Below are 72,089 nucleotides of genomic sequence, written 5' to 3'. Positions count from 1 at the left end.
AAGGATGATCAGGTCCACCTGTGGCCAATTGTTTGGACATGATTAAGAAAGAAACACACTTGTCTACATATGGTCCCACACTTGACAGTGCATGTCAGAGCAGAAATTATACAATGAAGCCGAAGGAACTGTCCGTAGATCTCCGGGATATAATTGTGATGAGGCATATACAGTGGGGCAAAAAAGTATTTAGTCAGCCACCAATTGTGCACTTTCTCCCACTTAAAAAGATGAGAGAGGCCTGTAATCATAGGTACACTTCAACTATGACAGACAAAATTAGAAAAAAAATCCAGAAAATCACATTGTAGGATTTTTAATGCATTTATTTGCAAATCCTCTGTCCTCCACTCGTTACCTGTATTAATGGCACCTGTTTGAACTTGTTATCAGTATAAAATACACCTGTCCACAACCTAAATGCAAAGTGTTATGTCTGGAGAAAAACCAGGCACTGTCACACCCTGATCTGTTTCACCTGTCCTTGTGATTGTCTCCACCCCCTCCAGGTGTCACTTATTTTCCACAGTGTATTTATCCCTGTGTTTCCTGTCTCTCTGTTTTATTTTTATTGATTTATTTCACCTTTATTTAACCAGGTAGGCAAGTTGAGAACAAGTTCTCATTTACAATTGCGACCTGGCCAAGATAAAGCAAAGCAGTTCGACACATACAGCGACACAGAGTTACACATGGAGTTAAACAAACATACAGTCAATAATACAGTATAAACAAGTCTATATATACGATGTGAGCAAATGAGGTGAGATAAGGGAGGTAAAGGCAAAACAAAGGCCATGGTGGCAAAGTAAATACAATATAGCAAGTAAAACACTGGAATGGTAGATTTGCAGTGGAAGAATGTGCAAAGTAGAAATAAAAATAATGGGGTGCAAAGGAGCAAAATAAATAAATAAAATACAGTAGGGAAAGAGGGTAGTTGTTTGGGCTAAATTATAGGTGGGCTATGTACAGGTGCAGTAATCTGTGATCTGGGGGTGTCTAGAGAGATATACCTGCTGGAGGGTGTGCTACAGGTGGGAGATGCTATGGTGACCAGCGAGCTGAGATAAGGGGGGACTTTACCTAGCAGGGTCTTGTAGATGACATGGAGCAGGTGGGTTTGGTGACGAGTATGAAGCGAGGGCCAGCCAACGAGAGCGTACAGGTCGCAATGGTGTGTAGCATATGGGGCTTTGGTGACAAAACGGATTGCACTGTGATAGACTGCATCCAATCTGTTGAGTAGGGTATTGGAGGCTATTTTGTAAAGGACATCGCCGAAGTCGAGGATTGGTAGGATGGTCAGTTTTACAAGGGTATGTTTGGCAGCATGAGTGAAGGATGCTTTGTTGCGAAAAAGGAAACCAATTCTAGATTTAACTTTGGATTGGAGATGTTTGATATGGGTCTGGAAGGAGAGTTTACAGTCTAACCAGACACCTAAGTATTTGTAGTTGTCCACGTATTCTAAGTCAGAGCCGTCCAGAGTAATGATGTTGGACAGGCGGGCAGGTGCAGGTAGCGATCGGTTGAAGAGCATGCATTTAGTTTTACTTGTATTTAAGAGCAATTGGTGGCCACGGAAGGAGAGTTGGCATTGAAGCTTGCCTGGAGGGTTGTTAACACAGTGTCCAAAGAAGGGCCAGAAGTATACAGAATGGTGTCGTCTGCGTAGAGGTGGATCAGAGACTCACCAGCAGCAAGAGTGACATCATTGATGTATACAGAGAAGAGAGTCGGTCCAAGAATTGAACCCTGTGGCACCCCCATAGAGACTGCCAGAGGTCCGGACAGCAGACCCTCCAATTTGACACACTGAACTCTATCAGAGAAGTAGTTGGTGAAACCAGGCGAGGCAATCATTTGAGAAACCAAGGCTGTCGAGTCTGCCGATGAGGATGTGGTGATTGACAGAGTCGAAAGCATTTGGCCAGATCAATGAATACGGCTGCACAGTAATGTTTCTTATCGATGGCGGTTAAGATATCGTTTAGGACCTTGAGCGTGGCTGAGGTGCACCCATGACCAGCTCTGAAACCAGATTGCATAGCAGAGAAGGTATGGTGAGATTCGAAATGGTCTGTAATCTGTTTGTTGACTTGGCTTTCGAAGACCTTAGAAAGGCATGGTAGGATAGATATAGGTCTGTAGCAGTTTGGGTCAAGAGTGTCCCCCCCCTTTGAAGAGGGGGATGACCGCAGCTGCTTTCCAATCTTTGGGAATCTCAGACGGGGGTGGCAACAATTTCGGCAGATAATTTTAAAAAGAAAGGGTCCAGATTGTCTAGCCCAGCTGATTTGTAGGGGTCCAGATTTTGCAGCTCTTTCAGAACATCAGCTGAACGGATTTGGGAGAAGGAGAAATGGGGAAGGCTTGGGCGAGTTGCTGTGGCGGGTACAGTGCTGTTGACCGGGTAGGAGTATCCAGGTGGAAAGCATGGCCAGCCGTAGAAAAATGCTTATTGAAATTCTCAAATATGGTGGATTTATCAGTGGTGACAGTGTTTCCTATCTTCAGTGCAGTGGGCAGCTGGGACTTGACAGTGTCCCAGAACTTTTTTGAGTTAGTGTTGCAGGATGCAAATTTCTGCTTGAAAGAGCTAGCCTTGGCTCTTCTAACTGCCTGTGTATAATGGTTTCTAGCTTCCCTGAACAGCTGCATATCACGGGGGCTGTTCGATGCTAATGCAGAAGGCCATAGGATGTTTTTGTGTTGGTTAAGGGCTGTCAGGTCTGGGGAGAACCAAGGGCTATATCTGTTCCTGGTTCTAAATTTCTTGAATGGGGCATCCTTATTTAAGATGGTTAGGAAGGCATTTAAAAAAAACATCCAGGCATCCTCTACTGACGGGATGAGATCAATATCCTTCCAGGATACCCTGGCCAGGTCGATTGGAAAGGCCTGCTCGCTGAAGTGTTTCAGGGAGCGTTTGACAGTGATGAGTGGAGGTTGTTTGACCGCTGACCCATTACGGATGCAGGCAATGAGGCAGTGATCGCTGAAATCTTGGTTGAAGACAGCAGAGGTGTAATTAGAGGGCAGGTTGGTTAGGATGATATCTATGAGGGTGTCCGTGTTTAAGCCTTTGGGGAGGTACCTGGTAGGTTCATTGATAATTTGTGTGAGATTGAGGGCATCAAGCTTAGATTGTAGGATGGCTGGGGTGTTAAGCATGTTCTAGTTTAGGTCGCCTAGCAGCACGAGCTCTGAAGATAGATGGGGGGCAATCAGTTCACATATGGTGTCCAGAGCACAGCTGGGGGCAGAGGGTGGTCTATAGCAGGCGGCAACGTTGAGAGATTTGTTTTTAGAGAGATGGATTTTTAAAAGTAGAAGTTCAAATTGTTTGGGTACAGACCTGGATAGTAGGACAGAACTCTGCAGGCTATCTTTGCAGTAGATTGCAACACGGCAACACCGTTTGTCTTGTATGTTTGTCATGTCAACCAGCGTGTTTTTTTCCATACTCCTTCTTCTCTTCTCTTTTGCTAGTCCTCCCGGTTTTGACCTTTGCCTGTTTTCTGGACTCCATTCCCACCTGCCTGTCCATTCTGCCTGCCCTTCAGTACCTACTGGACTCTGAACTGGTTTTGACCTTTTGCCTGTCCACTACCATTCTCTTGCCTACCCCTTTTTGGATTAATAAAGATCTAATCAAATCAAATCAAATCAAATTTATTTATTGGTACATTATATCTCAAAACAGAAACCCAGCCTAAAACCCCAAACAGCAAACAATGCAGGTGTGTGTCTGCATCTGTGTCCTGCCTTGTGCCCTTATAGGCACAGCTCATCACCCATCTAACATCATCCCTACCGTGAAGCATTGTAGTGGCAGCATCATGCTATGGGGATGCTTTTCAGCAGCAGGGACTGGAAGACAGGTAAGGATAGAGGGAACAATTAATTAAGCCAAATACATGCAAATCCCTGCGTCACTGTGCAAACAACCTTAAACAAATGGGTGAATAATTATGTTCCAACAGGACAATGACCCCAAGCATACAGCCAAAGTCCAGACTTGAATCCCTGAAAATATGTGGAAAGAGTTGAAGATTGCTGTTCACCGCCGCTCCCCATCTAATTTAACAGAGCTTTTGAAAATCTGCAAGGAAGAATGGGAGAAAATCCCCAAATCCAGATGTGCAAAGCTGATACAAACATACCTGAGATGACTCAAAGCTGTAATTGCCGGCGAAGGTGCTTCTACAAAGTATTGATTCGTGTGTGAATACTTATGCAAATTAGATATTTTTGTATTTTTAAAACTTGTTTTCACTTTGTCATTCTGGGGTATTGTGTAGATCGGTGAGAGAAAAAAATATATTTAATCCATTTTTAATTCAGGCTGTAACACAACAAACTGTGGAATAACTAAAGAGGTATGAATACTTTCTGAAGAAACTCTATGTCATTTACTTCACATGTATCAGTTTCAGTTATGTCATGTGATAAAACGACAAATTAACAAGAGGCCTTACAACATGAGCTCCCCGGGGTGGCTGCATCGGGGTGGCTGCATCGGGGTGGCTGCATCGGGGTGGCTGCATCGAGTCAACCTCACAAACTCTGGCTTCCACCTGAGGTAGCTTTGTTAGCAAAAAGGACCAGAGGAGAAAATGCATGGATAATTTAACATGCCATCAGCAGTGACATTTTGATGAATGGAATAACCTATACCTGTGCATGCTGTATGATGGTCGATTTACCTCCGCTGGGAGGTGCAGAGGCTGAGGATAAAAAGAATCAAGCCAAGGATAAAAGAAGGCTGACACGGGGGAGGGGGAGCGTGATAAACAGAGCTGAGACAATTGATGTAATCTCACATTGTTGGAACGATTGATTAAGCAATGGACAGCTTTACGTTGTAAATGCCTGTGCAAACAACATAATCTACAATGTTGTAAATAAGGTCTACAGGCGAGGTCAAGGTAAGTTCTATACAGCATACTGTACCACACCCCCATACTTTGCAACAGCCTGCAGTCATTTTAACATGTGGCATCATCTGCAGCAAGGGTTTATATATGGTAAATATTGATTTTGTTTCAGATTTTGCAACAGAGACTCTGCCCAACATCTGGATCCCCAGATTGTAAAGTGACATGGGAAATCAAGTACAACTGTTTAATTGCCTTCAAGGAAGACAGTACTTTTCAACACCGTCTCCAAGGAGACCAAAGACATGAAAACTTCAACATTCCAGTTGGAATATTCAGCACTTATGACAGCTGTCAATCAACAGACAATAGTTTGTTCTTCAGCTAAATAAAACATGTTTTTTTGGCAATGTTGCTACCCTGCTGTGGGCAATGCTTTATATTACTGTATCTGACAGAATACTGCATGTTTATTCTTTTTCATTTAACAACCAAGTGTCATCCCAATGTCTACCCCAAGACAGCACTTATTTCTTATTTAATGACATGTCATGTCATTCACAGGGCTATCATGTAACAGGATAGATACATAATGTACCAAGAACCTGTGACCATGGGTATTATTACACAAGGTTATATTTATGCTCTTTTAAAAAAATGGTTCTTCGGCTGTCCCCATAGGAGAACCTTTTTGCTTCCAGGTAGAACCCTTTTGGGTTCCATGTAAAACCCTCTGTACAAAAGGTTCTATATAGAACCTAAAAGGGTTCTACCTGCAATCAAAAAGCGTTCTTCAAAGGGTTATCCTATGGGGACAGCCGAGGAACCCTTCTAGGTTCTAGATAGCACTTTTTTAAGAGTGTACAGTGCCTTCAGAAAGTATTCACACCCCTTGACTTTTTCCAAATGTTGTTGTGTTACTCCCCTACACACAATACCCCATAATGTCATTATTGTGTTTTTCAAAATGTATACAAATGTATTAAAAACGAAAAGCTGAAATGCTCTGAGTCAATAGGTATTCAACGTCTTTAATATGGCAAGCCTAAATAAGTCTAGTAAACATTTGCTTAATAACAAGTCACCTAATAAGTTGCATGGACTCACCCTGTGTGCAATAATACGTTTTAACATGATTTTTGAATGACTACCTCATCTCTGAACCCCACACATACAATTATCTGTAAGGTCCCTCAGTCAAGCAGTACATTTCAAACACAGGTTCAACCACAAAAACCAGGAATTTTTTTCCAATGCCTCGCAAAGAAGGGCACCTGTTGGTACATTGGTAAAAAATAAACAAACTGACATTGAATATCCCTTTGAACATGGTGAAGTTATTCATTACACTTTGGATGGTGTATCAATACACCCAGTCACTACAAAGATACCGGAGTCCTTCCTAACTCAATTGCAGGGATTTCCCCAAGAAGCTGATAAGGAATTTAAGACAGTTACAGACTTTAATGACTGAGCTAGGTGAAAACTGAGGATGGATCAACACTGTTGAAAGTACTCAACAATACTAACCTAAATGACAGAGTGAAAAGAAGGAAGCCTGTACAGAATAAAAAATATTCCAAAACATGCATCCTGTTTGCAATGAGGCACTAAAGTAAAACTGTAAAACAAATGTGGCAATGAAATTAACTTTATGTCCTGAAAACAAAGCATTATGTTTGCGACAAATCCAACACAGCACATCACTGAGTACTGCTCGGCTGGCTAGGTGTGTAGAGAGGAACAGGCGCAGAGAGCAGAGAGGTCTAGGGGAAAGATGCACTTTAATGCGGCACCAACACTCAGGGCGCAAAACACTGACCAACCCAAAACAACGGGCAACACGGTCCAGAGCACAAACATTAGAAATGACACAACGTGAACATCAAAATAATCCCGCACAACAAAGGGGCGGGTTCCACACGCTAAATATGGAAGCAAATCAAGCACACACAAAATGGGAACAGGTGTAACAAATGAGACAAAACTAACCGAAAAGAAAAAGGGATCGGTGGCGGCTAGCAGGCCGGTGACGACGACCGCCGAGCACCACCCGAACAGGCGGGGGAGCCAACTTCGGCGGGAGTCGTGACAACTCTTCATATTTTCAAGTATAGTGATGTCTGCATCATGTTATTGGTATTATTGTCATCGGCTAGGACTAGGGTTTTTGTGATAAAAAGAAAAGGCCAAAATTCTAGAGGAAAACCTGGTTCAGTCTGTTTTCCAACACACACTGGGAGACATATTCACCTTTCTGCAGGACAATAACCTTAAACACTGGACCAGTTGCTTACCAAGACTACAGCGAATGTTCCTGAGTGACCGAGTTACAGTTTTGTCTTAACCCTTGTGTAGTCTTAGCATTCTGTATATTCCCGTTGTCCTGAAGGTAAAAAATTACCCGCCTTCACTAAACCCCTCAAATAAAGCAGCTTAATTGAATTTTAAACCCCAAATATATTTTGCATGAAGAAACAACCTGTCATTCATCACAAACTTTGTGAACATCTGGATTTTCCCTCTTCACAATGCAGAAAGACTGCATTTAATCAGTTGTCACCACTCGTTTTTATTACAACACACCTGTCATAATTGTTTTCTTTACTAAAGTAGAGGTTTATTATTGTTATGATTATTATTGCTAAAGGTACTGCATAGGTGTAAACACATTTTTTCTTAACAAGAGATAGCACTTGTATAGCCTAAGAAAGTAGCAGAAATGTGTAGAAAGAAGTTTTGAATGCATTTTATTGAAGGGAAACAATAACAGTCTTGAACGTTTTGGCAACATAGTGATATATTCTTAAATACTGTACAATGAGTAATTCAACTACAAAATACTAGTCTTCTCCTATTTTTAACCATTGCCCCCACCCACAAGGTGTATGACAATAAATAAGAATAAAATAAGATAATAGATACAAAACAAAACGTGAAGAACATAAATCAATCAACTCTAATTAGCACATGTAGGACAGTATGCAATTGTGTGTGCATAGACTTTGCAGATGTATTATTTTACAGTCCTTCTTTGGGGGGCAGAATTGGCATGTCCTCCTCTTGCCTGCTCCAGATGCAGCCTCAGGTGGATCAGGACAAGATTCAGCCCCCTGAACAGCTTTCACAAGCACTGCGTAGGCGGCTGTGTGGGGGAGGGCACTCACTTCTTTGATTGTGTGGGGTTACAAGTGCCTTTCCCAGCTGCTCCAGGAACACCCTCTTGTTCTGCTTATCAGGCATCCAGGTAGAGTTGATCTTGTTTCATATCACGAAGGCATTGTATGAGGACACATCAATGATGTTATGGAAGATGACCAGGGGCCAGTGGGCAGTCATCCTCCTGCAGCTGTAAGTTCTAATCGCCTTGTCCAGGTTGTCCACGCCTCCTTTGTTGTGGTTGTAGTCCAGGATGATGGCTGGCTTCCTGTCCTCATGAGGACCACATTCTCGTTCCTCTTTGGGAGGTAATAAACTAGAGTGGTGGTGGGGGTGGAGCCAAACTTTGATGAGAAGGCCTCTCTCCCCCTTGTTGTGAGGAGTGCAGAGGGGAGCTCAGGCTTGTTCTTTCTAACTGTGCCAACCATGGTGATCTTCCTCTTAAGGAGCTGCTGGCTGAGTTCATAATAGGTGAAGCAATTGTCACATGTGACATTGTGCCTCCTCAGTCCATCTGTCACATCAAGCACAACCCGCATCCCCTGGTTCTTCTCCAGGCCTCCACTGGTCGGCTTCCCTGTGTAGACTTGCATCTTCCATGCGTAGCTGGATTGTGTGTCACAGGCCACCCATATCTTGATGCCATACTTTGCTGACTTGCTGGGCATATTCTGCCGGAGAGGACAGCAACCTTTTGACAAAAGAGATTACTATCAGTAATTAGTATCAGTGTCACCGAAAACAATCACATAAATAAATCAATGATATTACAGCAATAGATAATTCAATTAATGGTGAAAATCACTTACATTACAGATATGAAAATACAAATGTATTTCTGAATGGAACAAGTTGCTCATCCACTGTTACTTCAGGCCCAGGGTTGTAGAGGAATGGCAGATGCTCCACCCACTTCTCCCAGACCTCTCTCATGGCCGCCAGTTTGTCTCTCACACGTCTTGCAGGTCTTCACTCACCGTTATCAAATTGTAGCATTCTTGAGAAAGTGTGAAAGACTTTCAGTGGCATCATGGCATGGAATATCACCCTTCCACTCTCTGCATCCTAGAGACTTCATGTAGCCTCGCCTCAGGACCTATACACACCCACTAAGATTAGCAGCCCTATGTAGGCACGCAGGTCAATCTGATCCATCCTTTTCCAGTTGTCTCCATATTTACAGAAACCATCCAAATTTGTCATCTCCAGGATGATTTTTTTGATGGCTGGTGTGATGAACATGTAGAATGTTGAGGTGATGTCCTGGGCATGGCAACTGCATGTCTTGTGGGCACTGGGGTCATCCTTATGACTCATGACCTTATGCCTTGGTTGTCATATGGTGACAAGGACCATATTATTTTGCTGTTCTTTGACAAAAATGTCTCTCTTTCAGCTTGGGGATGAAGATGAAGATGAAGTGCTTGTGGTTAGAGCGTTGGACTAGTAACCGGAAGGTTGCAAGTTCAAACCCCCCGAGCTGACAAGGTACAAATCTGTCGTTCTGCCCCTGAACAGGCAATTAACCCACTGTTCCTAGGCCGTCATTGAAAATAAGAATTTGTTCTTAACTGACTTGCCTGGTTAAATAAAGGTAAAATATTTTTAAAAATGAAATAAAATCTTCTTCTTCAGATACCTCCTCCTCTTCTAAATCAATGTTTTCTTGCTCCTCCTGGACATCTGAAAACATGCACTCATGGCTTCAGCAAAGAGACGACTGGGGGGACTGACATCTACAGCACCTTTAAAGCCTCTGACTGCATTCCCCATTAGAAACAATGCTTTCAAGAAATGTTTATTTTGTCTACAATTTGGTTTATTTTGACTGAAATGGTTTCTTATTTTGTATTTTGAGTCATGTGTGGAGTCATGGAGGGGAGATGCTGCACATGCACAATAAAGTTGTGTCTGAGTTCAATCAGTAGCACACATAATCTACATTTCTCATTGTGAGTTTGTGTGTGTGTGTCTTTGTGGTTTTTGTGGTGTATACATGATTTTAAAACTGCTGGGTCAAAAATGACCCTAAGACAATATTTGCACCCTGGTGGAGTACAGCTTTCATGGAATTATGAACAAAGGCGATGTTTCACTTTTTCTAGTGTTGGGGTCACTCTAGGAAAAGTCATCAAATTTCAAGTTGGAAAAAAAATAATTTAGGGGGGTTTTCTCTGCTGTTAAACATAGCTGTGGGTCATTTTTGACCCTTAAGACGACATAACATTTAAATCTGCTTGAAAATCTGTGGCAAGACCTAAAATGTGTTGTCTTGCAATGATCACCAAAGCTGGAAGATGTTTGTACAATACAGGTGTGCAAAGCTCTTAGAGACATACCCAGAAAGACTCAAATCTGAAATTCTACCAAAGGTGATTCTAACATATATTGACTCGGGTGTATGAATATTTATGTAAATGAGATATTTCTGTATTTAAATTTCAAAACATTTGCTGGAATTTCTTTAAACATATTTTCAATTTTTCTTTGTGGGGTAGTGTGTGTAGATGGGTGACAGAAAATCGATTTAGTCCATTTTGAAATCAGGCTGTAAAACAACAAAATGTGGAATAAGTCAAGGAGTATGAATACTTTCTGATGGCACTGAATACAGTACTGAAAGGATGACATTGACATTTAAAATAACCTAGAAAACACTATTTTGACATCCATTGTGAAGTTGTGTATTCATGCGTCTTAATCATTGCCGTATACCCCTGTTGCTTCAAGATCTATTAGTAAATCTCAGCAGATTTGTGGTGATCTCATCTGTCTCAACACATTAGATCACATTATTACTGTTAGTTTGTACTTAAACTTGTCATTCCTCCAAGGCCTAAGACTGCTCTCTGAAATGAGCTGTGTAGTGTTTTCTACTGCCCCCATCCTGTCCCCACAGGAAAGTAGTGTAGCAGCCGAGCGGAGCAGAGTCCTGACTCCTGGGCTGCTCCTATGCCAGTCCTGTCTGCAAAGGACATGATTGGAGAGAAATTAATCTAATTAATGACTCATTCAAGGTCACATTTATTAGTTACACCCTCTAGGGTGAAATCTATATTTAAAAACCTTGAGCAGATGCGTGGTTGCTTCTCAGTGGTCTGCTCACTGACTGTAGCTTATTTGCAGTTATTTCGTGTCCATCTAGCTTATTAACAAATGAACCCCCACACTAATAGTAGATGCTCCTGTGGGGGAAGACTTATGTTTGCAGGTCCACCACCGGTCAAAAAGCTACAGGCAAATAAAGCAGGACAGATGTTCTGAGGGGGTAATTAACAAGATGTTTTTAAACTTTCAGAGCATGTGTTTCCTATGAAAAAAATATTAATTATCAATCACAGTGAACCTTTAATAATCGGATTGACACATTTCATAATCACATTTTTTATTGTACAAGGACCTACTGTTATCTGAAAAGCATCTAAATAGCCTGGATACCAAGGCTGACAGTGTAGTCGTGTGGAGAGAATAAAATACAAAATATACAATGGCTTTATATACAATGGATTTATATACAATGGATTTTTCGTCCCAGTGGAATTCGACTCAGGGTCGAATTCGATTTGCACTCGTAACTTGATTTTGTTTTGAAAAGATGCTTGTGAAGTAAAGACTATATGTGAATACAAATCAAAGACAAATCTTATGTGAATACATACAGTATATAGCAAGAGAGGTGGCAAAAAAAATTACATAACCAAACTCCTGTTATGGGCAGTTATGTATAGCTACACTGTAAAAATAGACATATTTAAAACACCATGATTGTGTAATAAATCCATGGAAAGTAACCGGAAATCTGGTGTTTGGAGGGTGTTTGACACTACAGTAAACCCATTGCAAGTGTTATTATACACAGAAAGTGTTTTACAACAGAATAGAAGTACTCTGAAACACCCAAAGTGGTTATTCAATCTGAATATTGGTGTTTTTAAGAGAAAGTTGCGATAACACTTTTTGGGGTTTCAGTGCATGTGAAAGGCAGCATCAAAACACTGTGTCACGTAGAGTAGGCCAGAAGGCTATACTGGAAAACCAACCTCTATCAACATAAAAAGATGGCGGAGCCGCAAATGTTCTTCTGTGCAAAAGGGTGTTTATTTACAAAGTGATTCCGAAACAAAAACAACAGTACTGCCACCTTATGGGTCTGCTAAAAACAATGCTGCCCCATTCACAGCTCAATCCAAAATGGCCTCTCCATGAACTGAAAGAGAGGCTCCTTTTGTAGTGCTAGCCCCTCCCCTCAGAACAATTAACACTAATTAATTAAGCAATTACAACATGTTTATTAAACAATATCACCACAAAATCTCCACAATATTTACAAAATTACATCACTATTGACAGTGTCTTTTAATATGTCCATTTACATTAATGAGCCATTTGGGACAGGCACTACAAAGTCAGCCCAATTCCCTTAGCTTGGGTCCTTATCCAGCATACCCGGAAGCTACAGCGATAGAGAGGAACAGAACAAACACACAAACAAAGCGCTCATCCACAACATAGATAAGTATAATACATATTGCTTATATTAAATATGAACATTGACATACGTGTGAAATATGTATGTACTAAGACAGAAGTTAGCTTATGTGTCGACATACATTGTTACCTTATCTGATAATGGAGCAGGGAGGAGTGATGAATGTGTGCGTGCTTTAAAGTACCAAATGCTGCCCGCGGCCAGTGACGGACTTCTACGTCACACACTGTGTCTCTCATTAAAAGGGCACAAGGGTGAGACCCAAATGCAGACACAGGAGGCAGATGGTAGAGCTCTGATATTTATTATAACAAAGGGAGCAGGCAAAGGCAGGTCGGGGACAGGCGAGAGTTCATAAACCAGGTCAGAGTCCAAACAGTACCAGACAAAAGGCGGTCTCGAGGTCAGGCCGAGTCCAAAACAGTACAAGGGGATAGGCAGACTGGTAGTCAGAAGAGGCAGAGTGGTCAGGCAGGCGGGTTCGGAGTCAGGACAGACAAGCATCGAAACCAGGAGGAATAGAAACAAACAGAGACTGGGAAAAATAGGAGCAAGGAAAACCGCTGGTTGACTTGACAAACAAGACGAACTGGCACAGAGAAAGAGGAAACACAGGGATAAATACAACGGGGATAATAAGCAACACCTGGAGGGGGTGGAGACAATCACAAGGACAGGTGAACTAGATCAGGGTGTGACACTCATACAATCAAATGGTTAAGAAATGCAAACGGTCTATAGCCTAAATATTGATTGATGATAAGGGCTGTTTGAAATATTTTTGTGAAATTCCAACTTCATTTTTCAAGGTTTTTAGACTTCAGAAACAGAAAAAGACAGTGAGGGTAGTGGTGGGTGGAAGCAGGAATTCAACCCCCAACTTCTGGAACAGTAATATGGCACATTTCATCGGAATTTTACACACTCAACTACTCAGCCACACTGAAAATGTCATGCAGGTGATAGAGGACCCAAAAGCGACTTAACAGAAACAGAGTTTATTCAAGTCCAAACAGGGAATCACAGAAATCCTCTAGTCTGTAGAGGGGAATAACAAGAGAAGCGGCCACAGACTGCAGGTCGCTTCGGGTAGGCGCAGGCCGTAGTTGACAGAGACACCTGCTCACACGCAGCATCTGATGAAGGCAAAAACACGACAGGACAGGGCGAAACACAATCACAGCACGGTGAATACTAAACAAGGAACCGACGGGACAGGAACGGAACACAAAGGAATAAATAGGGACTCTAATCAGGGGAAGGGATCGGGAACAGGTGTGGGAAGACTAAATGATGATTAGGGGAATAGGAACAGCTGGGAGCAGGAACGGAACGATAGAGAGAAGAGAGAGCGAGAGAGTGAGAGAGGGAGGGGGAGAGAGAGGGATAGAAAGAGGGAAAGAACCTAACAAGACCAGCAGAGGGAAACGAATAGAATGGGGAGCACAGGGACAAGACATGATAATAAATGACAAACATGACAGTACCCCCCCACTCACCGAGCGCCTCCTGGCGCACTCGAGGAGGAATCCTGGCGGCAACGGAGGAAATCATCGATGAGTGAACGGTCCAGCACGTCCCGAGACGGAACCCAACTCCTCTCCTCAGGACCGTAACCCTCCCAATCCACTAAGTATTGGTGAACCCCGTCCCCGAGAACGCATGTCCATGATCTTATGTACCTTGTAAATAGGTGCGCTCTCGACAAGGACGGGGGGGGGAGGGAAGACGAACGGGGGTGCGAAGAAAGGGCTTAACACAGGAGACATGGAAGACAGGATGGACGCGACGAAGATGTCGCGGAAGAAGCAGTCGCACAGCGACAGGATTGACGACCTGGGAGACACGGAACGGACCAATGAACCGCGGAGTCAACTTACGAGAAGCTGTCGTAAGAGGAAGGTTGCGAGTGGAAAGCCACACTCTCTGGCCGCAACAATACCTTGGACTCTTAATCCTGCGTTTATTGGCGGCTCTCACAGTCTTCCCCGCAGACAAAGGCAGACCGGTAATGAAGTCTAAGGCGATGTGAGACCATGGTTGAGAAGGAATGGGGAGCGGTCTGAGACGACCGGCAGGAGGAGAGTTACCCGACTTAGTCTGCGCGCAGTCCGAACAAGCAGCCACGAAACGGCGCGTGTCACGCTCCTGAGTCGGCCACCAAAAGCGCTGGCGAATAGACGCAAGAGTGCCTCGAACACCGGGATGACCAGCTAACTTGGCAGAGTGAGCCCACTGAAGAACAGCCAGACGAGTGGAAACAGGAACGAAAAGGAGGTTACTAGGACAAGCGCGCGGCGACGCAGTGTGCGTGAGTGCTTGCTTAACCTGTCTTTCAATTCCCCAGACTGTTAACCCGACAACACGCCCATAAGGAAGAATCCCTCGGGATCAGTAGAAGCCACAGAAGAACTAAACAGACGGGATAAGGCATCAGGCTTGGTGTTCCTGCTACCCGGACGGTAAGAAATCACAAACTCGAAACGAGCGAAAAACAACGCCCAACGAGCTTGACGGGCATTAAGTCGTTTGGCAGAACGGATGTACTCAAGGTTCTTATGGTCTGTCCAAACGACAAAAGGAACGGTCGCCCCCTCCAACCACTGTCGCCATTCGCCTAGGGCTAAGCGGATGGCGAGCAGTTCACGGTTACCCACATCATAGTTGCGCTCAGATGGCGACAGGCGATGAGAAAAATAAGCGCAAGGATGAACCTTATCGTCAGACTGGAAGCGCTGGGATAGAATGGCTCCCACGCCTACCTCTGAAGCGTCAACCTCGACAATGAATTGTCTAGTGACGTCAGGAGTAACGAGGATAGGAGCGGACGTAAACGTTCTTTTAGAAGATCAAAAGCTCCCTGGGCGGAACCGGACCACTTAAAACACGTCTTGACAGAAGTAAGAGCTGTGAGAGGGACAGCAACTTGACCGAAATTACGAATGAAACGCCGATAGAAATTAGCGAAACCTAAAAAGCGCTGCAACTCGACACGTGACCTTGGAACGGGCCAATCACTGACAGCTTGGACCTTAGCGGAATCCATCTGAATGCCTTCAGCGGAAATAACGGAACCGAGAAAAGTAACGGAGGAGACATGAAAAGAGCACTTCTCAGCCTTTACGTAGAGACAATTCTCTAAAAGGCGCTGTAGAACACGTCGAACGTGCTGAACATGAATCTCGAGTGACGGAGAAAAATCAGGATATCGTCAAGATAGACAAAAACAAAGATGTTCAGCATGTCTCTCAGAACATCATTAACTAATGCCTGAAAAACAGCTGGCGCATTGGCGAGACCAAACGGCAGAACCCGGTACTCAAAATGCCCTAACGGGGTGTTAAACGCCGTTTTCCACTCGTCCCCCTCTCTGATGCGCACGAGATGGTAAGCGTTACGAAGGTCCAACTTAGTAAAGCACCTGGCTCCCTGCAGAATCTCGAAGGCTGATGACATAAGGGGAAGCGGATAACGATTCTTAACCGTTATGTCATTCAGCCCTCGATAATCCACGCAGGGGCGCAGAGTACCGTCCTTCTTCTTAACAAAAAAGAACCCCGCCCCGGCCGGAGAAGAAGAAGGCACTATGGTACCGGCGTCAAGAGACACAGACAAATAATCCTCGAGAGCCTTACGTTCGGGAGCCGACAGAGAGTATAGTCTACCTCGAGGAGGAGTGGTCCCCGGAAGGAGATCAATACTACAATCATACGACCGGTGAGGAGGAAGGGAGTTGGCTCGGGACCGACTGAAGACCGTGCGCAGATCATGATATTCCTCCGGCACTCCTGTCAAATCGCCAGGTTCCTCCTGAGAAGTAGGAACAGAAGAAACGGGAGGGATGGCAGACATTAAACACTTCACATGACAAGAAACGTTCCAGGATAGGATAGAATTACTAGACCAATTAATAGAAGGATTATGACATACTAGCCAGGGATGACCCAAAACAACAGGTGTAAACGGTGAACGGAAAATCAAAAAAGAAATAGTCTCACTGTGGTTACCAAATACTGTGAGAGTTAAAGGTAGTGTCTCAAATTTGATACTGGGAAGATGACTACCATCTAAGGCAAACATGGGCGTAGGCTTGTCTAACGGTCTGAAAGGAATGTTATGTTTCCGAACCCATGCTTCGTCCATGAAACAACCCTCAGCCCCAGAGTCAATCAAGGCACTGCATGTAGCACCCGAACCGGTCCAGCGTAGATGGACCGACATAGTAGTACAAGATCTAGATGAAGAGACCTGAGTAGTAGCGCTCACCAGTAGCCCTCCGCTTACTGATGGGCTCTGGCCTCTTACTGGACATGAATTAACAAAATGTCCAGCAACTCCGCAATAGAGGCACAGGCGGTTGGTGATCCTCCGTTCCCTCTCCTTAGTCGAGATGCGAATCCCTCCCAGCTGCATGGGCTCAGTCTCAAAGCCAGAGGAGGGAGATGGTTGCGATGCGGAGCAGGGAAACACCGTTGATGCGAGCTCTCTTCCACGAGCCCGGTGACGAAGATCTACCCGTCGTTCTATGCGGATGGCGAGAGCAATCAAAGAGTCCACATCTGAAGGAACCTCCCGGGAGAGAATCTCATCCTTAACCACTGCGTGGAGCCCTCCAGAAAACGAGCGAGCAGCGCCGGCTCGTTCCACTCACTAGAGGCAGCAAGAGTGCGAAACTCAATAGAATAATCCGTTATGGACCGTTCACCTTGGCATAAGGAAGCCAGGGCCCTAGAAGCCTCCCTACCAAAAACTGAACGGTCAAAAACCCGAATCATCTCCTCTTTAAAGTTCTGGAACTTGTTAGAGCAATCAGCCCTTGCCTCCCAGATAGCTGTGCCCCATTCTCGAGCCCGGCCAGTAAGGAGTGAAATGACGTAAGCAACCCGAGCTCTCTCTAGAGTATGTGTTGGGTTGGAGAGAGAACACAATCTCACACTGCGTGAGAAAGGAGCGGCACTCAGTGGGCTGCCCGGAGTAGCAAGGTGGGTTATTAACCCTAGGTTCTGGAGGCTCGGCAGGCCAGGAAGTAACAGGTGGCACGAGACGTAGACTCTGGAACTGTCCAGAGAGGTCGGAAACCTGAGCGGCCAGGTTCTCCACGGCATGGCGAGCAGCAGACAATTCCTGCTCGTGTCTGCCGAGCATGGCTCCTTGGATCTTGACGGCAGTGTAACGAGCGTCTGAAGTCGCTGGGTCCATTCCTTGGTCGGTTCCTTCTGTCATGCAGGTGATAGAGGACCCAAAAGCGACTTAACAGAAACAGAGTTTATTCAAGTCCAAACAGGGAATCACAGAAATCCTCTAGTCTGTAGAGGGGAATAACAAGAGAAGCGGCCACAGACTGCAGGTCGCTTCGGGTAGGCGCAGGCCGTAGTTGACAGAGACACCTGCTCACACGCAGCATCTGATGAAGGCAAAAACACGACAGGACAGGGCGAAACACAATCACAGCACGGTGAATACTAAACAAGGAACCGACGGGACAGGAACGGAACACAAAGGAATAAATAGGGACTCTAATCAGGGGAAGGGATCGGGAACAGGTGTGGGAAGACTAAATGATGATTAGGGGAATAGGAACAGCTGGGAGCAGGAACGGAACGATAGAGAGAAGAGAGAGCGAGAGAGTGAGAGAGGGAGGGGGAGAGAGAGGGATAGAAAGAGGGAAAGAACCTAACAAGACCAGCAGAGGGAAACGAATAGAATGGGGAGCACAGGGACAAGACATGATAATAAATGACAAACATGACAGAAAAACCTTATTCTGGTGTTATTTGAAATTGACTTAAAACAAAAACAACCAACATATACTTAATAAAAAATAATGTAAGTCGGTTCAACCCAACTTAATATGTTGCACAACTTGTATTTTATTTTATGAGGATAACCAAAGATAGGGAAAATGTTGTGATTTTAATCATTGGAAGTCTGGTTTTAATCTCCTTGTACTTCCTATCTTGTACGTGGCTGTATTTGTTATGCAGGTGAGTGAAGACCCAAAAGCGACTTAACAGAAACAGAGTTTATTCAAGTCCAAACAGAAAACGACAAATCCTGAATCCTTAACAGGAAATGTCCAAACGGGGAATAACTGAAATCCTCTAGTCTGTAGAGGGGAATAACAGGAGAAGCGGCCACAGACTGCAGGTCGCTTCGGGTAGGCGCAGGACGTAGCTGACCGATACACCTGCTCACTCGCAGCATCTGATGAAGGCAAAAACACGACAGGACGGAACAAGAACACAGCACAGCAAACAAGGATCCGACAAGGACAGAAGCGAAAACAGAGAGAGAAATAGGGACTTAATCAGAGGGCAAAATAGGGGACAGGTGTGAAAGAGTAAACGAGATAGTTAGGAGAATGAGGAACAGCTGGGAGCAGGAACGGAACGATAGAGAGAGAGAGAGGGAAAGAGAGAGGGAAAGAACCTAATAAGACCAGCAGGGGGAAACGAATAGAAGAGAAAGCACAGGGACAAGACATGACAATCTATGACAAAACATGACAGTATTTATTGAGGATTGTGGGTCATTTTTATACTTTATTATTATTTTTAAAATGTTGGATGCATGTTTGAAAAAATAAAAGTAAAATTCTATATCAGTATAAAGCAGCTTACCATCAGGTGTAATGGATCATGATGAACGGATATAAAAACCGTCAGCCAAAATTGCGTTTAATATTTTAATTGTAGAGGAAAATACAGTACCCTGTAATGCTTTCTGTAAAACCTCTAGTTACTGCTAGTTACGAGCTTCAATGCCATACAACACTCCTTCTGTGGCCTTCAACTGCTCTTAAACACTAGTAAAACTAAATGCATGCTTTCCCACTGATCGCTGCCCGCACACGCCCGCCCGACTAGCATCACTACTCTTGACGGTTCTGACTTATATGTGGACAACTACAAATACCTAGGTGTCTGGCTAGACTGTAAACTCTCCTTCGAGACTCATACTAAACATCTCCAATCCAAAAGTAAATCTAGAATCGGCTACCTATTTTGCAACAAAGCCCCCTTCACTCACGCCCCCAAACATACCCTCGTAAAACTGACTATCGGCGATGTCATTTACAAAATAGCCTCCAACACATCACAGTGCCATCCGTTTTGTCACCAAAGCCCCATATACCACCCACCACTGCGACCTGTATGCTCTCGTCAGCTGGCCCTTGCTACATATTAGTTGCGAGGCCTACTGGCTCCAGGTCATCCATAAGTCTTTGCTAGGTAAAGCTCCGCCTTATCTCAGCTCACTGGTCACAATCACAACACCCACCCATAGCACACGCTCCAGCAGGTATATCTCTCTGGTAACCCCCAAAGCCAACACCTCCTTTGGCTGCCTTTCCTTCCAGTTCTCAGATCCAATCTACCTACCTCATCCCCATATTGCCTTAATTTACTTTTTTTGCTCTTTTGCGCACCATTATTTCTACTTGCGCATCATCATCTGCACATCTATTACTCCAGTGTTAATTTGCTAAATTGTAATTACTTTGCTACTATGGCCAATTTATTGCCTTACCTCCTCACGCCATTTGCACACACTGTATGTAGACTTTTTTCTATTGTATTATTGACTGTACATTATTTTATTCCATGTGTAACTCTGTGTTGTTGTTTGTGTCGCACTGCTTTGCTTTATCTTGGCCAGGTAGCAGTTGTAAATGAGAACTTGTTCTCAACTGGCCTACCTGGTTAAATAAAGGTTAAATAAAATTGTATTAAAATAAACTGCTGGTGGATTTAGCCCTGTGCTCAACAATGCCTCCCAAAATATATTAAACTAGCAAATGATCAGATATATAAATCAATGTTCAACATTAAAATACACCAAAAGAATGTATCTAATTCTGCAGGATTTGAAACACCATAATAGTGTTTAGAAGTTTTAGAGGGAGGAAATTGCATCAAAAGGGAACTAATTATGTACTAAACAGAACTCAAAACTCCAAACGTGTGTTTTCAACCTCTTCTGGTAGTGCTCCCAATTCCTGGCAAGGTGTTGCACAGCACTTGGTTAAATGGTGTTACAACACACTATGTAATGTTTCAAAACATATCAGGATGCTGTGTTTCAATACTCCAAGTTAAGCTTTTGTTCAATTCATATTGATGGCAGCTCAGTTGCCACTAGTTTTGGTGTTACAAAGCACTACATTTTAACAGTGTATGTTCACCCATCTCGCTCGGTCTTGTTCAATTTTACGTAATTTTGAACGTTTCCACAGCACCTGCAAAAGTAGCTCATGGAGTAAACTCTTGAATCACTTCTATCTGTATTTCTCTGCCAATTAATGTTTTTCTTCCTGACATACTTGAAATCCTCAGTATGTCAATGTAGTTCAGGGGTGTACTCAAAGTAATCCTCCCCGAAAGACTATCTTGACACAATCAAAGCTGGCTTGTCTAAAGTAGAGCTAATCAAGGGGCACACAGTCAAGCACATTGGTATTTAGCATCTACCTCTTGAATTTCAACTGGGGATACTCCGCTGCACTCTGTCAAATCATTGTTTGTTTTATTGGCATGAGAAAGAAAGCGAGGGAGAGAAAGAGAGCGCTTGGTAAAGCCTGCTAAAATAACGTATTTTACGTACCTCCCAGCAAACCCGAGAACATTCCCAGAACTTTAGCTAAGATTCCCATGAAGTTCTAGTTGGGGTTTTATCTAACATTAGGATGATTTCATCCCAAAATCTTTTTTTTCTTCATAAAAAACATTCTTCAGATAAGGTATCCTTAGAATGTTCTCTTAATGTTCACTAAAATGTTGTGCACAACATCTGTAACAACCACCACAGAGCATTCCCCAAATGTTCTCGTTAGGTTTCCAGGTAAAGTAAAACCACAGTGTACCAGTAATGTTTTTAGAACATACAGCAACATCACAACTGGACAGATTTAGTGTTTTGTGAACAGATCTCTTGTCATATCCGCACAATGTTAACACAACCTAAAAAAAACATATGAACTTTTATTGAACATAACAAATGTGTTCTAGGATTGTTCTTGCAACATCAGGCAGATGTTTTTTCAACCTAATAGAAACGTTGTAATCATCAGCACAACTGGCCATGTTTTGTTGTTCTGGGTCTTATCTCTTGTCATGTCCCCACAATGTTACCACAACCTAAAGAAATGTTTCAGAAACTTTTAAAGAACATAAAAAATTTGTTCTGAGAACGTTCTTGCAACATCAGGTGAAGGCTTTTTGCACCCTAAAATAAACATTGTATAATCATTCACATGACTAGACAGTTTTTGTGTTTTGGGAACATATCTTTTGTGATGTTCTTATAATGTTCCCACCAGAATGTTTCCACAACCTAATGAAACATTCTTGGAACCTTTAAGAACAGTCTAAATGTCTTCTGGAAACGTTCTTACAACGTCAGGCGAATGTTATATTCAAATATTGTATAATCACCAGCACAACTGGACAGTTTTCTTTAGTTATGAGAACATTTGCCGCAATCTAACAAATGTTCTGGGAATATTCACATAACCATGGTTTACTGGTCTACACTGTTTACAATTCAATTCCCAGTTGACACTTTGTGAATACCGCAGTTTTCCAACCTTTATAATGGAACTAATCTCATACATAAGCAGTTCTTTGAGAGTTTGTCCGAGTCCAAGTGGACAATAACGTTGGCATGATGTAACAAATATTTGATGTGCTGCCAAACCTACACTACAGTTAACAACTGTCCTGCTGTGAGTACAAGAATCTAACTGTGAAGATGCTCCAGGATTGATTGCACTATGGGCAAAGTTTATGTGGGATTTCAGATGAAAATAAGAACTAAGCATAAAGGGCACCTTAAAAGGGAGGCATTGCCAATAGATCAGACCAGGGAAGCCTGTGTTGAGGGGGTTGAACTTGAAAAACGAATCCCAGGTTTATTGGATTTTCTGACCAACTCAGTAGCAGTCAGGGGATGGATCAGCCCCTAAAGACCAGGCAGAAAGTGGTGAGGCAGGTGAATGATAAAGATTAGCTATTGGCAAATAGATATTTACCTCTAGCTCACATTGTTCCCAGATTCAAGATTTACTCTGTTGACAGAAATGCCTTGAATGGTGAAAACAAAAGGTCATCTTAATAAAGCCAATTGATATCTAAGGGTCAAGGTAACATTGGAGGGCTCTATTCAACTATGGCTCTATTCAACCATATCGTTGAAGTTCAGCAATACAGCATGTTTCAAATTTAAAGGCAACGTTCCTACGTAAGCAGAGACTGCATTCACGGTAAACGCTGCATATGTCGGCTCTATTGGAAATTACCTTCACATTTCGATCGCAATCTGCAATGGTTCAGCGATACAGATTGACTAGAACCAAAAGTTAGAGACTTGTTTCTCATGGAGGAGAACCTGTATGCTCATCGATTTGATCACATCCATAATTAAGAGTCCATGTTAGTGGAGTGATTCAAAATAGTTTAATTTGTGTGTAGCCTTATTGCTAAATAAGAGAATGATATACGTACTGTAAGAATAACAAAATAAAATATGGTAACACATACTACTACCAGTAAAAAGTTTGGACACACCTACTCATTCAAGGGTTTTTCTTTATTTGTACTATTTTCTACATTGTAGAATAACAGTGAAGACATCAAAACTATGAAATAACACATATCCAAAAAATTGTTAAACAAATTAAAATATATTTTATATTTGAGATTCTTCAAAGTAGCCACCCGTTGCCTTGATGACAGCTTTGCACACTCTTGGCATTTTCTCAACCAGCTTCATGAGGTAGTCACCTGGAATGCATTTCAATTAACTGTTGAGCCAATCAGTTGTGTTGTGACAAGGCAGGGGAGGTATACAGAAGATAGCCCTATTTGTTAAAAGACTAAGTCCATATTATGGCAAGTACAGCTCAAATAAGCAAAGATAAATGACACTCCATCATTACTTTAAGACATGAAGGTCAGTCAATACGGAACATTTCAAGAACTTTGAAAGTTTCTTCAAGTGCAGTCGCAAAAACCATCAGGTACTACGATGAAACTGGCTTTTATGACAACCGCCACAGGGAAGAAAGACCCAGAGTTACCTCTGCTGTAGAGGATAAGTTCATTAGAGTGAACTGAACCTCAGATTGCAGCCCAAATAAATGCTTCACAGAGTTCAAGTAGCAGACACATCTCATCATCAACTATTCAGAGGAGACTGTGTGAATCAGGCCTTCATGGTTGAATTGCTGCAAAGAAACCACTACTAAAGGACAACAATAATAATAAGAGACTCGTTTGGGCCAAGAAACACGACCAATGGACATTAGACCGGTGGAAATCTGTCCTTTGGTCTGATGAGTCCAAATGTGAGATTTGGTGATTTTCTGTGAGACGCAGAATATGTGAATGGATGATCTCCGCATGTGTGGTTCCCACCGTGAAGCATGGAGGAGGAGGTGTGAAGGTCTGGGGTGCTTTACTGGTGACACTGTTCGTGATTTATTTAGAATTCAAGGCATACTCATGTAGCATGCTACCACATGGACAATGACCCAATAGACAATGACCCAAAACATACTGTGTAAGGACTATTTGATCAAGAAGGAGAGTGATGGAGTGTTGCATCAGATGACCTGGCCTCCACAATCACCCGACCTCAACCCAATTGAGATGGTTTGGGATGAGTTAGACCGCAGAGTCTAAAAGCAGTCAACAAGTGATCAGCATATGTGGGAACTCCTTCAAGACTGTTGGAAAAGCATTCCTCATGAAGCTGGTTGAGAGAATGCCAAGATTGTGCAAAGCTGTCATCAAGGCAAATGATGGTACTTTGAAGAATCTCAAATCTCAAATATATTTTGATTTGTTTAACACTTTTTTGCTTACTACATGATTCCATGTGTGTTATATAATCGTTTTGATGTCTTCACTGTAATTCTACAATGTAGAAATTAGTACAAATAAAGAACAACCCTTGAATGAGTAGGTGTGTCCAAACTTTTGACTGGTACTATATATGTAATAACAATGTAATAACAATGTGTACTTCTGTTACTTACTTTAAGTAATGGTACCTGCTACCGAATGATACGTAAAGTTTCTAGTTTTAAAGAATATAGCAATAATACAATAGTAAGGTTGTTACAATTTAATTTGAATTAATTGAATATCTGGTATGTAGCAGATTGGAAAATAAGGTTAAAGTAAATAAAGATAAAGATCTCTCTCCCAAGGTATGACTGAACCAGCAGGTTCAGACTCAGAACCCATTAGTATGAAAGACTGGAACTGCTGCATCAATTTTTCAGGATGTTTCCTCACATTTTATCACCATTGCATCACTGGTAAGTGTTAAGGGAAGACCAAAATCAAAAAGGAATTCACCCCCCTTGCAAACTTTCAATAGTCCAATACTCCATGAAATTGGCCCCAACTCCCAACTGTTCACTGTGCCCTCTAAATCAGGTATGCACATTCCTTTTTGATGTAGGAGTATGTATTCAATATATTCAATGCTTTGCATCTATTATGTTACTTAACGATAATAGCTCCTTGAATCTCTCAATCAATCAGAGACGATTACTGCTGGCAGGCAGCACTGCCGCAAAAAAAGATGCTTGCTCTTAGATGACAATCACCTCACTCTCCCGATTCACCAGTAGATATAGTTACTATTAGAAGTTATAACATTAGAATGATCGACAGTGAGAGTCGGGGAACAATTGAGACCTGGACAAATATACTTAACTCTGTAAAGAATAATCTTAGCTAAAACCCAACACATACAAATAAACAATCTATAAAGCCTAACACATACAATATACTGTATATATATCGTATGTGAGTATACCAAACATTAGGAACAACTTCCTATTGAGTTGCACCCCCATCAATAAGGGATAATAGCTTTCACCTGGATTCACCTGGTGTCTTTAATGTTTCGTGTCAGTATTTATACACTGAACAAAAATATAAATGCAACATGCAACAATTTCAATGATTTTACTGAGTTACAGTTCATATAAGGAAATCAGTCAATTTAAAGAAATTCATTAGGCCGTAATCTATGGATTTCACATGACTGGGCAATCAGAATTTGATTTTCCCCACAAAAGGGCTTTATTACAGACAAAAATACTCCTCGGTTTCATCAACCGTCAGGGTGGCTGGTAATAGATGATCTTGCAAGTCACCCCGCTCCTCCGCTCTCTCCACTGGCTTCCAGTTGAAGCTCGCATCCGCTACAAGACCATGGTGCTTGCCTACGGAGCTGTGAGGGGAACGGCACCTCAGTACCTCCAGGCTCTGATCAGGCCCTACACCCAAATAAGGGCACTGCGTTCATCCACCTCTGGCCTGCTCGCCTCCCTACCACTGAGGAAGTACAGTTCCCGCTCAGCCCAGTCAAAACTGTTCGCTGCTCTGGCTCCCCAATGGTGGAACAAACTCCCTCACAACGCCAGGACAGCGGAGTCAATCACCATCTTCCGGAGACACCTGAAACCCCACCTCTTTAAGGAATACTTAGGATAGGATAAAGTAATCCTTCTCACCCCCCCTTAAAATATTTAGATGCACTATTGTAAAGTGGCTGTTCCACTGGATGTCATAAGGTGAATGCACCAATTTGTAAGTCGCTCTGGATAAGAGCGTCTGCTAAATGACTTAAATGTAAAAATGTAAATGTAAGAAGCTGGATGTGGAAGTCCTGGGCTGGTGTAGTTACATGTGGTCTGTGGTTGTGAGTCCAGTTGGAAGGTACTGCCAAATTCTCTAAAACAACATTGGGTAGAGAAATTAACATTCAATTCTCTGGCAACAGCACTCATGGACATTCGTCAAGTCAGCATGCCAATTGCACGATCCCTTAAAACTTGAGACATCTGTGGCATTGCGTTGTGTGACAAAACTGCACATTTTATAGTGGCCTTTTATTGTCCCCGGCATAAGGTGCACCTGTGTAATGATCATGCTGTTTAATCAGTTTCTTGACATGCCAAATCTGTTAGGTGGGTGGATTTGCTTGGCAATGGAGAAATGCTCATTATCATGAATGTAAATACATTTGTGCAATATTTGAGAGAAATAAGCTTTTATTTCAGCTCATGAAACATGGGACCAACACTTCACATGCTGTATTTATATTTTTGTTAAATATAGATACATATTTTCATCTTTTTGTACTTTCTTTACTTTCAGGCCCAAGGGGATGGGTTGATATGGAGGAAGGTTTTCTCTGGTTTCCGGGAGAGGGGGCGGGAGGGTGGATGTAAAAGCATCCTCGGTTGACAAGCAACATTGGATGTTTAGGGGGTAGAGGGGAGGGGGACTTAGTCAATATGTGGTGGGGGAAGGGAGTGGCAGTGGTTGGTTAAGGTTAAATGGAGACATGTTGGATGGGTGGGGTTGGGGGAATGGGATAGCAGGTTGGGTGTGGATGCAAAAATAATAATTGTTTCCAAAATGAAATGATTCAATACGTTGTACTCCTTTTTTGAGTGGCAGCCCACAGAATGTATCTATTGTACCTGTAACCCCCCGCCCCCCACCCCCTACCCGACAAAGACAATTTGGTCACAAAAAATAGTCCAGTAATCCTATTAAATTCTTCCTCTACCTTCATTATTTTATAGCCAGGTCAAAATATCATAGGGTATGCTTCTATTATGACTGCAGACGTGCTCCAGTGGATCTTCAGAATCAGTGTGGAAGACAGAACAGCAAAGGGTTAACCTTAAGAGAGGAACAAAGAGAAGAGTCAGGGGCTGGGGCTGGCTTCAGTCTACTTACTTCTCCTTCTTGATCTCTCACACCCTGGAGAGGACAGGGATATTTCCAGCCTCTTTCCCACATTTATTCCCAAAGGGAGGACAGGCTCCAGTGTGTGAGATAATCTGCAAATCAATGAAGGAGGTTGTAAAACTCTTACTAAGTCATGTCACCCCAGTTGGGGGTAAATTCACTCTGAAAACTTCTAATTAGGAGTGTCAAACCAGTTAGGGTGTTTTAAAAGGTGGGGTGACCGTAGGCTACCCTCAAAATGTCATAGTGCGGTAGCAAGGAAAGTTGCACTGTAAAAATTTGATTTGGTTGACGTTAACCTGCAGCCCTAGTCTTCAGTCCGGTTCAGTCACAGAACTGAAAATTGTACTAGATTGTAAGATGATGTGAAGATAATAAAATGAAAAATGAATAATGTATACAGAGCTGTGAAGAGCGAGGCACCATCTAGTAGAAGAGGAGAACGCAGCTGCTTCTCACACTGGTTGTTTCTGGTCACAGTGCTCATAACTAAAAACCTGGAGGGTGTTTTTCACCACCAAAATAAAAATTGTAATGTCATATTGTTAATGTTTAAAATCAGTAATATAATATATACATAAAAATGTGAGAACCAGCCCCGCTCTCCCCTACAGATATGAAAATATGAAAGGTTTCAGTTTTGAGTTTATGCAGATTTTCTCTTTTTACTTTCCTGTCATTTATAATGTTAGGAGTGTTTACAGCTCTTGATGAATATGACATTATAACTTAACTCTGTGACCTCATAAGCATTGTAGGTTTGCTCTTGCTACTAAAAGAGTCTGCAGCAAAGTCCTTGACATCATATACTATCTGTATGCAGACCTTACCTCCACAGTAATCCACACTTTCCACAGTTTGTCTCCAAAGACCTCTCTGCCCTCAAGAAGACAAACAAAGGATTTTTATGAATCCCTTCAGGATTACCACCAACCAATAATTATTCCAGCACTCCCTTATCACTTAAAGCTAATCTAAACATGTCTATGGACAGGAGGCTGATGGACAGCCCATCCACCTCTTTACATAGGATAGAACATGTTAAGCAATATCCTTTTTTGTTGTTGAATTTATTCATAAAAGGTATTTCAAATTAACCTTATTTACCTTTATTTGACCAGGTAAGTAGATGAAGATGTTGAGAACACATTCTCTTTTTTAATAATGACCCAGGGAAGAGTTGCAGAGGAGAGGTGAAGAGTTGAATGAGCCAATCTGAGGCCAGGATGTTCAGGTGGTCATGGTAGCGTGGGCAGTCAGGTTGGGAATTCAGACAGGACACTGGGGTTAACACCCATTGTCTTGTGACAAGTGATATACGATCTTTGAATGACCATTGAGAGTCACTACGTCCATTTAGCGTCCCATCCGAACAACAGCACTCTTCCCGAATCTTATGGTCTCCCATCCAGGTTTCGGAAAGGCCCCACCCTGCTTAATGTCCAACAGAGGAAATCAGAGGGCTAAAGGGTGGCAGTTATGGCACTCATGTTTTATTCAGAGGAAAACAGTAATAGTCTTGACCTCACAACAATGTTCTATTCAAGGGAATGGTTGATAAACAATAAATTAAAGGATATTTCATCTTTTATTTAAAGGGTGAAATTGTTTCAAAGCCTTATGCCTAAACAGGCAAATCAGTCGCATATTGCTGTCATGCAGACAGGAAATGCATGCCCTAATCCCCAATACAAATAAGGCTGAGATTCTGCCATGTCACGTCCAAGGCTTAGAAAGATTATTCTTGAACCATGTCGAATGCCTAAATAGATTAAGAAAACCGATACTGAATCCTGTTAGACTCCTGCTTTAAAGTAAGAATTAAGAAGAGAGAGGGTTTTTGGATTTCCTTCATTGCATATTTTGTGCTGTATTTGTTGGTAACCCGAAAGTGTAAACCTTTATAAGTGCCCTGAAGGGGTGTACCACTTTGCTATCATGATTAATGAATGGTCTACCTACCTGAGAAGAGGTCTAAAGGTAAAGGTTGTTTGTACTGAGCACAACTAGCTGAGGTGAACTCAAGATTTCAGTTGACTCATGAGGTTACAATGCAAGTACAGAACACATTTTATAGCTTTTTATCAATATTTTTTTCCTACCCATTCCCCAGAGGATTTCCTGTTTCCGTCACATTTTTATCAAGAATATTTCATTCAATTTTGGATCCCGTTATCTACTGATTCCAAAAACAGACGACCTGCATCTGACCCCATGATCTTAAGGTGGTTTTTGTTGAAGAATGGGTCACAAAAGGACAGGGAACAGAAGTGTGTTTTGCCCTGGCATTTCTCTGGCACCTTCATACTGTTGCTTTTCTATTGCTCCTTTAAGGTCACTGGGTGCTTGCTGTGTCCATCATTGGGCTTCTGGTGGCATTTCTTTATACAATACCATGAATATTGAGGTCATTTAAGTCCGCATGTCCCACACAATATAAATGGTTTGGTTTTCCTGCAAAAGTATGAAAGGAAATTGATATGACACTGCGGTATGAATCATCACCCCAGCTGCTATATTTCAGACCCTAATGCAAACATGTCAGTGGCTTTTATCCTAACAAACATTTTGATGTTAGAAAATAAAACCAGTTACCTTGAGGGAGCTGTAAAGTGAGTGAGTAAACTGCCGGGGAGAAACCTGTAAAATCCAGGGACTGTTAATTGCAATTGGGTCAGTTAGTGCTACATGTCTAATCAGATATATAGAGACCTGTAATAGTTAGATCTACAGGCCTGCTGGGCCAGATAAATGCTGTATAACACAGCTGCCCCAGCCTCTGAACTGAGAAACTGTCATTGGCCTTTGGAATTGCTAATACATAAACAAGCTATCTCCTGTTTATTTCCCAATAATGACATATAAATCACAAGATACACTGCCTCTTGCAGGTCACACTTCATTTTACTGTGCTTATTCGCCATAGGTATACTATGTAGAAAAACTATATCATTGACTATCTCTCATTAAATTATTACCAAGACGCAGTGATTAGAACTTAATTTTAAATGATTTATCATTCCTCATGAAGTCCCAAATCTCTGGTGCAGTTAACATTTAAAGGGATAGCTCACTCTAAAGCCCATATTTGTTAGATGTTTTTAGACATCAAAAGTGTTATGTTGAGATGGTTTCATGTCCTGTGGTATCTGTTGTGTAGATCCAGCTATATGCCTCAATCCCATCTCAATCGAAAAGATAGGTACACAAATAACTAGATTAGACATTGTCTTTCTGGCCTTTCTCCTCTCCTTTTTATCGAGCTAATACTTGAACAAGGTTGTATTTTGTTGCATCAGCATTATGTGAGTGCACATGTTTGTGCTCAAATTACCGAGAGTAGTGCTAATTCAATCTATCACCAGAGGAGTCCTAAGAGACCGGCGTCTTCGTCCAACACCATTCTATCAATTACAACCCAGAAGGGCAAGTGGGATTTTCTGGTTCATACCCTAATCTCCACTATCAATAACCTCATAAGGTCAAACCATTTTGTTGCTTTTGCATGTTGCATGTTTCTTTATGTTTGATGTTTCTCTGTCTGCATGCTATGTCTTGCTTGTCCTGTTTTTCTCTGTCTGCATGCTATGTCTTGCTTGTCCTGTTTTTCTCTGTCTGCATGCTATGTCTTGCTTGTCCTGTTTTTCTCTGTCTGCATGCTATGTCTTGCTTGTCCTGTGTTTCTCTGTCTGCATGCTATGTCTTGCTTGTCCTGTGTTTCTCTGTCTGCATGCTATGTCTTGCTTGTCCTGTTTTTCTCTGTCTGCATGCTATGTCTTGCTTATCCTGTGTTGCTCTGCGTGTGCTCACTGCTCATTGATTGTCTGTATTGTAATTGTTTTTAATAACCTGCCCAGGGACTGCGATTGAAAATTAGCCGGCTGGCTAAAACCGCCACTTTTACTGAAACGTTGATTAATGTGCACTGTACCTGTAAAAATAAAATTAACTTCAACTCAATTAACAAGCAAAAATATGTTTTTCTTGAAATCAGTCTTTTTTAACCAGCAACATTCATTGTATCCAACAAAATAAGCGAGTGAATATAATAAATACATAACAATCTAAAAAAAAACAGAAATATATAAATGAAATGCTCTGTTGAGGCCATCGTGCTCATTTCCAATGGGCTATTTTAACATGAGCGGAGTTGGCTGGGAAAAGTCGATTTTGTATAAAACTTGAAGTGGTATTAGTATAATTAGTTTTCAAAGACCCTCCGTTTATTTGATGTGTGCATTTTATTTCCTAGATGCTTAGTTAGTGACTGCTTCCCGCTTTAACTTTACTAAACATATTATTATAACATGTTATCATAGCTACTGTACATACACTGACTGGAGGTAGGAGCCTGAATAGAAAGAAAAGTTTATGTGCAGAGAATGAAATAGAACCGTGCTGCATGCTTTAGTTACATTGAAATTCTTGCTTTATTTCTTAAAAACGTATGACAGTTAAAAACAAGTCGGGTTTCCTTTCAACTCCAGGCCTTTACCTTTCATACGTAAAAAAAAATCTTAGTGTTGATCTCTTTGTAGTGGATTTCAAACCTATGCTCACAAGGGATGAAAGAGATGTACTTTTCCTGATGCCTTGTAAAGCATGCATAAATGTAGCCTTGATGAGCTGTTTCTGAAGCTCATTTGAGATGTCAGATCTTCTTGTTGAGGTGCTAGACAGTTGAAATGATCACATATTTATTCAGAAATTCACTCTTGAATTTAGGTAAGGGGTTTATAATTCTCAACAACACTATCCTTCAACAAATGAATGGACAACATATAGTGCCAAATCATACCACAAATCAACAACAACACAATGCTGAAAATGCAGAGTGAGAGACACACTGAAAGTCTCCATGGCTCACTAAAGATGTATCTTGCTCTTATCTCCATTTCCATCTTGTATGGACAGATTATTCTCTCTTCTGCCAGTCTTCACTGACCCTCTGTCAAGCCCACACCCTGAGAAAAAAAGAGAAGTTAGCAAATCAATCCTAAAGAGATTCATTTCATCAACTGGCAGGTAGAGAAAGACCTGACACCCTGAATCCATCATCTGGGCAGAATCCTAATAAAGACAAATTCAGTCCTGAAGAAAGTCAACAGCAATTCAATTGTTTTATTTATCCAAATGATGTGCTTACCATTGTTTATCATTTCATTTCCTGCTGCTCACCATGATTGGGGTAAAATGGGAAAAAAATATATGTTGTTAGCACAAAGTGACCTCCCAACATCACATACTGTATCTGTAATGGGGGGTGGCAGGGAAGTCAGATGCAGGAGAGTGAACTTGGAATAAACGGAGCAGTTGAATAAATACGAAATAAAAGGGTCCAAACCCCGTCACACACCAGAACATGACTTGGCACAAAACATACAACAAACAATCACCGACAAAGACAGGAGGGGAAACAGAGGGTTAAATACACAACATGTCATTGATGGGATAGAAACCAGGTGTGATGGAAGACAAGACAAAACCAATGGAAAATGGATCAGCGATGGCTAGAAGGTCGGTGACGTCGACCGCCGAACACCGCCCGAACAAGAAGTCGTGACAGTATCATGGTGATACACACTGCCGTGCCAGGAATTAGATGAAGTACGATAGGCATAAGATTCAGAAATTAATTTAATCTCCCATGATACATCAATGTTCACTCAACACTATTCACCCCAGGGTGACATTGACATTGACACTTTTGCACAAAGAAATACTGCATGTTACTTATTTTTTTATATCTTTTCTTTTATAATATCCTAATATGGCATATATTTACATGTAAACTTTGTATCATTCTCTGAAACAGGTTTTCAGCATGAATTAATAATGCTTATATTAAAGCTATTGCATGAATATAAATTGTTGTATGGTTTCCCATATGCAGTATAAAGTACATACTGAATCTACACAATTTAAAAATATATATATTTAATTACCCCACAGATAGGGAGTGCTACTCAGTAGGGATTGGGGCATGGTCGTCTTTCATTGATAGTTCCCTTTAAAAAATCTAATGGACAGAATGAAGGATGCAAAACATGGCTTTGCTTAAAAGAAAGTGCCTTGTGCCTTTGGCACAGGACCATTGTCACTGGAGAAAATATGGACTTTCTTACTCCCGAGTTTCTCCCCAAATAAGCTCTGTGCATTGTAGTATGATCTATTGCCGTGGCCACCGTTTACCATGGCTGAATTATTGATGTTGATATTTACAACAGACCATCCTTTTATTACCAGACCATGTCAATAATTTCGCCTCAAGTGTGGTTGGTTCTGACTGCTTCCAGTCTGTCCGTAGCAGCCTAGAAGGCATCAAAGTATTCTCATCCCTAGATGGACTTAAACAGTTCAATTAATTCCATTGTATCATTTTAGAGGTCTACTATGACTTATTGACCTACAGAAAAGACATACAGCTCCCATGAGCATAGAAAGGGTTACTTTTGGTAGTACCCTTAAGCCTGAAATGTCACTCCCTTCATATTTCTTAATGCTTGGTATTTCCCCGCTTTCATGCAGTAGTTACAGTTTACTAATGGTTCTGGAGTAGCTGAGCTGGGATCATTTTGTCACCAATTTCCAGTTTGTCTGTACATCAGGCCAGACTAGCCTGAATGCTAAAGAGATACCAGTGTGTGTGTGTGTGGGGGGGGGGGGGTTCTAATTTGAGCCACAGCACCTCTCCATGGCGATTTGAAATTTGCAATAATCTGAAGGAAAACGATTTCTAGACACATAGATTTGCACTGCTCAAAGCAATATATCACAGCTAGCTACTGTCCTTCACTTTATTATGTTACCCCTGTAATTGAAATGCTTTGCCTATTGATTAGATCAAGTTGAGTTAACAAAATGTATCATTAGTTAATGCTTACATTTTAAATCAGAGGGGTCATCTTTTTTTAGTTTGAAAAGGTGATATTCTTTTATTTTAACAACATTCTAGTGCTTTGGGATAAGAAAATATAGTCATATATTATTCCTAAGCATTTATTATTGAAATATTATTATTTCAATCACTTTGCCTGAAACTAGCCCTCACAAATCACTCTTGTACAGTATTATTTGGAGACCTGTTGCTAAGAAACAAAATGTGCAGCAGTGCATGCCAGAATACTTACTGCTGTCAAATCCAATGAGGCATATACTAGACTGACAGAGAGAAACCAGCCCACATACAGATCTTGATTTATATGACGATGATTATTATGGATGCCACATTTAAAACAAAATATAAATGGCATGTCCAAATAGATCAAATACAATACAATTGAGAGAAAAAAACAAGATTGATATTTACTTTTAATCTCAAAGAATAGGACCACTGAACAATTTCAAGCTCTAGTCTAGATGTTTCTGTTAGAATCAAGACAGCTAGACAATGTGCCTTTCATCTGTCAATGACCATTCACAAAGAGAATCGGAAAACTGAAATCAAAAGTGACATTTTGACAAAACATTATTACAAACCTTGTATTGGGCTACATAAATGAAACATTGTAGGGTGTTGAAAATGAAATTCAATACAAAGCATTTTCTCATGAATATCAAATTGGAATCCATTTCTTAGCATTTGCATGATATTAAAGGGGGACTACAAAAGAATATGCCTATACCTCCCCAGGGTTGGTTGGGCAGATCAACCACTTTATGAGAGGAGGAAAGTTGCACATTCACCCTGAAGTAAATGTAGTGTGCCAAAACATAGGTTCTATCACATAAATACAAAGGGTGTATAATAAAATGCATCTACATTGTCAATACTTTTTTGGTCTGTGTGTCTTCCACCCCTACTCTGAGACAAACCACTTTAGAGCCCATGAATACACATTTCAAATTGTTTCCAAAAATACTCATCATTACTAGTCTGGAAAGGCTCTATGATGTTGTAGGCAAGATGTGTCGATGATGAAGGGGGGCTGTGCTGCTTTACTGACTGGTTCTCCTCTGTGTCTTTCTCACTCAAACATCCACATAAACATCCACACAGCCCCCGAGCGTCGCCCCGTTCCAATGCAACTGTTGGATTTTCAAATCCAAATAACTGGAGGTCTCAACCCCCAGATCCTTTTGTTGTTGTTGAGAGAACCAATCAAAGCTTAAGCCTCAACTTCTGTTTGAATACCACACTAACAGCAAATACTGCTCGCCTGTCCAGACCAGTGTGTCATAGCTTTCCCTCGCTGTGTACCACACATGTTGTGTCAGCCAGGCTAGATCGTTACAAGTAAACAGAGAAGTAATGGTAAAGGTAAAAAAGCACACATTCTTTATAAGACTGAGAAATTACTGACCATGGGTTTCTATTTCTACATAAAAACTGAAAATCAAAGACATTTTTATTTCTACTGTATATTGATATACTTTTGTTTTCTGTCTTATTTTTCGGAGGAAATGAACAGTGAGTTATGCTACATTCTTCCTCCCACCTCAAAAATGCATTGTGAGATTGGATTTCCAGCTCATTTAACAGGCAGAAAAAGTGCGAATGGCATTCTGGCTCTTGGACTGGGAGTAATTCAGACTGTAATGAGTAATCTGGGCCATGTCCTGCCCCGGGTAGTGGAATCACTGTGTGACTGAATACAGAGGTTAATTCAAGCACCTCTACAGGTGTTGGGGAAAGAGCTCAGAGCTCCACTGCCTCTGTAATACAGTAGTCCTTTCCTCAGATCAGAACACATCTGCTGTGAGATTGGATGCGGGGCTCTCTCTTTTAAATAAAGTGACAGGTGACCCAGTTTGCCCTTACAAAAAAAACACATGTCAAATTTGCATTTCCACATGTGAAAATCACATTTTCAAACTTGAAATGGCTGTTTGCACATATTGAGCTTAAATGACACATGTGAAACCATATTTTCTCATGTATTACATTTAGAGTTGTTCACACCACCTTATCACATGTGAGGGAAAAAAAACATGCTTTCACCTCATGTGAATTCCACTACTGATATGCAGTTTCCTATGTGAAAAGATTTCTAATGTGGAATTGCAAGTTGTGAAATCTAATTTGGAGTTTCACATGTAAGAAACATTCGCATGTGAAAATGTAAATGTGGGGAAAAGGTGTTATTCTCCTCACATCCGAAAAGGTGGTGTTAACACGTTGCAGTTGAAATGTTTCCACGTATGCAATTGCAAATTCTGTATTGACATTCTGTAAAAGCCTACCTGAGTGTAATAATTCAACTCAATTAAAAATGATGAGCCATCCATTCGGAATGTTACTGCTGCAGGTGCACGCCTCTCTTCATATGTTCGTTAGTGACCGTTGGAAGAAGCCCAGTGAAAAGAACAGAGAAGCAAACGCTCCGTGTCTCCTTATTTATCCTGTTCAACATGTTCGAATTAGCGCTGTCAGTTATTCATCAGTTAATTGTTTGACATTTTTGTGAAAGCGTTCACTGAAAACATACAAAATGCATCATATATACAGCTAAAAACAACAATACGAAGTCAAAACAAATTGACTCTAAGGTTAAAGAAAGTGTTTATCAATTTACCTGATTTTGCCATTCGTTACTTTGGACAAAATCAAGACGTCAATATTCTTGCAATGCTTTTTGTATTAAAAAAATGAAATTACAGCTCAATCCTGCGATATTACACAATTACATTATTGAATTGTTTGACAGCCCAAATTAACTTTAAAATGTGAAAATGCACATGTGACGTGAGTCGGTCATGGTTGCTCATGGTCATGTGATGAGGTAGCCTTGCCTGCGACGATGCTCCTCTTGGTCTAATGGTGAAGACGTTGGCTGAGACCTGGGTTCTAAATCCCGCCAGTTATAAGCAAATTTATATCATACGTAAAATGTTGGGAAACAACGTGTCTGAGTCATGTGAAAAACGTACAGGTGAAAAATCCATGTGAAACGTCACACGTTTTTTCACAGGTGTTCTTTCCACGTTTTATTTTTAAGGGCAGTGCCATGTCACTGTGCCTATAAAAAAAACAGAGGTCCAGCAAATCTTGTCTGGCTTTTTAACAGTGTATGAGAGGTGAAACACACACAGGTCTCATGAAGCCATATTGATTTCCAATCAGCAGCAGTGTCCAGATGTGCGTGTTGAAGGAGAAGGACAGCGGGGGGCTTATTGAAGGTCTGGGTTTTAGGAGCTGGTCAACGGGTGTGCTGTTAGAATGACCTGCTGTGCTTGATAAAAGACAGTACGGGTTGTACCACAGGGTGTATGTGCTATTTCTATTCGGGAACAAATGAATCACAAGATGCAGGAGGGTATGGAAGAATGGCACATGGGTAGGTGGGAAAGCAGATGGAGATTATGAAAAAGTACTTGGCATTGGCTGAACAATACAAAAGAAAGGCAGCAGCAGGCAGTTCTGACAGCAGAACTAACAGTTACACTAAGGCATAGTGGCAAGGCACTGGGAGACAAGCCAGCAGCAGAGGAGGCCCCGGGATATTAGGACTGGGTGTCAAAAGTAGGAGGAATGGTAAACTGAATTAATTACAGGCTTTCAAAGTAAGACTCTTCTTCTTTATGATGTATGCTGACTATCATTTAACATTATATGTAATTCAGCTGGCTTGCTGTCATGTTGATGTCACCCGTGGAAATTATATGAATTATACGTATGATAGGCAAAGCGATATACATGGAAACAATATACTGTTCCAACAAAACTTGGAAATAATAATAATATAATAATAATAATAATGATTATGTTAGCACTGCACATGTCATACCATTCTGCCACAAACAGTACCTTGGTTAGAGTAGGCCTACACAGAGCTGTGCACAATGGTTTCCTTCCCCCACATGGAATAAACAGCCTATTCGCCTTGGGACATTGTGATCGGGTCATATGTGAATGTAAATCTGTAAATCTGTAAACCACTACACAGGGCTTTGGCACCTATCATGCATCAGAACACTACTGTGAAGTGATATTAGACTGGGAGGTCATTCCGATATTGTGGACTGCATATAGCTCTTCTTACAGCAACCTAATGAGGTGCATAATAACAAATATAAACAATATTCATAAAAAATTGTGATTGTTGTTCATTTAGAGTGATTGGTGAGGTGATTTGGTCCAACAAGTAGGTCACTTTAGTCCTTTAGTCCACTGTTTTCTGTAGAAAACAGTGGTACTTACTGAAAGATAAGACAAATCATGAAACACCCCATCATTAGCATTGTTAGTTGGTTTGTAAGACAGAATAGTCATCTTGCCATACGTAGAACATTGCTCTCTCACCAGACAGCAGTTAGTGCTGTAAGTGTGCAGGGTGTCATCTCTCATAACCTGACTGGCAGCCGTCAAGTGATGAAAAATGACTTGGAGACAGGCCAAGGTTTCCTCACCCCTCTATTGCTGGGCCTGACAGCGAGAATAGCAGCTATTATCATGTACTGTTCACAGGGTATTTAGTTGGCCAAATAGTCTCAGGGGCAACATTGTGTCTTCCTCGCAGACAGAGCTGATGCCATTTTGACTGGTTCACATATATAAACTGAGAAATAGTGGTAAAGGGGCAGTGCAGTAAAAACAGTGTAGTTCTTCATTTTTTAAAGGGATTTTTTGGTTGAAATAACAGGTTGAAATAACACAATGAAATTGTGACGATGATAATGCCCTTTTTGTGTATGAGCTGTTTAAGAAAAAAAAGGTGAGATGGAACTTTTAGACCACATCACGAAGTCACGATGTGATCTGATTATAATAGACCAATGCCTTTTCATTTGGTTAAGGGGGTGGGCTCTGGACCATCCTATCAGCCAATCTGGGCTGTGTATATCTTCAAATTTCTTTCCTTACGCCAACACGATCAGACTGACCATTTCAAGGGCCAAAGGAATCTCAGGGAAATAACTTATAAAAAATATAATTTTCACTAAATAAACACACATTGATCTATTAGACATATCGTGATGATTTAAAAATACAATTCACATCAGTGTAGTAAATCAAGAAATGTATCTAAACACAACTCTGTCTATTTTGTATGAATATCAACAGTTGTTACATGTACAATGAGAGATGTTATCTCTTCACCCATAATTTAAATCATTCTAAAACCACCAAAAGGCAACTCCAATTCAAATTTGGCTATTTCACACAATCTATTTTCTATTGCGTAATTTCAGATGGAAGTTCACACTTTGATACACCATAGTTTCCAGCAATATCACAAGGGGAAGATAGTAATTAAATGAAGAAGAAAAAATGGAGACTATGTTTGGAGAAATCGATTACAAACTCCATTACAGAGTCAATATTGTGTTAATGTCAACAGAATGATCTCTGTGTACCATCTACACAGGGACAAGAAACAAGTCTACTTGAAAACATCACCTTTCTAACTTGTCTTAAGTCGTGTTTCATCAGCCCAGTCTCACCTGGGACTGAGATCACTTGAAAATCAAAGGCAAACACATTGAATGGAGGGATGCTGATCCTCCTCTGTGAGAGGCTGTTGTTGCTTTCCTTTCTTTTAGTTTTTGCTCTTTTCTTTCCTCTAATCAATTGATGCCAATCTCTGAGGGCCTCATTATTTCTTAATTATAGATAGGCTGGCTCTACGATTTGGGACCGGAGTTTTATGAGGGCTGTCATGCATCATGGCTCCCTTCTCTCACCGAGCATTTAGAAGACAACAGTTCACCTTGGGATATTCTCTAGGAGGACAATGGCATGCATTTCACTCTTAAAATAAGGGAATCATATTCATCAGCACAAAAGAAGAAAACGATCTGACGCAGTGTCAGTGTATCACACAACGTTGTCTTTCAGATGATGCAGTAGCCCACAGTAGAAGATGTTCCTGATTGACAATGTACACAAACATAATACATCTAACAACAATATTTTAACTCTGCATTATGCATCGTATGTAGTTTAGTCTGCTTAAATAGGTGTACTGTTGTCACCTGTCAGAATTGAAATTGTGTATCAACTAAGTGACCCAAACTAAAGCTCCTAGTGATTCACACCAATTAGACTATTTGAAAAGCGACAAATGAGAACCTCCCTACTAACTGATAATTAGATAATCCATGCATTAGGAAGGATGTAACATTGTTAACATTTATCACACCTGAGTAATCACAGCTACTGTACGTGTTAATTAGAACTAGGCTGCATGTAGCTCCACAGACTTTTTAAAGCTCTGGCAGAAGACACCTTAAAGATATGCATGCTACCGAGATTCACTTACAGTTTTTCTACAGATGTTTGTAAGTATTAGTTACAGTATAAATTGCAGGGCCTATTATCACGGTCTCAATCAGATCATGCTAACGCAGTCTCACAGCTTAAAGTAAGCTCACAGCTCTGAAGCAGCGATTCTATTTCAATTAGATTAAAGGTAAAGTATGTGTGATTTGAATTACTGCTTTTTGAAAACAGAATAAAAAACGAGTTGAGTTGGATTCAAGGGGAATATCCACATACTGAAGGGTGGTTTGCAATATCATTGGTTTCTTAACAGGTTAAAAATGACATGATGAATATACTATAGTATATTCTCAGACAAGCCACCTGGTTCAAGACTGGTGAAGCTGCCTCTTATTCTAGGACAGCGTTAAAATGCCCCCATGTGGACATATAGTGTAACTGCATCCTCCATGAAGCACGAAGAGTTCCCTCCCAATAATAAATGAGCAGCTTAGATTAATCATTGCTCAGTGAAGCATATTATTGCTCTAGAATTTGTAAAAGGGGACCACACACATTTTATGACAACAAAAATGGGGGTCCAACATGTTGCAGCTGTCAGTGTCAATACAATATATACCACATGACCAAAAGTATGTTGACACCTGTTCGTCGAACATCTCAGAGTCCCCCTTTTTGCTGCTATAACAGCCTACACTCTTCTGGGAAGGCTTTCCACTAACTTTTTGGAACATTGCTGCAGAGTCTTGCTTCAATTCAGCCATAAAAACATTAGTAAGGTCTGGCACTGATGTTTGACAATTAGGCCTGGCTCACAATAGGTGTTCCAATTCATCCCAAAGGTGTTCAATGGGGTTAAGGTTAGGGCTCTGTGCAGGCCAGTCAAGGTCTTCCACAGCGATCTCAACAAACTATTTCTGTATGGACCTGGCTTTGTGAACTGGGGCATTGTCATGCTGAAACAGGAAAGGGCCTTCCCCAAACTGTTGCCACAAAGTTGGAAGCACAAAAAAATCTAGTATGTCATTGTATGCTGTAGCATTAAGATTTCCCTTCACTGGAACTAAGGGGCCGAGCCCAAACCATGAGATACAGCCCCAGACCATTACTCCTCCTCCACCAAACTTTACAGTTGACACTATGCATTGGGGCAGGTAGCGTTCTCCTGGCATCCGCCAAACCCAGATTTGTACTTACACATACCCTTATCTTATGTAATACTATCTGCTACTGTTTGGTTCACAGCTTTCTTTAGTTTAGTTTGATGAGTTTAATATATTGTGAACTAGGATTCTGTGTGACACAAAAGTTACTCTCAAAAAAAGGTAAAGTACAGTATAACTAAGGTTGGATTTTGTTTAATGAACTAATACATTTTAAAAATGTACAGGAAAAGCAACATACAACAGGTACTTTTTGTTCAGATACCAACACTTAAAATAGTTTAAACGGATCAATGGAATTAAACTCAATATAAAATGATCTGAGGATATGTGCAAAGCAACAGGTTATATAAGGTGCATACAGGGAACCGCTTGATGTAACATAATAACAATGTGTCAAACACAGGTCTTCAAAAACAGCCATGCACAGAAATAGAGGAAAAACAAACATACAAAGGTTGTTTTTTCATCACCACGCCAACTACACAAGAAATGAAACAACCAAAACACATCTGTAGATAAACTCAGCAAAAAAGAAAGAAAAGTCCCCTTTTCAGGACCCTGTCTTTCAAAGATAGTTTGTAAAAGTCCAAATAATTTCACAGATCTTCATTGTAAAGGTTTTAAAACACTTTCCCATGCTTGTTCAATAAACCATAAACAATTAATGAACATGCACCTGTGGAACGGTCGTTAAGACACTAACAGCTTACAGATGGTAGGTAATTAAGGTCACAGTTATGAAAACTTAGGACACTAAATAGGCCTTTCTACTGACTCTGAAGAAAACAAAAGAAACATGTCCAGGGTACCTGCTCATCTGTGTGAACCTGCCTTAGGCATGCTGCAAGGAGGCATAAGGACTGCAGATGTGGCCAGGGCAATAAACTGCAATGTCCGTACTGTGAGATGCCGAAGACAGCGCTACAGGGTGTCAGGACGGACAGCTGATCGTCCTCGCAGAGGCAGACCACGTGTAACAACACCTGCACAGGATTGGTACATCCAAACATCACCCCTGCGGGACAGGTACAGGATGGCAACAACAACTGCCTGAGTTACAACAGGAACGCACAATCCCTCCATCAGTGCTCAGACTGTTCGCAATAGGCTGAGAGAGGCTGGACCGGGGGCTTGTAGGCCTGTTGTAAGGCAAGTTCTCACCAGACATCACCGGCAACAACGTCGATGGACCAGACAGGACTGGCAAAATAGTGCTCTTCACTGACGAGTCGCAGTTTTGTCTCACCAGGGGTGATGGTTGGATTCGTGTTTATCTTCGAAGGAATGAGCGTTACACCGAGGCCTGTACTCTGGAGTGGGATCGATTTGGAGATGGAGGGTCCATCATGGTCTGGGGCAATGTGTCACAGCATCATCGGATTGAGCTTGTTGTCATTGCAGGCAATCTCAACGCTGTGCGTTACTGGGAAGACATCCTCCTCCCTCATGTGGTACCCTTCCTGCAGGCTCATCCTGACATGACCCTCCAGCATGACAATTCCACCAGCCATACTGCTCGTTCTGTGTATGATTTCCTGCAAGACAGGAATGCCAGTGTTCTGCCATGGCCAGCGAAGAGCCCGGATCTCAATCCCATTGAACACGTCTGAGACCTGTTGAAGCGGAGGGTGAGGGCTAGGGCCATTCCCCCAGAAATGTCCAGGAACTTGCAGGTGCCTTGGTGGAAGAGTGGGGTAATATCTCACAGCAACAACTGGCAAATCTGGTGCAGTCCATGAGATGCACTGCAGTACTTAGTATCTGGTGTGGCCACCAGCTGCATTGACCTACTTTTGATTTTGACCCCCCCTTTGTTCAGGGACACATTATTCCATTTCATGTCTGTGGAACTTGTTCAGTTTATGTCTCAGTTGTTGAATCTTGTTATGTTCATACAAATATTTACACGTTGCTGAAAATAAACACAGTTGACAGTGAGGACATTTCTTTTTTTGCTGAGTTTAGATATAGCATGCTGAGTTTCAAAGGTCATCAAACAATTTAAAAAAAAGGGTAATACAAAATGTCTTAAAAATGAGAAGCCACACTTCCACAACTATTGAAGGTTGTTTTTGTATTTTTTTTGTGAGGGTGATTAATGCTGTTTGTTTTTGATGGGCCAAATCCTAACTTGAGAACTGTGTGCGTAAATCAAATGATCAAATGACTTATCTTTCAGGTTAGGATTGGGCCTGCTGGGAGCTACATTACATGACATCTTCAGGCTCTCGCTTTCTTCTCTTTGCGTCCTGTGCCTTCTGATGATGCATCTGCCTTCCTTTTGTGAGCCTTAGAATAAAAATGACATTAGAATCAAATCAATTGCATGTCTATGTGTGAATGTTACAATGTATGTATGAAATATTCATATTCTAACACTTGAGTATTGATCCATTTGTCATGGTAACATGGTTCAGAATCCTCAAGATGGTCAGCCCATACACCTGTTGGATTTTGGACATTAAAATAGTTAAAAATCTGTATATTATTCTTTTGAAATGGTAAGATCAATTACCGTCTGGCTTTTTGGTGTCTTTTTCTTCTTTTCAGCACGCTCCTTTTCCTCAATCTCCATATTTTCTTTTTCGATGAGGGAGATGAGAGTGTTACAACGTCGCTGGAGTTCCTGGGGGAACAAGAGACAGCTGTTAGCAGAGAACAAGAAAACAATAGTACAATGTATGTCTGCTGTTCCTCTCTGTCAGCCAGTCTGTTTGTAGCAACAACAAAAATATATATTCATTCAATATGCTCTTGTGTGGTTATTACAGTTTTTGTTCGTAATATTGACATTTCAATAACCAAAACAGTTCATGTAACATACCACTTTGTCAAAAGCACAAAGTAATGAAAAATAACCCCAGAGAGGTAAGTGTCTCTGTATTCAAGTGATGCATGAAACTGAATCTATAGGAGTCGTTCGTCCCATGAATTCTCATTCATCTCAACTTGAAAAGGAGGAACACATTGAAACAAATTCAACTCTATATTCTGCCATACCTACTATAAATGTCAGGCAAGCAAACAAGATGATCTCTGAATTCACTACAAATGTACTATTTTCTATAATAAAAAGTAATAAAACAGGTTTTTATGATGGGTTCAGAGAAAGCAAAGAAGTAGGACACTAAGACACTGTAACTGGGTTTATTGACTATCCCAGAGGCAGTCCAGGTGTCATATCAAATACCTGTCCTCGTGTTTGCTCAACGAACCCTTCTAACAGCTATAACATAGTCAAACTGTTCAGGGTGTACTGTACCATGGCAGTTCGGGATTTGATGAACCAGTCAAATCTGAACTGTGGAGCGTTCCGGACACACTGTCGGAGTTCCTCATAAACATTCTCCTTGTCAAAGCCCATCTTGTGAAGCATACAGATCAGGAACCTGTCCTCCTCCTCTGTGTAGTTCTTCCCTTTATTGGTGCCATACTGAATCCTCAACTGGTGGAAAGGGGCCTTGTATCTCGCAACCTGAAATGAATCAAGACAACATTTCCATTTGGTCAATTTGAAAATAGGAATTCATCTTGGAGCATACTCAAAATAAAAAGGTTGCTAGTATCACATTCAAATAAGTAATTTCCACAGTATATACAAGGGAAATATGTTTTAGAGAGGCAATCATTTCATTTTAAATATCAATACAAAAATACTTATCAGCCACAATCCAACACACTTGAGCACTTATTTAGAAAATCTATGTAAAGTAGTTGACCTTAGCATCCAGTGCCTTCTTAATGCTGATCCTCCTCTGGATGCGGGCCTCACCACGCTCCATCTGGGCCATGATCTTCTCAATATCCTGGAGTTCATTGCATCGCTCCCAGAAAATGGCTTGAAAATAAAACAAGAGAATGAAAAGACTAGCGTGGAGCATATAAAATGATAATAAGCTGTAATAACCATAGTTATTTGAAACAGATACAAGAATAGGTCTCTAGTAAACAACTGTAATGGAATAATAGATGATGATCATTATGATGATGAGGACCTCCGGTATAGTACCAGAATATTCAATGACTTCTTCAGGGTTTTTCCCCTCAACTTCCCGAGCGATGTTGTCGATGTCATCACGGCCATATTTCTCATTGGCTTTAATGAACTGATTGAAATCTCGCTTGTTCCAACTTGTGAATCCCTGCGAAATAACATTCACCACAAACACAGCATTTGTTAGATACAAGCTTTAGCATGTACAATAATGTGGCACCTTTTGTGACAAACACTATAGGGATCTTAGACAGTTGTGTCTAGCCTAGCGCCCTCCAGTACCTGTGTAAGAAGCTTCTCCTTCTCCTCAGTCTCCTCAGGACTGAGGGGCCCTGCCTCGTCGATCTTCCTCTGCTCCTCCTTCTGCACCTGAGCAGAGTTAGAAATGTCAGGGCTCCTGGGCACCTGCAGCAGCACAGTGGAGAGGACGGACACAGCTCATATTAGATAAACCTCTGATGAGTCAAAACACTGAATGGCTCTGTCTCTCGCTATTAAGCTGGGCGAGAGACCCCTAAGGCTGGGTGAAGCGATAGACAGGCCTGTTGGGGAACCAGGCTAACTGGGCAGAACTGAGCAGATGTACCCTGGGATCAGGTGGCATAGGGGGAATGTGTGTGTATTTGTGTTCTGTGGTTCTGGCACCGTGGAGGAGTAAAAGCTCCAATCTGTCTCAGTTCAGCAGTCTGCCTTGGCAGCGAGTGCCTTGGCACAGTTAAGCACTTGGGATGCTGCTCACAAATGTCAGAGTTGAGACACACTTCTATGGGCTCTATTCACCATCCCACAACTAATATGTTGGCTCTGTGAAAGCCCAAGCCAACAGATTTCAAAATATTGTTTTTAAATATTCAACTTTGTAAATTGTTTCAGTAAAGTAGAACCAGCAAGAAGGGACATTCAAGTCACAATACCATGTGCAGGAAACAAGAATACATGAGTATAAATGGCTAGGCTTAACGCTACCTATGTCAACATGGGCACACTTTATTTATCCACCAGACAACGACTTAACTACAGCCGTCTTACCTTGTAGCCTATAGTATTCCTGTAGAAAAGGATCTCCATCTCTAGCAGCTCAAACAGGCGAGGGGGAAAGAACTGGAAGTCCTGGATGTTGGGCTGTTTGGGGGGACGTGGGGCCTGAAATATATTCATCATTATTAATCATGTTCTGGTGAGCAAGATTAACATATGTACCTCTTCATCATTCTGACTTCTTGACCATCATTATTTGGAAGAAGTGGGAAACAAGAGGAATGATTAGAGTTCCAAAGCTACAGGTAATATACCAAAGTTACCGGAATCTTCTATAATTTTGGTAATGAACAGGTAATATATGGCAATTTATATTTATACATTTATACTTTAATAACTCGTTTTTATTTTTCATATATAGTATTAATTTATTGTATCTGTGTCCATATTGCCCATGAGTTTCTAGTGGACAGACCATATGGTTAAAGAGAAAATAGCCTAATTATCATAAAAAGTATATAATCAACAAAGGCATTCTTTTAAATTAACTCTGCAATTCTTCCAAGTATTGACATTTTTTCACAACTGCGACCAGTTTGGAAGTTACCAAAGTTTGAATGTTACCAAATTTCTGGTAGTTTATTTTGCAACCCTACGAATGACTGACTAGCAACTCTTCCATGAACACGAGGACCACGGTTACTATAGTTTTGTGATTTAATGTTGGTTTTATTTCTATTACTTTTTAGATTTTTATATGAACATTTTGTGAGGTGGTTGATCGGTTTCTCAAGCCTGATGACAGTGGTCCACAGACAGAGAATATTCTCTCCACCAACACTTGGGATGCAGGGGCAGAAACCAGATCCAGTGCCACAGGGTACAGCTTTGGATAAACAGCCATCCTTGCCTGCCAGAACTGGAGAGGTGACTCTAAACATGCCCCCCTTCACCTCTTCCAGGCATTTCCTCAGCTCACACGGGGCACTTAATGCCCTGCCAGGTTGACTCTTGGGACAGTGAACTCAGACACAATCCTCGATGCAAGAAAGCTATATTTATGAAGCACTGTGTTCGAGATGCTTGTTGGATTTATCTTGGATTCTTCTTGGGGTACTCCTGCCCCATGGCTGTACTCTCTGATTTGCTGAAGTACAAAAGACTCTGCTTCCCTCATCAGTGGCTCCGTCTGTTGAGCGAAGTGACAGAGAGACACTTGGGTCCATCAAGCAAGCTGCTGCAGGGGATGGATCGAAATTGGCTGCCAGAAGACTCAGTATGCACGCGAAGTGCTCACACTGACTTCAGGAGGACCTGTGCCAACTGTTTTGCAATAGTAATTGACTGCAAGTGTGCCTCAAGGTTGAGAAAGCACGGCACCACATCAGACTACGACTGGCTGTCAGTTTGAAGTTGGTCGGTGTAGATTGTGAACGGCTGCAGCAACTTCACAAGCCGTTCCAGCTTGGCCCAGATATATTCAATGCGCACCTTTGGATTTCTTTCCTGTTGGCTAATGATAGTGATGCACAAGCTAGGCCTATTTGAAACATCGGCATCTACTAGCAGCATTTACCCTCCAGATTCAGAAGCCAGAAATCCCAATTAGAAGCTTGAAAACCTTGTCCAAGAAAAAAATGAACTAAAGATAATTTGATGGTTTTTCCTTTAAGTTAATTTTGTAGTCAAATATAATAGTTTTAGTTTTTCAAACTAAATTTTTAACTAAATTTAACTAATTTAACTAAATTGTTTTTATTTTAGTTTCAGTTTTTAGTATAATAACCCTGATTGGGACAGCACTTGAATAAGCATGTCATTTATAAGCAGTGATGCAAAGCCAGGCAGTCGGCGGTTTCTGTGTCAATTTGTGAGTGGGCGTTACCTTGGGGGCTCGAGGTTCACTGACACGCAGGGCCTCTCTGAAGTAGGCATCCACCGCATAGTTGGCTTTCCTCTCTCTTTTAGGAGGCTCAATCCATTCCATCATACTCAGCTACAAAAAAAGACCAGTCCATCCCTCACAAGGTGAACCAACTCAGCATACAGTACATGATGCACACCGCATTTCATGGTTACGGTGTTTTAAAAAAAAGGTGTATTTCATAAGCATCTATGAATAGAATACTCTGTATGCCATCTTTACCTCTATCACACAGTAGTCACAAAGTTCAATATCTAAGATGAAATTCAACCTGAGGCACAAGGGACTTAGCTAATCAAAGTACAGTACCATATCAAGTTGCTCAGTTGGTTGAGCATGGCACTTGCAATGCCAGGGTTGTGGGTATGATTCCCACAGGGGACCAGAGCAAAAAAGAATGCACTCACTACTGTAAGTCGCTCTTGAATAAGAGAGTCTGCTAAATGACTAAAATGTCAATGCAAAATGCTCTTTGATGCTATTAACCTTGAGTCATGACAAAACATGTAGTAATTTAATACCTTTTGCTTCTCTCTGTAGTCCTCCCCTTCAAAGTTGTAGAGGCTGGTCTCTGCTCCTCCGGTATCCACAGTGAAGTTCCTGAGAGAGCTTTCTCCCAGAGACTCCATGCGCTCGTTCATCTCAGCTGTCTAGGATAAGTCAAAAGGCAGTGGTGTAAAGTACTTAAGTAAAAATAAAGTATTTTTTGGGGGGGTCTGTACTTTACTATTTATATGTTTGACTACTTTTGCTTTTACTCCACTACATTCCTAAAGAAAATAATGTACTTTTGCTTTTACTCCACTACATTCCTAAAGAAAAGAATGTACTTTTTTCATACATTTCAAATGCTTAGCAAGACAGGAAAATGGTCCAATTCACACACTTATCAAGAGAACATCCCTACTACCTCTGTTAGACATAATTTACAAACAAAGCATGTGTGAGTGTTGGAGCGTGCCCCTGGATATCCGTAAAATAAAATAAAACAAGAAAATAGTGCTGTCTGGTTTTCTAAATTATGTATACTTCTACTTTTGATACCGAAGTACATTTTCACAATTAATTTACTTTTGATGCTTAAGTATATTTAAAACCAAATACTTTTAGACTTTTACCCAATAATTATTTTACTGGGTGACTTTCACTTTTATTTGAGTCATTTTCTATTAAGGTATCTATACTTTTGCTCAAGTATGACAATTGTGAACAGGTGAGCACAGAAAACCAAGCAACCAGTCTGTCAACCAAACACTGTGTACTGATCCTTCACATGGTCCTCACTCACCTTCTTTGCCCCCCTCTCTAAGATGGTGTTGATGTCTTCCTCCGTGAGCTCATTGTCTTTGGAGGCGAAGACGTGAGTGGCCCCATGCCTGATCATCTGCAGCATCTCATCTTTCCCCAGCTTGTTGGACTGCTCCATCAGCCTCCCTGGAAAGTTGAAAAGATGTGAGAAGTAGTTGGGGTGTGGGACTGAATGCACAAGACCCTGCAGCAGGCACTTACATCCATGTCTCAGGGTCTAGATCATTCTATAAAGTACTAAAGTATATGCATGCATGCATCTACAGCATATATGTGTGGTCTAATTTTGTCTCAAGCCAAACCAAGGTCTGTCTTGCCTGTCCCAATAACCCCTCTAGTAATTCTATATGATCTACATCGATTTGAAAGCCATGGAATGACAAACCACGAAGTTACAAATTAAAACCATGCTGAATACCTTGTTGTATAACAATGGAGTCTAGCCTCAACTTCATCTCAGCTCTCTCTACAATCCTCTCTTCGACTGTATTATCAGTGATGAGGCGGAACACACGCACTGGTTTCTTCTGACCAATTCTATGAGCCCTGTCCTAGAGAGGCAAAAACAAACACACTGATTGCCTCAGTGTATGGAAGTGTCTATTTCTTTGAAACAAGACAATTTTTAAAAGAAAGACAAAATACAAGCCAGTGTTATGAACTAAAATTACTAGTATTTTTGTATGCATGACATAGTATGAGTCACTTATGTGTGAAATTCTTACTAATAATTACTAAGTCATATTTACTTTAATTTAATACTGACTAATAATTGCTTTTCCAAATGCTTAATATACAGTGCTTTCAAAAAGTTCAGACCCCTTCCTTTTTCTACATTTGTTATGTTACAGCCTTATTCTAAAATTGATGTAAAAAAAAAAAACCCTCATCAAATCAACACACAATAATGACAAAATCAACACCCCATAATGACAAAGTGAAAACGTGATATTATTGAAAATGTATTAAAAAAAACAGAAATACCTTATTTACATAAGTTTTCAGACCCTTTGCTATGAGACTTGAAATTGAGCTCAGGTGTTTCCATTATTCCTCCTTGAGCTGTTTTTAAAACTTAATTGGAGTCCACCTGTGGTAAATTGAATTGATTGGACATGATTTGGAAAGGCACACACCAGTCTATATAAGGTCCCACAGTTGATAGTGCATGTCAGAGCAAAAACAAGCGATGAGGTTAAAGGAATTGTCCATAGATCTCCGAGACAGGATTGTGTCGAAGCACAGGTGTGGGGAAGGTTACCAAAACATTTCTGCAGCATTGAAGGTCCCCAAGAACACAGTGGCCTCCATCATTCTTAAATTGAAGAAGTTTGGAACCACCAAAACTCTTCCTAGAGCTGGCCGCCCGGCCAAACTGAGCAATCGGGGGAGAAGGGCCTTGGTCAGGGAGGTGACCAAGAACCCAATGGTCACTCTGACAGAGCTCCAGAGTTCCTCTGTAGAAATGGGAGAACCTTCCAGAAGGACAACCATCTCTGCAGCACTCCACCAATCAGGCCTTTATGGTAGAGTGAGCAGACGGAAAACCTGCTTCAGTGCACTCAGGACCTTAGATTGGGGCTAAGGTTCACCTTCCAACAGTACAATGACCCTAAGCACACATCCAAGACAACGCAGGAGTGGGCTTCGGGAAAAGGCTCTGAATGTCCTTGAGTGGGCTAGCCAGAGCCCGGACTTGAACCCGATCGAACATCTCTGGAGAGACCTGAAAATAGCTGTGCAGTGAAGCTACCCATTCAACATGACGGAGGACAGAGCTTGAGAAGATCTGCAGAGAAAAATGGGAGAAACTACCCAAATATAAAAATATATATAAGTGTACCAAGCTTGAAGCATCATACCCAAGAAGACTCAAGGGTGTAATCGCTACCAAAGGTGCTTCAACAAAGTACTGAGTAAAGGGTCTGAATACTAATGTAAATGTCATATGTAAGTTATATTCTTAATACAGTTCTAAAAAAAATTCTAAACCTGTTTTTGCTTTGATATTATGGGGTATTGTGTAGATTGATGAGAAAAAAGGCTGTAACGTAACAAAATGTGGAAGAAGTGAAGGGGTGTGAATACACACACACATACATATACACATATGTATGTGTATATAAACATATATATGTATGTGTCTTCAAACATAAAGATATAAAACTGTATTTTTTTGTGAAGAATCAACAACAAATGGGACACAATCATGAAGTGGAACGACATTTATTGGATATTTCAAACTTTTTTAACAAATCAAAAACTGAAAAATTGGGCGTGCAGAATTATTCAGCCCCTTTACTTTCAGTGCAGCAAACTCTCTCCAGAAGTTCAGTGAGGATCTCTGAATGATCCAATGTTGACCTAAATGACTAATGATGATAAATACAATCCACCTGTGTGTAATCAAGTCTCCGTATAAATGCACCTGCACTGTGATAGTCTCAGAGGTCCGTTAAAAGCGCAGAGAGCATCATGAAGAACAAGGAACACACCAGGCAGATCCGAGATACTTTTGTGAAGAAGTTTAAAGCCGGATTTGGATACAAAAGGATTTCCCAAGCTTTAAACATCCCAAGGAGCACTGTGCAAGCGATAATATTGAAATGGAAGGAGTATCAGACCACTGCAAATCTACCAAGACCTGACCGTCCCTCTAAACTTTCAGCTCATACAAGGAGAAGACTGATCAGAGATGCAGCCAAGAGGCCCATGATCACTCTGGATGAACTGCAGAGATCTACAGCTGAGGTGGAAGACTCTGTCCATAGGACAACAATCAGTCGTATATTGCACAAATTTGGCCTTTATGGAAGAGTGGCAAGAAGAAAGCAATTTCTTAAAGATATCCATAAAAAGTGTCGTTTAAAATGTGCCACAAGCCACCTGGGAGACACCAAACATGTGGAAGAAGGTGCTCTGTTCAGATGAAACCAAAACTGAACTTTTTGGCAACAATGCAAAACGTTATGTTTGGCGTAAAAGCAACACAGCGCATCACCCTGAACACACCATCCCCACTGTCAAACATGGTGGTGGCAGCATCATGGTTTGGGCCTGCTTTTCTTCAGCAGGGACAGGGAAGATGGTTAAAATTGATGGGAAGATGGATGGAGCCAAATACAGGACCATTCTGGAAGAAAACCTGATGGAGTCTGCAAAATACCTGAGACTGAGATTGGTCTTCCAACAAGACAATGATCCAAAACATAAAGCAAAATCTACAATGGAATGGTTCAAAAATAAACATATCCAGGTGTTAGAATGGCCAAGTCAAAGTCCAGACCTGAATCCAATCGAGAATCTGTGGAAAGAACTGAAAACTGCTGTTCACAAATGCTCTCCATCCAACCTCACTGAGCTCGAGCTGTTTTGCAAGGAGGAATGGGGAAAAAATTCAGTCTCTCGATGTGCAAAACTGATAGACATACCCCAAGCGACTTACAGCTGTAATCGCAGCAAAAGGTGGCGCTACAAAGTATTAACTTAAGGGGGCTGAATAATTTTGCACCCCAATTTTTCAGTTTTTGATTTGTTAAAAAAGTTTGAAATATCCAATAAATGTCGTTCCACTTCATGATTGTGTCCCACTTGTTGTTGATTCTTCACAAAAAAATACAGTTTTATATCTTTATGTTTGAAGCCTGAAATGTGGCAAAAGGTCGCAAAGTTCAAGGGGGCCGAATACTTTCGCAAGGCACTGTATACTGCTCAAATAAATAAAGGGAACACTAAAATAACACATCCTAGATCTGAATGAATGAAATATTCTTATTAAATACTTTTTCCTTTACATAGTTGAATGTGCTGACAATAAAATCACACAAATATTATCAATGGAAATCAAATTTATCAACCCATGGAGATCTGGATTTGGAGTCACACTCAAAATTAAAGTGGAAAACTACACTACAGGCTGATCCAACTTTGATGTAATGTCCTTAAAACAAGTCAAAATGAGGCTCAGTAGTACGTGTGGCCTCCACGTGCCTGTATGACCTCCCTACAACGCCTGGGCATGCTCCTGATGAGGTGGCGGATGGTCTCCTGAGGGATCTCCTCCCAGACCTGGACTAAAGCATCCGCCAACTCCTGGACAGTCTGTGGTGCAACGTAGCGTTGGTGGATGGAGCGAGATATGATGTCCCAGATGTGCTCAATTGGATTCAGGTCTGGGGAACGGGCGGGCCAGTCCATAGCATCAATGCTTCCTCTTGAAGGAACTGCTGACACACTCCAGCCACATGAGGTCTAGCATTGTCTTGCATTAGGAGGAACCCAGGGCCAACCGCACCAGCATATGGTCTCACAAGGGGTGTGAGGATCTCATCTCGGTACCTAATGGCAGTCAGGCTACCTCTGGCGAGCACATGGAGGGCTGTGCGGCCCCCCAAATAAATGCCACCCCACACCATGACTGACCCACCACCAAACCGGTCATGCTGGAGGATGTTGTAGGCAGCAGAACGTTCTCCACAGCGTCTCCAGACTGTCACGTCTGTCACATGTGCTCAGTGTGAACCTGCTTTCATCTGTGAAGAGCACAGGGCGCCAGTGGCGAATTTGCCAATCTTGGTGTTCTCTGGCAAATGCCAAACGTCCTGCACGGTGTTGGACGTGTGGACGTCGGGCCCTCATACCACCCTCATGGAGTCTGTTTCTGACTGTTTGAGCAGACACATACACATTTGTGGCCTGCTGGAGGTCATTTTGCAGGGCTCTGGCAGTGCTCCTCCTGCTCCTCCTTGCACAAAGGCGGAGGTAGTGGTCCTGCTGCTGGGTTGTTGCCCTCCTACGGCCTCCTCCACGTCTCCTGAAGTACTGGCCTGTCTCCTGGTAGCGCCTCCATGCTCTGGACACTACGCTGACAGACACAGCAAACCTTCTTGCCACAGCTCGCATTGATGTCCCATCCTGGATGAGCTGCACTACCTGAGCCACTTGTGTGAGTTGTAGACTCCGCCTCATGCTACCACTAGAGTGAAAGCACCGCCAGCATTCAAAAGTGACCAAAACATCAGCCAGGAAGCATAGGAACTGAGACGTGGTCTGTGGTTATCACCTGCAGAACCACTCCGTTATTGGGGGGTGTCTTGCTAATTGCCTATAATTTCCACCTGTTGTCTATTCCATTTGCACAACAGCATGTGACATTTATTGTCAGTGTTGCTTCCTAAGTGGACAGTTTGATTTCACAGAAGTGTGATTGACTTGGAGTTACATTGTGTTGTTTAAGTGTTCCCTTTATTTTTTTGAGCAGTCTATATATATCTATATAGAAGTATGTTTCCAAGGAAGCCACAACTGAAATGTTTCTCACCATTGCTTGCAGATCCACTTGAGGGTTCCAGTCGGAGTCATACAGGATGACGACGTCTGCAGTTGCCAAGTTAATGCCGAGACCTCCAGCTCTGGTGCTCAACATGAAAATGAACTTGCTGCTGTTGTCAGCATTGTAGGCCTCTATGGCTTCCTTGAAACATGGCCATAAAGCTAATGCATTAGTTAGACACAATATCTAAGATATCAGTTTTGTTTCATGTAGTTAAAGTACTTTACACAAATTTTACAAGCACAGTCAGTACGAGCACAATAGGCAAAGTACAGTGTTTTGAAGTAAAGATACTACAAAAACACGACCATAGTAGGTTTGATTGAACTGTTCCAATACAGTTCCTTATGGTTTCCATGGGAGCCTGTGATTGTGGTCAATGAGGCCTCATCAGCTGAAGTCATGCCCCGTACCTGTCTGGCTTCGTGTGGAGTGTTCCCATCTAGACGGCAGTACTCATAACCTCTCCACATGCAGTAGTCCTCAAGAATGTCAAGGACCCTGGTCATCTGGCTGAAGATGAGGACTCTAGACCCTGGCAACCAATGAGACAAAACAGTAATTCCATTAGGGAACAGAACAGCATACAATATCAGGTCACATAGCTCTAGTTCAAATGCAGCAAGGTTTGATTAATTCTAAATGAGCATGACTAATTTGATTGTCAAATGAACGTCTCATCATGAAAGCTTCATGAAAAAATGAAATTCTACATGTGAATCCTGATATCCTTCAACAAAATGCAAACCTTTGAGCCTGCATCCTATGAGGTTGTCCTTACCCTTTTAACCTCTACGAGATGGGTGTCTGATTTGTCATTCTGAGGGTCCCAGAGATAAAATGTAACATCGTTTTGTTTGTTAAAATAATTGTTTATGTTCAAATGTAGTAACTGGGGTCTACAGTTTGACCCCACTGCTGTCTCTGGCTCCACACTCACCTCACCACCTAGATGTGAAAGTTTGTGTATAAGCTAATGATCCATCATGTATGACATTCCTGAGAGTGTGTAAACTTTAATTTGTTTTTTTACCATAGCATTTTTGAATGTTCTCTATAGTTATGTACTTGAAAATCTATCAATTGACCAATTCAGCACATTTGGGCAGACTCCTGGCAGACAAAATATTGTAATTCACTGGCTCAGTCTGACTTTGCACACACACTGCTGTCATCTGGTGGCCAACATCTAAATTACACATAGACTCTTATCTGAAAGTATGGCCTTTCTCTTGCATTTCAAATGTTTTTGTTTGTACTATCTTTACCAGATCTAAGGTGTTATATTCACCTACATTAATATCACAATTCCACAAACTTCAAAGTATTTCCTTTCAAATAAGTATCAAGAATATGCATATCCTTGCTTCAGGTCCAGAGCTATAGGCAGTTAGATTTGGGTGTCATTTTAGGGGAAAATTGAAAAAAAAAAAGACTACGTTCCTTAAGAGGTTTTAAAGGACCATTATGTACTTCAATCTATCAGAGTTTGTATATACAACCTATTGCATAGTCTGTTACAACTGAAAATGTACAGTAAGAACCACAGATCAAAGCTCTGAGATGAAGACATCAAATTGACATGAATAATGTATTTTTTGTTTAACCCCCCTTATTATCTGTTGGGATAAACTACAGTAAAAGCATTTAATGATCAGAGAGAATGTAGCACCTTGCTCCTGGACTTTGGGCAGCAGTTTGTCCAGGGCCACCATTTTGCCGCTGTTGGTTACAAGGTGAGTGTCGGTTGTGTAGGGGGGTCCAGGCTCGGCCCCATCAAACAGGTATGGGTGGTTGCAGCACTTCCGCAGCTGCATCAGGATGTTCAAGAGACGCATCTTGTCAGTTTTTCCAGAAGAATTGAGGATGTCAATGTCCTTCATCAGAATCCGTGTGTACCTAACAAAATTAGAACAAAACATTGTTTCATTTGTAATAATTTTTTCTTGAATTTCATAGGTAGAAACATTGAACCAACAAAAGCTATGGCCAACACTGGGAAGTACTAAGTATTTGAAGCAAACACATACCATTCTCGCTGCATCTTACTCAGTCCGAGGTAAATCTTCACCTCTTTTTTGGGAGGCAGGTTTTTCTCCACTTCAGCTTTAATGCGACGCAGAAGGAAAGGCCTCAGCACCTAAACAAGGCAAATGCTTTAATTCATCTATTTTTACCCATGTATTACAAGTATTTCTTTACATACACTGAGTGTACAAAACATTAAGAACACCTGCTCTTTCCATGACATACGCAGTCCGTGTAGATGAAGGGGAGGAGAATGGTTAAAGAAGGATTTTAAAGCCTTGAGACATGGATTGTTTATGTGTGCCATTCAGAGGGTGAATGGGCAAGACAAAATATTTAAGTGCCTTTGAACAGGGCATGGTAGTAGGTACCAAGTATACCATTTGTGTCAAGAACTGCAACGTTGCTGGGTTTTTCACACTCAACAGTTTCCCATGTGTATCAAGAATGGTCCACCACCCAAAGGACATCCAGCCAACTTAACACAACTATGGGAAGCATTGGAGTCAACATGAGCCAGCATCCCTGTGGAATGTTTTCTTGTAGAGTCCATGCCCTGACAAATTGAGGCTGTTCTGAGGGCAAAAGGGGGTGCCACTCAATAGTAAAATGGTGTTCTTAATGTTTTGTGCACTCAGTGTATATCATTTTAAAAATGTGTTTTATTTAACCTTTATTTAACTAGGCAAGTCAGTTAAGAACAAATTCTTATTTACAATAATGGCCTAGCCCGGCCAAACCCGGACGACGTTGGGACAATTGTGCGCCGCCCTATGGGACTCCCAATCACGGCCGGATGTGATACAGCCTGGAATCAAACCAGGGACTGTAGTGACACCTCTTGCACTAAGATGCAGTGCCTTAGACCACTGTGCCACTCGGGATGTATTATGTATACTAAAAATAAATATAGATAAGAAGGAATGTGCAGTGAACTCTGAACGTAATGGAAGTGTGAAACACAGCTTACCGCATGCAGACGCTCCACCAGCTTCTGGTCCCCCAGACAGTTGTTGGTGTCAAACCAAGAATCAAAGTCCTGAGAATTAAAGAAAAATTTTAATTTTGTTTTTAACACAGATTTTCCATGAAAGTGCAAAAGTTATTTTAGAGGAAAAAAAAAAGGAAAAGATGATTCTGCTTTGGCTTCGGTTGTAGAGAGGATTGTGTTAGAGAAAAGGACTGGATACATATGATCAGCTACTGCCTCTGGGGGTGACTGGGGGGAGGGATCCCAGACAAATTGGGAGGAACTGACAATAGAACAGAGCAGTGCCTGAGGGGGGAAGCCTATGCTCGGGGCTACCTTTCCCTCTGACACATCATGGAAAGACAAGAAGCATGTCAGGTGGGGCTGAGGAGCTCAGTGATTGACTGAAGCGAATTGAAACTTGGCGATATAAATGGAACAACAAAAAACATTAAGATACTGCTGGAGGGTCTTTTGATACAAAACAACAAAAGAATGCGGTTCCTTTTGCCTGGAGCGAAATATGAATTTCTTTCTTCCTCGATTTGGTATTCCAGTCACATGAATCTAAACTAGAGGAATATCACTACAAGAGGAATACATGGAGAGAACAAACAGAGGCAGGACTCACATTGGCAGAGTTGAAGACATCAGGCAGCAGGAAGTTGAGGAGTGACCACAGCTCATGGAGGTTGTTCTGCAGAGGTGTTCCAGTCAGGAGGAGACGGTTGGTGGTTTTGAACTCACGGACAATCTCTGAGAGCTGACAACACAGGATTCATGTAAAAGTTACATAACAATCATTAAAAATCATTGTGTATAGGCCAAACTTCATTCATTGAAAAGTAGAAAAAGAAACGTGTTTTATCCCTAAATGATTTTAATTTGAGTTCATACCTTAGACTTCTCATTTTTTATTCTATGAGCTTCGTCAATGACAAGGTATCTCCAGTTGAACTTCTTGAAGACAGATTTCTCTCTGATGACCATCTCATAGGATGTGACACAAACATCCCATTCCCCTGGCATCATGACATCACGGATGAAAGCCGCCTGGTGAATAAGGAGAACATTTGTCAAAGGAGTCATTAGTGGTCTTAGTTACCTACCCACCTGAAAATGATTTATGAAAAGGGATGTTTAATCAGTGTCAATCAAGAGAAAAAAAACGGACATACTCTTGCATCCTTGTCCCCGATGAGACAGACTGCCTTAAGGGTTGGTACCCAGCGTTTGAACTCATTCATCCAGTTGTGTAGCGTTGATTTGGGAACCAGAACCATGTGGGGGCCTGGAATGTTCCTGTAATGCTTCAGGTATCCCAGCAACGCAATGGTTTGGAGGGTCTTCCCCAAGCCCTGTGGTCAATAAACAAATAAACAACCTGTCTTACATACAGATTGACTCACAACTAGTAGCACTTACCAGACACTTAAGGGCCATCCACACCAAGGACAATAACAATAAAAAAAATGTTTTAAAGTTTTTATAATTCAAGTGAACAGCAGCGTCCACACTACAACAATAACTATAAAAACAGTGGAAAACAATAGCTATCGTTGGGATAACTTTTATCCCTGTCTCCCCAACAGTACAACGTCAAAAAACAATCCAAAGTACGTTCTATTAAAGTGTTCTAGGTTAGCAAGGAATAGCCGCTCAGAGGGGAGAGGCAGAGTGTGCGGTGAGCTTTTCTGAATAAATGGGCATGTAAGCATATTGGTATCCACATAAATTATAGGACAACTTCGAAGACTAATGATCCACGACAGACAGCGCATCTCAATATCAGAAGAAACCCATATTTTCCTATGTACACCATATAGAAAAGTATGTGGACACCCCTTCAAATTAGTGGATTCGGCCATTTCAGCCACACCAGTTACTGACAGGTGTATAAAATCGACCACACAGCCATGCAATCTCCATAGACAAACAGTGGCAGTAGAATGGCCTTACTGAAGAGCTCAGTGACTCTCAACGTCACACCGTCATAGGATGCCACCTTTCCAACAAGTCAGTTCCAACAAGCTGCCCCGGTCAACTGTAAGTGCTGTTATTGTGAAGTGGAAACATTTAGCAGCAACAACTGCTCAGTGGTGAAGTGGTAGGGCACACAAGCGCAGAGAACGGGACAACCGAGTGCTGAAGCACGTAGCGCGTAAAAATCGTCTGTCGTCAGTTGCAACACTCACTACCAAGTTCCAAACTGCCTCTGGAAGCAACATCAGTCAGCAAAAGGGCTGTTCATTGGGAGCTTCATGAAATGGGTTTCCATCGCCGAGCAGCCTAAGATCACCATGTGCAATGCCAAGTGTCGGCTGGAGAGGTGTAAAGCTCGCCGCCATTGGACTCGGGAGCAATGGAAGCTCATTCTCTGGAGTGATGAAGTACGCTTCACCATCTGGCAGTCTGTCGAACGAATTTGGTTTTGGCGGATGCCAGGAGAACGCTACCTGCCCCAATGTGTAGTGCCACTGTAAAATCTGGTGGTGGAGGAATAATGGTCTTGGGATTAGTTCCAGTGAAGGGAAACCTTAACGCTACAGCATACAATTACATTTTAAACGTTTCTGTGCCTCAAAATTTGTGGCAACAGTTTGGGAAGGCCCTTTCCTGTTTCAGCATGACAATGCCCCCATGCACGAAGCGAGGTCCATACAGATATGGTTTGTCAAGATCGGTATAGAAGAAATTGACTGGCCTGCACAAAGCCTTGACCTCAACGCCATCGAACACCTTTAGGATGAATTGGAACGCCGACTGCGAGCCTGGGCTAATCGCCCAACATCAGTGCCCAACTTAACTAATGCTCTTGTGGCTGAATGAAGAAAGTTCCCACAGCAATGTTCCAGCATCTAGTGGAAAGCCTTCCCAGAAGAGTGGAGGCTGTAGTTTTTTATATAACCTTTATTTAACCAGGTAGGCTAGTTGAGAACAAGTTCTCAACTGCGACCTGGCCAAGATAAAGCAAAAGCAGTGTGACAAAAACAACAACAGAGTTACACCTGGGATGAAGTAAGGCAATAAATAGGTCATAGTGGCAAAGTAATTACAATTTAGCAATTAACACTGGAGTGAGATGTGCAGATGAGGATGTGCAAGTAGAAATACTGGTGTGCAAAAGAGCAGAAAAACAAATATGTTATGAGGTAGGTAGTTGGTTGGATGGGCTATTTATAGATGGGCTGCAGCGATGGTAAGCTGCTCTGACATTTAATGCTTCAAATTAGTGAGGGAGATATAAGTCTCCAACTTCAGAGATTTTTGCAATTCGTTCCAGTCATTGGCAGTAGAGAACTGGAAGGAAAGGCGGCCAAAGGGGGTGCTGACTTTGGGGATGCCCAGTGAAATATACCTGCTGGAGCGTGTGCTATGGGTGGGTGTTGCTATGGTGACCAGTGAGCTGAGATAAGGCGGAGCTTTACCTAGCAAAGACTAATAGATGACCTAGAGCCAGTGGGTTTGGCGACGAACATGAAGCGAGGACCAGCCAACGAGAGCATACAGGTCGCAGTGGTAGGTAGTATATGGGGCTTTGGTGACAAAACGGATGGCACTGTGATAGACTCCATCCAATTTGCTGAGTAAAGTGTTGGAGGCTATTTTGTAAATGACATCGCCGAAGTCAATAGTCAGTTTTACCAGGGTATGTTTGGCAACATGAGCGAAGGAGGCTTTGTTGTGAAATAGAAAGCCGATTCTAGATTGCATTTTGGATTGGAGATGTTTAATATGAGTCTGGAAGGAGAGTTTACAGTCTAGCCAGACACCTAGGTATTTATAGTTGTCCACATTCTAAGTCAGAACCGTCCAGAGTAGTGATGCTAGTCGGGCGGAAGGGAGCGAGCAGCAATAGGTTGAAGAGCATGCATTTAGTTTTACTTGCATTTAAGTTAGTTAGAGGCCACGGAAAGAGTATTGTACAGCATTGAAGCTCGTTTGGAGGTTTGTTAACACCGTGTCCAAAGAAGGGCCAGATGTATACAGAATGGTGTCATCTGCGTAGAGGTGTATCAAAGAATCACCCGCAGCAAGAGCGACATTATTGATATATACAGAGAAAAGAGTCGGCCCGAGAATTTAACCCTGTGGCACGCCCACAGAGACTGCTAGAGGTCCTGAGAAAAGGCCCTCTGATTTGACACATTGAACTCTATCTGAGAAGTAGTTAGCGAATCAGTCGAGCAGTCATTCGAGAAACCAAGGCTGTTGAGTCTGCCGATAAGAATACAGTGATTGACAGAGTTGAAGGCCAGGTCGATGAAGACGGCTGCACAGTACTGTCTTTTATCGATGGCGGTTATGATATCATTTAGGACCATGAGCGTGGCTCAGGTGCACCCGTGACCAGCTCGGAAACCGGATTGCATTGCGGAGAAGGTACGGTGGGATTCGAAATGGTCAGTGAGCTGTTTGTTCACTTGGCTTTCAAATACTTTAGCAAGGCAGGGCAGGATGAATATAGGTCTGTAACAATTTGGGTCTAGAGTGTCTCCACCTTTGAAGAGGGGGATGACTGTGGCTGCCGCTTTCCAATCTTTAGGAATCTCATACAATACGAAAAAGAGGTTGAACAGACTAGTAATAGTGGTTGCAACAATGGCGGCGGATAATTTTAGGAAGAGAGGGTTCAGATTGTCTAGCCCAGTTCATTTGTAGGGATCCAGATTGTTCAGCTCTATCAGAACATCAGTTGTCTGGATTTGGGTGAAGGAGAAGCGGCTTGGGTCAGCTGCTAAGGGGGGTGCAGAGCTGTTGAAATGCTCATTGAAATTCTTGATTATCGTGGATTTATCAGCGGTGTCAGGCAGTTAACCCACTGTCCCTAGGCTGTCATTGTAAATACGATTTTGTTCTTAACTGACTTTCCTAGTTAAATAAAGGTTTAAAAAAACAATAGCATGGGATTTTCACTGTAATAGCTACTGTAAAATGGACAGTGCATTTAGATTAACAAGAATTTAAGCTTTCTGCCCATATCAGATAGGTCTATGTCCCGGAAAGTTCTAGTCACATTAGCGCACGTTAGCGACAACCTTCCCAGTTTAGGACCCAACCCGTAAAAGTTCAAAAGGCTTCTGAAGTTTGCCATTTCCAATTTGAAATTTCAGACTTTATTTATTTTCCCTCATAAATAATGCATCAACCCCTACAAAAAATGTCAATTCATTATAAATCAACATTTACTGTTTCTGCAGGATTATTTTACTGCTGTAGCAAATTGGCTCAAATTAAGATCATACACCTGTAATGAATGGCCTAACCGCAGGGCGCTACAGAGGGTAGTGCGTATCACGCAGTACATCACTGGGGGAAAGCTTCCTGCCATCCAGGACCTCTATACCAGACCGTAAAATGTGTCAGACTCCAGCCACCCTAGTCATTGACTGTTCTCTCTGCTACGGTACCAGGGTACCAAGTCTAGGTCCAAAAGGCTCCTTAACAGCTTCTACCCCCAAGCCATAAGACTGCTGAACAGTTAACAGTTAACAGTTAATCAAATAGCTACCTGGATTACTGTATTTGCATTGACCCCCTTTTTTAAGCTGCTGCTACTCGCCGTTTATTATTACCTCAATTACCTATTACCTCAATTATCTCGACTAACCTGTACCCCTGCACATTGATTCGGTACCGGTACCCCCTGTATATTTAAGTGATAATGCCCAAGAAGCCGGTGTCTGGAGGACATATTGGCACGGGTGTTGTTAGGCCCGAGCCGAAGTCAATGGCCGGCAAACCGTGCCAGTATATCCTCCAAACACCGGCCTAGGGGGCATTATCAATTTTATACAACGGGTTATGATTTATGTTATTTAGATTAATTTATTCATAATATTTCATCATTCCAAAAGCTATAATCACAACACAAATCTAGGGTTGCTACCCAAGCCGGCTGGTCGTTCATTCTATCGGTTCAGTTGCCAGAGACAAGGGTTGCAAAAAACTTTCAATAAATTCCCTGGTTATGGAGAAATCCTTGTTGGAAGATTCCAGGTTTCATGTTTATTCCCTCCTGATTCCGGGAATCGTCCATCCGGGATTTTGGGAAAACCAGGAAATTTATTGAAAGTTCCCAGAATTTTGCAACCCTACCGGAGACACAACCCAGTCGTTCAGTCTTTTTGTTCTGTATCTATGGACACGACCCAGTCGTTCATTCTAAAATGTTCCATTGCCATACTGGCTGGCATCTTTTTATCCCTTGCTTTAACCCAAGAGTAGCTTCATTTGCATTTGTTTAAGCTGTTTTCAGGAGTCATTTAGTTGGATACATCCAATGAGCTAATGAGGCGCGATTTGGCCGGGCATAGAAAATGTGCTCTCTAGTCAGGACACTGTTATTCTAGGAGCTAGCCAAAAAGACAGCTAACACAATCACTTCAAACTGAAGCTGGAAAGACTGCAAACTAGCTGCACTTTGTTTCGTTTGACCTTTTTTCAATTGACATTTCTTTGTATATACCGGTATCCTTAAAAATGATTAAATGAAATGTTATTTGTCACATGCACTGAATACAACAGATGTCGGTAGACCTTCACGTGAAATGCTTCCTGACAAGCCCTTTTAACCAAGAAATAGAGTTAAGAAAATATTTACTTAATAAAATAAAAAATACAATCAAATAGTAAAACAATAAAATAACAATATCGAGGGGGTACCGGTACCGAGTCAATGTGTGGGGATACAGGTTAGTCGAGGTAATGTGTACATGTACTGTAGATAGGGGTAAAGTGACTATGCATAGATAATTAACAGCGAGTAGCAGCAGTATAAAAACAACATAAATAGTCGGGTCGCCATTTGAATAACTCTTCAGCAGTCTTATGGCTTGGGTGTAGAATCTGTTAAGGAGCCTTTTCGACCTAGAGTTCAGTACAACTTGCTGTGCGGTAGCAGGGAGAACAATCTATGACTAGGGTGGTTGGAGTCTTTGACAATTTGTTGGGCCTTCCTCTGACACTGCCTAGTATAAAGGTCCTGGATGGCAGGAAGCTTGGCCCCAGTGATGTTCTGGGCCGTACGCAATACCCTCTGTAGCGCCTTGCGGTCGGATGCCGAGTAGTTGCCATACCAAGCGGTGATACAACCGGTCAGGATGGTCTCGATGGTGCAGCTGTAGAACTTTTTGAGGATCTGGGGACCCATGCCAAATCTTTTCAGTCTCCTCAGAGGGAAAAGGTGTTGTCGTGCCCTCTTCAAGACTGTCTTGGTGTGTTTGGACCATGATAGTTTGTTGGTGATGTGGACACCAAGGAACTTGAAACTCTCAATCCGCTCCACTACAGCCTTGTCGATGTGAATGGAGGCATGTTCGGCCCTCCTTTTCCTGTAGTCCACGATCATCTCCTTTGTCTTGCTCACGATGAGGGAGAGGTTGTTGTCCTGGCACCACGCTGCCAGGTCTCTGACCTCCCCCCTATAGGCTGTCTCATCATTGTCGGTGATCAAGCCTACCAATGTTGTGTCGTCAGCAAACCTAATGATGGTGTTGGGAGTCATTATGAAAGCTGACTCATGATTTCGACTGGCTGAGAAATGCTGCCTGTCTGTCTCGTCTCAACACGCTCATTACTATGGGACAGCTGGAGATCTAATTTGAATTTTTAAACAATGTTGCAAAAGTTGGAAAGACAGACAGCAAGGTTTATACAAATCTCAGCTGTCGAAAACAAAATATTAGTCTAAATTGAAATGTGAGATAATGTCTAGATGCTTTTTATAGTGGAGATCAAGTTTATAAATTACCTGGCTGGGCTGATGAGACAGTGGATTGCGCAGTCAGATGAAACAGAGTAAATAGACATTTTAAAGTCATAGATTTAGCCGGTGGTAACTTGTGGAATAGACACTGGCTGGAATGCGGTTTAAACCAATCAGCATTGAGGATTAGACCCACCTGTTGTATAAAGCCTCGTTATTGTAATTTTATTGTATTACTTTTTTTCTTACTTTAGTTTATACAAAATGTTTGTTGGTTAAGGGTTTGTATGTAAGCATTTCACAGTATTTTATAAATGTTTTATTTAACCTTTACTTAACTAGGAAAGTCAGTTAAGAACAAATTCTTATTTACAATGACGGCCTACCCCAGCCAAACCCTAACCCGGACGACGCTGGGCCAATTTTGTGCCGCTCTATAGGTCTCCCAATCACAGATGGTAATGATACAGCCTGGAATTGAACCAGGGCCTGTAGTGACACCTCTAGCATTGAGATGCAGTGCCTTAGACCGATGTGCCACTCGGGGGCTCCACAGTAAGGTCTACACTTTTTGTATTTTGAGCATGTGACAAATAAAACGTGATTTAATGTTTGATTTGACACATCTCAACTAGCCTCTCTTCCAGCTGTTACCATGCGCATTCCCAGGAAAAGCTACAGGCTACAAAAGCTATATGAATTTTTTTATAGTACACCTAACAGCCTATTCGAGGACACAAGCAGGCTTGCTCTTGCTAATTGCTGAATGTAAAAAAAAGTTAAGGAGAAAGAGATTTCTTTAGCTGGTGATAACATTGTTGCATTGCAAATGGTGTACAGAACAGACAGATGAGCACAGCGAAAAAGAAGATTTGACAACTATTCGAAAAATGGAAATCACTTGCAAACCACTGGAGCAACGAGGCAAGCATAACATGAAGATGCACAGGCTAAACAGTGTTTGTTGTTGAATTGCTACATTTAAATATGTGTTTCTATATTATTATCTACATTGATCACACCATGAAAATAGTGATAAGCCTACATCGTGCAGTAGGATACGTTAATCAGTTGATTGACAGGTGTAGCCTAGAGTGTAGAACAGGGGTTGGCAAACTACGGCCCACACAGGCGGGAGGTTTGAGTAAAAATGATGAGCTGGGAAATGATTGTTTTGTGTAAAAAACGTCACTCGAACGTCTAAAACTAGATAGAAAGTATGCAGATTTTATAATGGACCTATATATTTTCAAATAACTGCTCTTTTTCTGGCCCTCCATTGAATTTCAAATTCCTGATGTGGCCCTAAAGCCAAAAAGTTCGCCCACCCCTGCTGCAGAACAATAAACCTTCCTCTAGTGTGGAGGCTTGCCAACGTTTTATAGTTATGTATGTAGTTATCTTTATAATCCTTGGTGTGGATGTCCCTTTACACTTGGATATCAATATATGGCTCTGGCACTTAATGGAGGCAAGTAAACATCAACTATTGTTAATTATATGTTTAAGTTACAGTCATTATTACCATTTCATCAGCCAAGATTCCATTAATGCCATTTTCATAAAGGGAGATCATCCAGTTGAGACCTCTGATTTGGTAATCTCTCAGCTCTCCATTTTTTACATCTGGAAAAGACAAAAAGTTTTGTCATTAATGGAGAAAAAAAAATCATCATCAGCAGTTCTCAAATGGGAGCTAATTAGTATTAAAGGTATACACCTGCTAGAATACAACATTTACAGCACCTGCTACAGTTCATTTACATGGAGGGCTGACTATTAAAATTAGTATTTAAAAGCTATATGAAAACATCGTACAGGATGGGGACTCTTCAAAGCGAACCAAGACGTTAGCTGCCTTCCTGCTCTCAGATAACAACTCCTCATCTTCTTCCTGTTCTGTGCGTCGGTGGCGGTTACTGTAAAAACACAGGTGGCGGACAAATAGTTTGCTTTGCTACAATGGTAAACAGATTGTATTGTTTATTATTCATGGATTATTCACCAATATAGCTTGTTTATTTACAATAACCTAGACCTGACATTTAGAAAATTGTAAATAAAGGCAAGACTCTTAAAACAAGTCAGCAGCCACATACTCTCCAACAGAGAGGAGATTTTGTTTCTCATCCTGTTTAACGCGAGGTCGTCCAGGTTTCACTTTCAGGGGTGAAGTAGGAGACTTCTGAGACGCAGGCTGGATGAAGTGGGCAAAGAGTTCTGTTTGCTTGAGCAGAAACTCAAACCGGTTCGCTCTATCTGTTTTCTATGGTAAAAAGACAGGGGGGGGGATACAGAAATACACCAACAAGTTGTTTTTGACTAGTAAGGATATGAGATCAATGTTATGCTTAACTGTAATTGTGCCATTCACATTCTCCCTATACACTGCAGTCTCACTACTACACACTGCAATTCCCCACATTTACCACAGTGGGGAGCCCATTGCAAAAGTTGGAAAAAAATGTTATGTTTTTCTCAAATATCTGGCACAGAATTTAACCAATGCTGTGACTAATCTGTGTCACGTGATACTCCCTAATGTAATCATTCAACTTGCAATTGCATTTTAAAATCTTAAATTAATCCATAGAGAGTTTGTGACAAAGCAATTTGTCTCACCCTTTTCTCTTCGTATTCTGGATCCACCTCTCCCTCCGCCTTAGGCAAAGCCTTTGGAGGTGGCTTCAGCTGAAATGGGGGGTCTTTTGCCTGAGCACAAACACAGTAGACCACTTTATGACATGCTCACTGAATTGTACATATTTATTTGGCATATGATTCACTAACATTTAATCAACGTAATGTGCAATTTAAAACGAATTTGTATGGCAATTTCAGTTATCTTATACGGGAACGAGCTGTGTATTGTATACCACTTCCTGTGACTTCATACAACATTATTCTATAATACGTTTAATCAATACAGATTTATGGTTAACGGTCGAGAAAGTTTTCTACATATGATGCTTGTTGCACAATCAATTATAATACATTTTGAGCACGTTCACATATTATTTATTATAAAGTGTGCAATAAGTTATGCCTTCAATTGAACCGATGTTAAAGTTCAAGCAGTTTGGTACACCTCACCACGCCTGTTCTTCATAAACATGACATTGTTAGCTACTGTAGCCAATTGACAGTCCCCAGAGCGCAACAAGCAGCTAGTGTTGAAAGTAGACAGCTGATTTGCTCTGGGCTGGTCTTGCTGCATGCGACTGTGCGGTGTGCTGCCTGGGCTAAGTGAAACAGACGGCAAGCTACAGATACAGTCAGTGGGGTTGCTCTGGGACTCCAAGGCTCGTCAGACTGAAATTGGCAGGATTTAAAAGTCTACGGGAATATTTGCTACATTACTCTCAACTGCACGACGACAAAACATTGTAGCTAATGTTTTCTGGTCAGCGTTTGACCTGGTGGTATCTAGTTAGCTAGCATCTGTAGAGAGCTATGCAGATGTGCAAGCCTCCTTCCCGCCATGTTCCCCCCCAAATCAACAATACTGCAAACTTCTAGCTAGCTACTAACACTCTATCTCATATTTCTGGAAAATAAGATGTCTGCTTTCAAATGCTCACCTCTTCATCTTCGGGTAAAGGCTCTCTGGAAGTTGACGGAATCTCTTCATCTGACATTCTGTGGACTTTGTTCTTATCATGAGTTTTTAGACCAGACTGTGTAAGTTATTATACAGCAAATAGGCTTGGTACGTCATTAGATAGAGCATTGTGAACCTAGCGACATTAAGGTCACATTATCAAACGGCTACATTTCATAATAAAAGTCCCCTCAAAAAATGTTTACTAGACTTACAGTACGTTTTTTAAATATAAAATCAGAACGGTAATAGTTTAAAGTTACTTAAACATTTAAATTCATTATTTCATACATTGTACCTATGGGCTGCAGCTCAAAAAATAAAATAACATTACAAAAGGTACATAACTACAAAGCATTGATCATTTTGACTGCTATATTTGCGTCATTCAATCGTTTATTTGAGGAAAACCTACTGTCAACTGTTACCAAAACCGAATTTTCATTACAGCACTTTACAGCTATTTGTTACTATGCTATTGGAACAATACAAGTCGTATCCAATAAAGGGGGTGATTTGGAATCCTCGTACACGAATAGGATCCAGTGTTATACCATCAAAGTTTGTGTCATCAGGCTATTTTTTTCAGCAGAAATCTACGTCCACTGCTGACATTTATTTAAATGTTATTTAAGTCCTCTATGACAACACTATACACGATAATGTGGTGTGGCGATTTAATTCACACAACACACTCTGGCAGGGGAACATGGGCCACTTTGATAGAGGTGAAAGAGCTGGTGTGCCTGAATGATGGCCGAGGGACCAGGATTAATGTAGCCACAGGGAATGATTCTGCCTTGGACCACACTCTGGTATTTAGTATGATGACAAGAATCTTGGGGTGGAAGGTATGGGAGGAGTCGACGTAGGGAGTGATATTTACCCCTTAGTAGGCCTAAGGGAGGAGGAGGTGTCAGTGGATGGTGTAGGAAGGTGGGTGTTTGGAAGGGGCAGACTGTGACCAGTTTCAGGAGCTGAGTGAGCAGGGAATGGCTTTGGTGGTTATGATAGGTGATGTGAGTAGCGGGAATATCTCGGTGAGAGCAGAATTAGTAGGGGCTACTGAGAAAAATGTACATGAATACAGCATATCAAATCCTATTGGTTGCTTGAAACTCAGTCTCATCTACAACAACCTTATCAGCTTCAGATAAGTGGTTACATGTCTGTCTGTCTGTCTGTCTGTCTGTCTGTCTGTCTGTCTGTCTGTCTGTCTGTCTGTCTGTCTGTCTGTCTGTCTGTCTGTCTGTCTGTCTGTCTGTCTGTCTGTCTGTCTGTCTGTCTGTCTGTCTGTCTGTCTGTCTGTCTGTCTGTCTGTCTGTCTGTCTGTCTGTCTGTCTGTCTGTCTGTATGATTTCACCCACTCTTCACAATGTGGGTTTGCTATTTTAATAATGTAATAACAATGTACAATGTAATATGTGTTTATAACAGTCAATAACAGTGTAATAATTGTAACGTTTATAATCATGCCCACTAATCCTCAGACCCCTGGAGCAGCATGGGGGACAGTGCCATCCAGTGGAATGGAAATTATACTAATATTAGAATATTTAACTTTCAATCATTTATTCGTTTTCAACTCATTTACATATAACATTGATGTTTAATAAATATGTCCCCTTATTAAAATAGAATGATGCGTTTTTTTGTTTATTTACCCACATTGGCAGAATATTTACAAATAACCTCTAGAATTTAACCATGAGCCTTAATATCTATTAAAAGAACACGAAAAGATGAGGGTAGGATCAGAAAAACAGAACACATCTTGAAACAGACAAACTATAATACAATTTGTGATCGTGGTCAGGTAAATCTATGATTTTGTTTTGAAGCTTTTTGCGTGATTTGGGACCCGTTAGTGGCGCTTAGTGTGGCTTAATGTCGCTGATTTCACATAGCTATTAAATAGAATGTACACGAGAGAATACGCCCCTTTCGTAATTTCTCGCTGGTTTACAGTAGTGAAATACCGCGATAACACAATTTATACCACTAGAACGTTCTCAATAATATTGATATAATGTATACATGATGATAATAACCTTGGAAATGAATATAATTGAGATAGTAACACATTTGTTTTTTTTCTATAATGTGTGCAAATCTTAAAATAGTGGGCATCAACAAAAACAATGGTGCATCCCATCATATGTTCACATGCACAGCACTAGGTGATTTCTATAACACATCTAATAACAATTCAACATCATTTGGAGCTATACATCATTTGTTTATAAGGTAGGCTATCCCTTGGAAACAAAAGTATTTTAAAAATTGATTTTTTTTAATTATTTTTTTATGAGTAAAATAAGAGAGTTAATCCTCAATACAGTTTCTAAACCTTATTCTTAGAAATGAAGGCTGTATTTCGTTGAAATTAGTCCTGCTAGATACAGTATCTACCACAAGATGGCAATCAGGGATAAATCTTTACTGTCTCGTTCACCAGCCATGTATCTTGTTCAGCACGACACGCTAGACCATTTAATTAATATACAGTGCATTCTGAAAGTTTTCAGACCCCTTGACTTTTTCCATATTTTATTATGTTACAGCCTTATTCTAAAAATGGATTCAATTGTTTTTCCCCCTCATCAA

General features: G+C 41.4%; 1 protein-coding gene, 1 long non-coding RNA gene and 1 pseudogene across 2 annotated transcripts; all 3 read right to left on the bottom strand.

Moving 5' to 3' along the window:
- Window positions 1-7,988: 7,988 nt before the first annotated feature.
- Window positions 7,989-21,184, bottom strand: LOC123990632 (annotated as a pseudogene).
- A 10,520-nt stretch (window positions 21,185-31,704) lies between these two features.
- LOC123994317 lies at window positions 31,705-36,970 on the bottom strand. The gene is made up of 3 exons (XR_006831637.1): window positions 36,827-36,970; window positions 36,495-36,653; window positions 31,705-32,275 (listed from the first exon to the last, which is right to left on the bottom strand). It is a non-coding gene; the product is annotated as an uncharacterized LOC123994317 (long non-coding RNA).
- A 6,674-nt stretch (window positions 36,971-43,644) lies between these two features.
- LOC123994301 (SWI/SNF-related matrix-associated actin-dependent regulator of chromatin subfamily A member 5-like) lies at window positions 43,645-69,603 on the bottom strand. The gene is made up of 24 exons (XM_046296804.1): window positions 69,463-69,603; window positions 68,504-68,593; window positions 67,981-68,147; window positions 67,700-67,800; window positions 67,407-67,507; window positions 59,352-59,531; window positions 59,071-59,226; window positions 58,805-58,936; window positions 58,174-58,242; window positions 57,206-57,315; window positions 56,848-57,074; window positions 55,589-55,710; window positions 55,164-55,316; window positions 50,262-50,394; window positions 49,824-49,969; window positions 49,057-49,185; window positions 48,497-48,607; window positions 46,663-46,776; window positions 45,916-46,038; window positions 45,649-45,781; window positions 45,359-45,477; window positions 44,902-45,114; window positions 44,155-44,265; window positions 43,645-43,928 (listed from the first exon to the last, which is right to left on the bottom strand). Exons 1-24 carry the CDS (start codon window positions 69,517-69,519, stop codon window positions 43,860-43,862), a joined length of 3,066 nt encoding a protein of 1,021 aa, XP_046152760.1. The 5' UTR covers window positions 69,520-69,603; the 3' UTR covers window positions 43,645-43,859.
- Window positions 69,604-72,089: the final 2,486 nt, after the last annotated feature.

This window comes from Oncorhynchus gorbuscha, linkage group LG02 (assembly GCF_021184085.1).
Source record: "Oncorhynchus gorbuscha isolate QuinsamMale2020 ecotype Even-year linkage group LG02, OgorEven_v1.0, whole genome shotgun sequence".
Classification (NCBI taxonomy): Eukaryota; Metazoa; Chordata; class Actinopteri; order Salmoniformes; family Salmonidae; genus Oncorhynchus; species Oncorhynchus gorbuscha.
The sequence above is the reverse complement of the archived record's forward strand: the minus strand, read 5'-3'. Positions and strand labels throughout refer to the sequence as shown.

Bases quoted from the DNA above. Each gene is read 5' to 3' on its own strand.
- LOC123994301 (XM_046296804.1), bottom strand. From the start codon at position 69,519: ATGTCAGATGAAGAGATTCCGTCAACTTCCAGAGAGCCTTTACCCGAA. The intron at 59,532-67,406 runs GTAATAATGACT...TATTGACCACAG, and splicing joins GAATCTTGGCTGATGAAATG to GGCTTGGGGAAGACCCTCCA. The intron at 49,970-50,261 runs GTATTCAGCATG...TCAACTTTCCAG, and splicing joins CTCCATTGTTATACAACAAG to GGAGGCTGATGGAGCAGTCC.